This window comes from Phyllostomus discolor, chromosome 2, assembly GCF_004126475.2.
Source record: "Phyllostomus discolor isolate MPI-MPIP mPhyDis1 chromosome 2, mPhyDis1.pri.v3, whole genome shotgun sequence".
NCBI classification, from domain to species: Eukaryota; Metazoa; Chordata; class Mammalia; order Chiroptera; family Phyllostomidae; genus Phyllostomus; species Phyllostomus discolor.
Window position 1 is genome coordinate 9749017 of NC_040904.2, and position 69445 is coordinate 9818461.

Consider the following 69445-nt stretch of genomic DNA (forward strand, 5'->3'; position numbering starts at 1 on the left):
AAGAACGCATCCTTCTTGGTCCACGAGCGCCCTCAGGCGACAAAAGATTGAGTCAGAGAAAAAACAAACAATGACCTTTGAAGCCCCAGCCAGGCATTGGGAATGGGGGACCACCAAGGTCCTGAGGACCCTTGTGGAGGCAGACAGCTCAGGGGACAGAGGGACAACAGGGCTGAGGGCTGGGAAGGGTGGAGCAGCTGAGGGAGCCGGGAGGAGGGTGTGCTTTGGATAGGTCAAGGCCAGGATTTCCTTTCCAGGGATATCTGGCCTGGGGGGCCCTCTGGGTAGATAGGGGTGTTGTAAGCAGAGGGGGTGTCCATTCTGGCCCAGAGTGGTGTGAATAGGCAGGGAGACCCAGAGAAGGCCCGGCAGGAACTCAGTGGGGTGGGATTTGGGGGAGTGGGTGTGGCGGGGGGGAGTGAAGATGACACCTCCCTCCGTTTTGGTGCTTGGATAGTGGAGCCATTCCTCCCGGAGGAGAACATGTTGCTGGGGCAGACGGGAGCGAGAATCCCCCCCTGAGATTCCCAGGACACTTTCAGAGGCAGAAGCAGAAAGACCTGGGCTGCAGACCAAAGAGTCAGAGTGCTAGGGTGTGGCGTGGAGAGCCCAGACAGGTAGGGGGCCACGAGGGGGATGAGAGGGCAGACAGAGAGAGAGGGAATGCCAGGACTTTTGTAAGGTTGTGGCAGGTCCATTTTGGGGCATTTCACCTTTGTTTCCTCTTACTGAGACAGCGTGGATTGCATAAGGAGGCAAAAGGGACGCCTGAAGCCGAGGCTGTCCCACAGGCCCCTGGAGCTGCTCAGGTGCTGCCCTCACTGGCTGGGTCTGGCAGGGGACCCGCCAGGAGCCAAGTGGGGTCTCCCTGCCTCAGATAACTCAGGAAACCAGAATGGCTGGATGCAGAGGATTCAGTGTGTTAGAGACCAGGTCAGTGACGCTGGGCTTCTGGAATGTTCCCTAGTGTTCCTGTGTGGGCTGCCAGGAGGACACTCCTCGATGCTCACGGGGTTTTGTCTCTGTGCCTGTGTGCTGTGCCGATAGCTCACCCTGAATGGCTTACATCAGCAGAAATTACCTCTGCATTCTTGTTGTATCATGGCGCAGCTGGGGACCTGCGCTGTGCCCTTGGAGAACTGATCGGAACCAGGATTCTTACACTTCTGATGATACCCCCTTAAAGAGGCCATAGGTCCCATGCGATTGGTGGGGACCTGACCTGGGGTGAGCATGGCCTTCTCCAAACACCCTCACTTCCCAGATGTCCCAAAGAAGGGCAAGTTCTCCTTCCAACCACTCAGTCTGGGAGGCGCTGAGCAGATGCCAACACTGGGGTGCCCTGACAGGGGCTGGCTTCTGGAGTTCTTCTGGGGACATTCTCTCTGGCCTCAGCTTGGATCCATGCTGGTGTACGCAGGAGCCTTCATCATCTATAAGTGTCCTGTCCATGTTGGACACTCCGGAACTGGGCAGGCCAGTTCCTGTAGACCTTGAATAGGCCTGTAACAGCCAAAATAGAATGTTGACGTTCCCGCAGCAGGGAGACCACACACCAGGGCAAACACCTTTCCACCCTTCCTGAGAAGGGGTGCCCAGCTCTGTGCGGGGCCGTTCTGCTCCAAAGCCTGCCCGTTTTTTGTGGTTGGGTTTCCACTGGGCTCCTAGGTGGGGCTGGAGGAGGCTGCTATGTGTTCTGTCCTGGCCGAGCCTGGACTCCTGAGTGGCCCGGACAGAACAATAGGGCTCTTTGAAAGTCACATCCATTCAACCATTGAAGCTTGCTTTCTTGTTTTCATGAATGAGAATGCACACTCAGGTTCTGGTCCTGGAGCTTCCCAGCATGTCTCCCATTTAAACTGATGACACCATTGCTTTTTGGAGGAAGGGAGAGAGAGAAACATCAATGTGAGAGAGTAGCACCCATTGGTTGCCTCCCACACGGGCACCCAGACCAGGTATCTTTGTGTCCAGACCAAGGGTGGCATGCGCCTGCGCCTGGACAGGGAACACACCCACAACTTAGATATGTGCCCTGATTGGGAATCGAACCTGCAACCTTTTGGTTATAGGCCATGAAACCAACCAATTGAGCCACACCTGCCAGGGCTAAAAGAACTGTCTTTTGAGGAGTAAATGAAATGCTGTAATACAAGATGGATACAAAGTAAAGGTTCAGTCACAGTTAATAAAACAAATGGACTAGCTCAGGCAAGGGTTGTTGGGGCTTCTCTTAGATTCAGCCACATTCAGTCACAGATCTCTCGGGTCACCTCTTCTGATAATATGCAGGCCCCGGCCCCAGCCTTTTCATTTTATTTCTCCCCCTGAGACTGTATCAAAGGCACAAGGGTCGTGTGACAAACACACTAGTGTGTTTTCAACAAGCTTGTTCCATCTAGCGCCACATTATCATACCCTAATAGCGAGGACGGCTTGGATTCCAGAAATTAGACCGTCTCTGCCTGGGAGGCGGGGCGTTTCGGGGGCGGGGCGGATAAACGGCCACGCCCCTCCCTAGCGACAACACGGTCGCTGCGGGGAGGGGCTCGGAACCCGGGCGTCTGGGCTCGGGTTTCCTCGGGGCAGAGAGAGCGCAGGACCGGCTTCCAGCGGGCTCCACCTCGTGCACCCCGCTGCTTCCGGCCCGCTGTGGTTCTCCATCTGAGACATGGGGAAAGTGAGGGGCCTGCGAGCCCGTGTGCACCAGGCTGCCGTGAGGCTCACGGGGCAATCCGCACCCGGCCTCGCTCCTCCGGCCCAGGAGGCGGCCCCACCGCCGGCCCCGGCCGGCGGAGTGGGGAAGAAGGTAAAGTAGGGGCCGCGGGCGGCCGTGACGGCTGGGGTGTGTGTCGAACGGGGATGGCTGGGATGGGGGCAGGGTCGGCGGGGGTGGGTTGGGGCGCCGCAGTGTGTCGCCTGGGGGGTCGTACGCTGGCTATGGCCCTGTGGTTCCCCACCTGCGTGCCTTCTGGATCCGCGGCGTTTGGTGGCCTCCAGGTTCATTTCACGTTGAGATAGCGGATGAGAGGTTGACTTTTCCCCGAGCCTTGAGCTGGAAAAAAAAAAAGCAACTTGGGACATTTGGGACAAACAAGCGACAGTAAAAGCCACAGGCAAGTACAACAAAGTAAAGGAGTTATTTTAAGGAAATAAAAGGAGGAAGTTGGAGAGGTTGTTTTGAACAAAATGCCATTGAAGAAAAGGACGAATTTAGGGTGGTGATGGTTTCTCATTGGCCGAGACCCTGGGGAGTCCGTTTCTTGCAGGGGATGCCTTGTACAGACAGCTTTTCCTGTTGGGCTCGTGGTCGGTGATGCCTCCCCGTGGAAGATTCCTCTGCTGGGGTGTGTGAGTGACTGTGTTCTGTGATCGGGTGTGTGCTGGGTGGAGCTCCCCTGCTGGCCTGGTCACTCCGTCCCAGGCAGGTTTCCCTGCATCTTCATGTCATAAGGCTGTTCCGTGAACTTATTTCCACTGATATTTCTGTCATGCTCTCTTCTTTTTCTCCCTTTCCTTCAGATGGCATCATGGCCATCGATCTGTCTTCAAATTTGCTGATTGTTTCTGCTGGTGGCTCAGCTCTAGTGTGGGACCTCTCGAGTGAAATTTGATCACCGTGTGTTCTGATTCCAGATTTTATTTTATGTCTCAATAGTGCCTCTCTCTTCCTGATAGGCTCTGTTTGGTGAGATGGCATCGTACGCCCCCGCAGTTCTGTAGACAATGTCCCTTCTAGAGCTGCGGCCTCATTTGCAACGGCTGTTTTGAACTCTTAGTAAGTTCAACATGCGGGCCCCTTAATGCAGCTGCAGCCACCTCGGTCACACTTTCCTGTTTCTCTGCACGGGTCATACTTGGTTGCTGTGAGAAACCGGACATGTGGGGAGTGCACTGTGGCACCCCCAGGGGACCGACGGGTCCTGTTTGCCTGGTCTTTTTACTTATGTATTGGCCTGGCTCTGAACTGTGTGCAGCCTCCAGCGTGCAGCCTTCGGTCTCCTTGCTTGTATTTTTGTTGTTGTTTTCATCTTTGCACCCGGCTTCCTGGATCAGTATAAGCCACTATTGGTCAGAGTGGGGGTAAGCCCCTCCCTCGTCCAGTTAGGTTCCTGCCCTTCACCACTGGGTGCGTGTGAGGCCCGCACGGTGCTTTCGCCGCTGGGAGTTTGTTTTTGATCCACTTTTAGCCAGGGTCTGGAAGTTCTGACTTTCCCCTGATCGCTCCTGAGCCAGCGTGGCATAAGCCTCTCGGCCTGCAGAATGTCAGGGGCGCTCTCCTGCAGGTGCTACTGGGCTAGCGCCCGGGATCGTTCAGCCAGCGCTGGCTCAGAGCTTGTGCCTGGGCCCTGTGCCCGGGGTCCTTCGCTGCATGGTGTTTGCTCGGACGTGGTTTCCAGGGTGCCCATCCAGCAGTGGTTGCTCCTGAGAGGGTGCAGTCCGGACCGCAAGGTGGACTGTGGTCCCGGAAGGGCTTTCGGCTGTTTTTGTGGTGTTCTCTCTGTTACACTCTGTGTGCGCGGCCAGGTGGCTGGTGGCTGCCAGCACTGCGGTGCTGTGAGCTGCACAGTCTGCACGGATCCCCAGTGTCCCACGCCACCCTTAGCACGGGCTTTTCCTCATTCTGTCCTGATAGAGCCAGTCCCCTCCTCGGAGGGCAGGGGCGGCTTCGGCTTCTCTCTGGTGACACCCCTCTCTGCAGGTGGAGCTGGGAGGCGGCCCCTAATCTCCTCGGCTTGTGGGTAGCTTCACTCTACGAACTGGGCAAGGACAGTCAGAGCCCAGGACCCCAGACCTTCCCTGCCTAGGGTGGAGTGTCTGCCCGACAAGTGAGGGGGGAGGGGCAGGGGGAGGGGGAGGAAACCCTGACTCTCTGGCCTTACCTTTTTGGAATAGAGTCTGCGCAGCTTGGTGGGGTGAGGGACTTGCCGGCCACCGCCTCCACGCCCAGGAAGCCATAGCCACAGACTGGGAACCGGGGGAAGGGGTAAAGTTCCTATGGTAGCTTCTGATATGCCATTGATTCTTTCTGTTGTTAATAAGACTTATAATTTTCACGAGTTAAATGGTAGTTGGGGAGACAGTCTGCCACACCCCCAGCCCCAGCTTTCATTTCCCGTGCTGGCCAGGTCAGATGGGGTTCCCTCCGCAGGTAAAACCCCGCCGGACCCGAGACTGCAGTTCAAATGACAAGGAAGCAAGCTGCCGTGAGCAAGAGTCAGCGGGCAGAGTAGGCCCCGGCAGTGGACCGCCCTGACGTCAGAAACACAGTCACGAGACAGGGACTACAGAGTAGCTCGGCCTACACTGTGAAAGACATGAAGGCACCAAACAGGAGAGAGAGAAAGAGAAAACCTTACCAAGATGAGGCGGACTTGGAGACAGAAGGCAATAAGAAGACTTTGTATTAAAAAAAAGTGTGCCCATCGAATTTTGATGTGGAATAATTGGACAGAATTCTGATTTCTAGTCACATGATGACACTGTACACTGTGCAAAAGCACCGGCCCCTTTTATGTTAAGCTCCCGAAGGGGAAGCAATGAGGTAACAGGCACGCTGTGGGAAACGCCGAAGCGACAGAGAGGAGTTGAGTGTCAGTGTGTGCAGACTTCCGCGTGTGACCGGGGGCTCCGCCTTGTGGGGCGGTGCCAGCTGAGGTGGCCTCCCCCTCTGCCCGGTGTCCCCCAGGCTCCTCAGTGCTTCACATGTGGGTTCTCTGAGGTCTCTTGTTCACCACACCAGGGACATCCCCAAGAGTTAGGGCTTCTGTCAGGCACTCTGGGTGGGCGCATGTAGCCCAGCACCATCTTGGTCCTCAGGCCATTTTCCGTGCCACCCATATCCTGTCCATTGGTGTGTGACTCCCCCGGGGGTGGGTGCTGAAGTCCCTGCCAAGGCACCTGTCCGGGAGCTTGGCCCTGGAGTGAGCTGGATGTGTGTGGGAGGCGGATCCTGGGTGAGCGCGTGTGATGCGCAGTGACGTGGAGGGCTCTGAACCCTGAGGCAGGGAAGAAGGTGGGTAGGAAGCAGACCTGGGAGGGGCAGTGCCGAGGGGGAGGAAGGGATGTAAAGCCGGAGAGTGCCGGAGGAGTGAGAAGATGCAGGGTTTGGGGGGAGATCCCGAGTCTGGTCTGAGATGGTTCTTAAGCCAGGAGCCCAGCCCCCTGGTGATTGAGGCGGGCAGGAAGGGGTCACTGTGGGGCTCTGGGGTCTGAGCGCTGAGGATCCTGGGCTCCCCTGCTGGGCCTGGGGAGTGAGGACAGGTTCCCAGGTCCTCCTCCTCGGGTAGCCGGGCCAGTCCCTACGCAGCTTGAGGCCCTCGTCCTGGGGTCTCCCTACGTTTTGATGGGCCTTGCATTTTACCATGAAGCCATGTAGCGAGTCTTACGTGGTCTTCTTTCTTTCATTTGCAGGAGTGGGCTTTTGTGAACACCGACATCTTTGCCAGGACCCAGATAGACCCCGGCACCTTGGTGCAGAAGCTGGACCTGGACGCGAGGAGTGTCGCTTCCATCAGGAGAGGTGAGAGGGTTCGGCTGTTTACGGTGCCGGCTGGCTTTGAGTTGTTCATGCACATGGGTCAGGGCATTTCAATTGTCTATGCATTTTAAAAAGGTTTGTATTAGTGGACAAATTTAAGATCTATTAAATTAGAAAGAATGGTGTAAAGAAATCCCATGTGCCCATCAGCCACCGTCAGCACACCCCTACCGCGTTATTTCAAAGCTGTCAGTTTGCTTCGTGGTTCGTTAGTGTCTATTTCTGAGGGCTCTTGAGAAAAGCTGTCTACGATGCTGTTATTACATCTGAGCAAGTTAGCACTCATTTCTTCTTATCAAATAAACACGCAGTGCCCGCATCTTCACGATGCCTCGTAAAGCTTCTTTGTACAACTCAGGGCGCACACGAGGGCCCACACTGCACAGAGGCCCCTGCCGACCTTTTCCCGTGTGTTTCTCGATCCAGCTGAGCTCTCGGCCAGAGCTTTCACCTGAGCATCCCCGGATGCCCCGGAGTGGAGTGAGCTCTCTCGGACTGGGAGGGTGCACCACCCAGTGTGGAGGGAGACCCCAAGGCTGCCGCCGAGGTGTGAGCTGCACGTGTATGGTTGAGCATTTAAAACACTGGAGGTGTCTAACCTCGTGCAGAGCCCTCAGGCCTCGGGGGCAGGGCTGCTTCGCCTTGTCCCTCTGTAACCCCACTGCACCTGACCGGCACACCCGTTCCTCTGATTCCTGCCCACGGCACGCCTCATCTCTGAACTCGTACGTAGCTGTGCTGTGTGTCTCACTGCTTCATCAGTCTCTGTGTTCTCTTGGTTGGCTCTCTGGTGAAATACGTACAGACTGTTCTTGCTGGATGACTAAGCAGCACCCAGATTTTTGTATCATTTTCCAGGTTTCCATCTACACTTGCTAAACAACTTAGAGTTGTAAGATGCGAATATTTCATTGGCTTGAGTTATGAGGTCTGTCCAGAAAAAGTCCAGGCATTGTTAATATAATGAGAATGGTTTGCTCAGCGTTGATGTAACCTGGCGGCCAAGGAGAATGGACTGGAATGCACACGTGTGAACAATCACTTGACTGCACTAGTCAGTGGGGGTGTTAGACCCACTGAGTGAGCGTGTGCACTGTGTGGCCGTCATATTCAAACTGACTGAGTGAGTAGAGCAACGAATCTGCATCACAGTTTGCAGTAAGCTTGAACATTCCTCCATGGAAACTATTCAGGTGATTCAGAAGGCCGCAGCTATGGCAACTGGTGATTGGCACCTTCATGACAATGTGCCTGCTCAAGCATCACATCACATGCAGAGTTTTTGGTGAAACATCAAATCACCCAGGTGACTCAGCCCTACTACAGCCCAGATTTGGCGCCCTGTGACTTCTGGCTTCTCCCCAAACTTAAATCTCCTTTGAAAGGGAAGAGATTTCAGACCATCTATGAGATTCAGGAAAATACGATGGGGCAGCTGATGGTGAATGGGAGAACTGTGTGAGGTCCCAAGGAGCCTACATTGAAGGGGACTGAGGCATCATTGTTCTGTGTACAGTGTTTCTTGTATCTTCTACAATAAATATTTCTGTTTTTCATATTACATGGCTAGACGCCCTCTGGACTGCCCTCATGTATCAGGCATCTTTTGTGGGGTGATGTTTGTTTGCATCATTGCCTTGGATTTTCGTTGTCACTGGGGAGGTGTATCCGACTCTCCCAGCCGTTCTTTGTGCACTGAAACCGCAGAGAGCAGACATCTCCCCGCTACTCTCCTAGGGAGCCCGCAAATTAGGTTCATAAAGGACAGACCAACAAGAGAAAAGCAGTTTACTAATGTGTGCAGTGCATGTCACGCGGACGAGACAGCGGTGATGAGCAGTTCAAAGGGGCGATGAGAACCTGGCTTCTGTAACATTGTAGCAAAGAGCAGCGCACTTACAGTCTTGCAGGGCCCAGACCGGGGGAAGGTGAATAAATATGCAGGGAACGAATGGAGGAGGGTGCTTGGAGAGGGTACCGCTGGCAGTCCTCATTTTGCAGAAGTTTCTTTGGTGAGCGCCGTGGTCAAACCCTTGTCTGTGTTCACTGATTCTCTTACAGCTTGTCTGGGTGTTTGGGGAGGTTCCGATCGCCTATCTTAACCTTGAGTGAGCGCTTTACATATGATTGTGGTTAGATATTTGGCATTTCATACAAAAACTAGGATTTTTTAAAATTGCCGAGATAGTATTCCACCAGAGAGCTACAAATGCTATCTTCTGACAGTTTCCAGTGGTGGCTGTTCCCCTCTCCCGCCTGTCACCCTGGGCCCTCCCTCCTTCCTGCCGCCCCTGGTGGGTGTGGGGCCAAGGCTGCCTTCTGCCTGTGGGGTGGGCCCTGCCTTTTTGGGCCAGGTTGGCATTTGCCTTGCCTGTTGGTGGGGCATGCACCCAGAAGGAGAAGCCACCTGTGCACAGCCAGTGTCTCCGAGCAGTGTGCAGGGAGTGGGGGGGACAGAGCATTAGTTTACAGTCACAAGCCTGAGTTGGAGCCCTGGTGTTGTGTGTTGTTGGCCGTTGGATTTGGGGGCATCTGTGTAGCTTCCTGGGACTGTTACTTCGTCGTGTGTCAGATGAGTGTGGCATCTGCTGGCAGGTGTGCTGCATGGGCCTCCCCGTGGGTCCTTCTGGGCTTCTTCGGCCGTGCTGCCCAGCGGTACTCCTGTGTCAGTGAGGGACTGGCCTCGTTTGTCCCCTTTCACAGACAAGGATGCAGTGCAGGGAGAGGCCAAGCCCCATTGTGGGCGCTGGCCCCTCAGAGCTGTGAGGCCCCGGCTGGGAATGGGAAGGCCCTTGGGACCTCCCTGTGGCACTGCTGGGTGGGTCTCTGTGGGGCATCGGCATAGCTGCACCTGCACGGGGAGAGGGGCCGAAGCTCTGCACCCCCCTTGAGGTCGCCCCAGGTCAGCACTAGCACCGTGGGGGCCTCGTCCCAGAGCTCGTGAGCCTTGTTTTCACACACCCTTTGGGGGTCTCTGATGCTGCCAAGTGCGGAACCCTGGCCCGGCGCCCAGTGGGTCCTGCTCGGCAGCTACGGGAACACAGCAGCCCTCTCATCTCGTCTCCGTGCAGATCCTGGGGCCCGGACAGGCCCCGTGGTTCTGCGCTGCACTCCCTCAAGTACTTCCTGGTCTCCCAATCAGGTCCCACAGCTGCTGGGGCTCCCGATGGAGCCCCCCAGGTGTCCCCAAGGTGTCCAGATGCTCAGGTTCCTGGTGCAGGTGTCTGTGTCTCGGCCTCAGCCCTACCTGAGCCTCCCTCTTCAGCAGCTGTGCAGTCTGGCCTCCTTATTGGCCACTGCCTGGATCTGCAACAGTGGGCTCAATGGTCCCCAGGCCTGAGCTGGGCCTGGTGGCTTGGGACAGGGGCAGGCCGTGTGGAAAGCGGCATCTGATGACTCACGCGCTAGCTGCTCAGTGATCTCCTGGGCAAGGCGAGGGCGCCCGTCTGCCTGGATTAGCGCAGACGGGTCCCTCCTTCGGGCCTTCACCCTGGGCTGAGTCACAAATAGAACAGCTCCCCGTGTCTCTGCTGCTGTGTCTCTGCCTTGCAGCCCGTGCGCACCGGGAGAGGCTGAGCCCGCTCACGGGGGAGCCTTGCCTGGTTGTGAGGCCCTCCCAACTCATCCACCACCAACCTGACTCCCCCTTGCGGATGACTCCCAGCCACCACCAGCCAAGCTGGCTTTGCCCTGCGGGTCAGGGCCCCTGGGCTCACGGACCTGTCTGTGGAGCAGCTTCCAGGATCCTCTGTGTCCTTTCTTGGTGTGGGGGCTTGATGTATGTGGCAGTGCGTTCCTCCCCCACACAGGTCGCTTCCCTGCCGTTCTACTTCTAGTCCTATATTCCTTGAATGCTGGGCAGTGGCAGAGAACAAGCCTGCCCAGTTCTCAGACAGGTACCTGGGGTGCGGCACCAGTACTCCATCCCGGGGCCTGGGTGGGCGCTGCTAGCCCCAGACGCGTGCGGGAGGGGCGGGCAGGGTGGGACGGGCCTGCAGGAGACAGGCCTGCGTTAGGGGCACAGGAGCGGAAGGACCGGAGGGGGGGAGCCTCAGCATTGCCAGCACGCTGGACGGCTTGGAGGCACCAGGGGGCTGTGCTGGAAGCGTTTCTGCTGGGCTGTCTGGCGGGAGAGATTGGGGAGTGGCTGTGGTGAGTGGACAGGGAGGCCGCAGTGGAGGGACTTTGCTGCAGGGACACTGGGGACGTGTGTACCTGCCTTCTCTGTCTCTAGGCCTGTGCTGCTGAGACACCCGCATCCCGCAAGCAGAGAGACCGAAGTACCGAAGTACCGTGCCTGCGCTTTCCCTGTTCCCTTCCCCTGTGCCTCTGACCCACCGCAGGGGTTTCCTCGGAAGTGGGAGGCAGGAGCAGGAGCAGGCGCAGGCGCAGGGCTGCTCAGCAGAGGGCGGCAAAGCTGCATCTCCTCCAGCCCAGCTCAGGTTGCAGAGGCCCGTCCTGCCTCTGGAAAGGCGCTGGGAAGGCCGGGCTGCAGCACACCGGGAACCCGAGGGCTTTCCAGGGGGTGTTCAGAGGTTTTCCTAAAAGCCCCTTCGAAGGCCCTTCCCACCCTTCCTCCAGCCTTGCAGTCAGGGTGGCACAGACTCCACCAGACAGCCTCCCTTCCTCGCCTCCACCCCGCCTGCAGCTGTGAAAGGGGAACTGACTAGGGAGGGGAGGTGGAGAGGGAATCACTGCGTTGGAGGAGCCAGTTCTGGACAGACCACCTGGCGTTGCTTGTGGCTGCGTGGGCCCCTTGCGCTGTGCATGAATTCCCCTCCCCCCACTTTGGAACAAGCTGCAGCCGCTCGTGTCCCAGTGAGCTCCTCCCGGCTTTGGGCAGTGGTGTGCGGGAGGACCCACCCGCGGCCTGTGGGCACCTGTGAGGGCGTGTGTGCACGCACTGTGCTGAGAGGTGCAGTGTGGGCGGGTCCGAGGTGCCGAGTCCTTAGTGGCCTAAGCTCACCCTGGGTCCATCCCTCCCGTTAATAATCTGAAGAAGGTGATAGAGACAGGCGGGGTGGTGGAGGTGGCGGTTTGGGGGGGGCATTGGGAGACAGGCTGGGGTGGGGGCAGGCAGTGGCAGGACAGTCTGCCCAGGGGAGAGCTGGGTCCTGCACCCCCAGGAGGGCTCCTGCCCTCTTGTTCACCCAAGGGTGCTACTTATTCCTTCCCGTCAGTTGGTTGGGGGCTTGGGGTCCACCTCTGATGGAAGACAGCTTTTCGGCCACAGAACTGAAACCACAGGTCGCCCCACAGCCTTCCGAGTACTGCAGCGATCTCGGGACCGTGGTGTGGCTGTCTGAGAGGAGTCGGCCCCAGGGTTAGGAGTCTGTCCTTCTGACGTACTCAGCGGTTTGGGGCGCCTGCGGGTTCATTATGAGACAGGTGCTGCAACAAAGGGGGGGTGCATTAGCAGTAATACCGGGCGGGTGGGTGTTGAAAACCATGTCGATGGGGCTGTTGGGTTTGTAATCTCTCCTTCTAGGACATTGTCTGATGAGGGCAGTTCATCCTCAGTTTGTTTTATAGCTTTGGGTTTTTTTAATGGCCACCTAATTACAAAGGCGCAGTATAAATGATGAGGAAAACCTGGACACGAAGAAAAACGAATGGAGCACGGTCCCTGTGCCTGCACCTGCACCCTCAGTGGGCAACCCCTCGTTTCCAGCTGTGCCCAGAGCGGGCGGCCCGGCCTTCCTGTGTTCTGGCTGCTTGTCCAGCTGCCTGGTGCCGGGCCGTCCTCTTGCCCCGGGGTGTCCCTCCGCCCTGAGGTGTCCCTGTGATGCTCCCCCACCAACAGCTCCTGCGCTGATGCCCACACCACTGCTTCCTCAGTGGTAGGATAGGACGTGGGGCATGTCAGTGTGAAAACTGAGGGCCGGGCCCTGGTGCAGCCTTCCCCACCACAGGCATCTCTGTCCCCGCCCCTCTCTGCACACGGGCGTGCCCTGGCTCTCACTTCCCCACCCGGGCTCTGTGATGGTCGGCACACAGTGGTCTTGCTCCTCACATCTGTGAATGTGAGTGAATACGTTTGCAGATACAACTATAGTGGTGGAGGCCCTGGCTGGTGTGGCTCAGTGGACTGAGTGCTGGCCTGCAAACCAAAGGGTTGCTGGTTGGATTCCCAGTCAGGGCACATGCCTGGGTTGCAGGCCAGGTCCCTGGTAGGGGGCATGTGAGAGGCAACCACACACTATTGTTCCTCTCCCTCTCTTCCTCCTTCCCTTCCCCTCTCCCTAAAAGTAAATAAATAAAATCTTAAAAAAAAACTATAGTGGTGGAATTGCTAAGGCAAGTGTGTGCACACTCAGAATGCCAGGAGACGGTGCCAGTTTGCCTTGTGAAGGCGCTGCGCACGGAGCTCCCACCCGGCGCGCACGAGTCTGCCGCTGGTCCGTGCCAGCCGGGGCAGGTGCGGGTCTCTGCCGCGTGAGGAGAGAGTGGACAGTGGGGTCTGGCCTGCAGAGTGCGCTGTTCGGATGAGCATTCACTGGCCCTGTTTCTGTCTGAGTGGCCCATCTGCGTCCCTTTCCCAGTTTTCCCCTAGGCTTGTTCTTACTGGCTGGGCAGGGCTCTTTACATAGGAAGGACCCGTTTTGTCATCTGCAGATGTTCGCCTGCTCCCCCCAACCCCATAGTGCCTTTTGAGTTTGTTCACAAATTTTTTTTCCTGCCCAGGCTTTAAATTTGCATGCAGTCAAATCTGTGTTTTCCTTGTGTTTTGTAACTCTTCTGTGTTTTCTGTAGAGCTTCCAAGGCCTTTATGTTTTGTTTACATATTAATTTGTTGGGACCTTCCAGAGGGGTGTGAGTGGTTTCTACTTTATTGTCCCCCAAATCTGTGTCTTAGGTTCTGTTTCTCCTTGTGGTGAGGGGAGCGTTGGTACCACAGATGCCTTTGTGTTTCACGAGTCGGTCACGTCAGCCGAAGCCTGCAGTGCTCCCTCCCTGCCCGTGCGTGCCCCAGCACCTCCACACGGTGTCGTCACGCAGACGTCATTTCTGGAAAGGCCGATTACGTACCGATTTTCCTTCCAGTTCCATTGCGACGTGCTCATGTGATACCTGTGCCCTTCTGAGATGCAGCACCTGGGGGACCGGCTCCTGTCCTCTGACCGTCCCACGCTGGTGGCAGCCATGGTGGCTTGATGAGGCCTGGGAGAGCAGGATGGGCTGCCCGGGCACGGGTGGCGCTGGGGCGGGCAGACAGGCGTGATCTTGCTGGGACTTTGCCGTCCGTTCCACGAGGCTCCTGTATGAGAGCAGAGCAGAGGGCTGCCGACCTCCCCAGCACCTCCGTGGTTGTGCTCCCGTTTTCCGGGCGGGCGCACTGAAGCGCAGCTCGGCCGGACAGCTGCCCGAGGCGTGTCTCTACCATCAGACTCCGCAGCTCGCGGTTCTGCCGTGCACAGGAGTGTTTTACCTTCCGCTTTCTCGTGAGGGCAGCCTGCACCTGAGTCTGCACCAGGCCTCCTCTCTGGGCACTAGGTGCTGTTTTGGTCCGTACCTGCCTGAGGTTACCACCGGCGCCCGAGGGCCATGCCGGCACCTTGGCGTGGGCACTGGGCGGGGCTCAGGCACTGGGGAGAAGCCTGGTCTGCCGAGCAGGGGCCCGGGGTGGCCGGCCCTCCCTTCCCACCTGCAGTCACTCGGTCAGTTGATTTTGTTTTTCTCCAAGTAATGGTTTTTTATTGTATTTGTTTTCCATTACCATGTAGTCCCCTCATATCCCTTCCCCTCTGCAGTCACCACACTGTTGTCCATGTCCACGAGTCCTTTTTCCTCAATCCCTCCACCCCCATAGCTGTCACCCTGCTCTCCATGAGTCTGTCCCCATTTTCCTTGTTAGTTCAGTGTGTTCATTGGATTCCACATAGGAGTGAGATCATATGGTGTTTGTCTTTCTCTGGTGGGCTTATTTCACTCAGCATCGTGTTCTCCAGATCCATCCACACTGATGCAAAGGGTGAAACTTTCTTCTTTTTTACGGCTGAGTAGCATTCCATTGTGTAGATCTCCCAGAGTTGTTTTGCCCACTCATCTACTGATGGACGTGGGCTGCTTCCATAGCGTGGTGATTGTAAATAATGCTACAGTGAACATAGGGGTGCTTGTGTTCTTTAAAATCCGTGTTTTGGGTTCCTTCAGATATATTCCCAGAAGTGGGATTGCTGGGTCAAAAGGCAGATCCATTTCTAATTGTTTGAGGTATCGCCACACTGCTTTCCACGGTGGCTGCACCAGCCTGCATTCCCACCACCAGGGCACGAGGGTTTTCTTTGCTCCACATCCTCGCCAGCGCTTGTCGTTGGTGGTTGTTAACGTTGTTTTTATCTTGGGTTCTAGAGGATTTTGCTCTTTGCCTTCCCGGTACCTGCCCGGATTCAGGCGAGCACTCCGGCTGGCATGGCCTGCCCTGCTGTGCGCGTCACTCTCACTCTGTCACTCCCCAGGGATGCTGCCGGACGCCTCGTCCCCCCCCCCCCCCCCCCGTGGCCGCGGGCCTGCAGTGTTGGCTTTCGGCATGTCTGGAAGTACAACGTGGGCTGGCACGCAGGGCCTCCCTTGCGGCGAAGGGCTGTGATTTCCATGACGTGGTGTGCTCCAGGGCTTGTCCGAGTTTCCGGCACGAGCGGGATCGCCGCCTGGCTCTTGACGGGACTTGTTTCTGTGTTGTTTTTCCTTGGACACCGTGGACCTGTTGTAACAGCCCAGGAAGCCTGTGGAGGGGCAGGATGAGTCCGGGCGTGCATCTTGCATAGAGCGTCCTGGGTTCTCCCCAGCTCGTCTCTGGGGAGCCCGGCGAGGCCAAGGAAGCGTGGCCAGGCAGGAGCTTGCCAGCCTGGAGCTCGCTCCGTTTTGGAGCAAGTGGAAGCAGAGGCGCCGATCCAGGCCCTCACATGTCCGCGCCCACACACCACACCCTGACGTGGGCAGATGGCCGTCGGACCGTGTCATCTTTGTGCCCTGGAGCGGCGCGCCCGGCAGCCTGGTGGCGTCCGCTTCCCCAGCACGGTCCCCTTGCTGCCCTCGGCTTGGGCTCTGTCTGAGTGTCCAGCCTGTCCAAGCAGAGTCCAGTGTCACCTGACGCACCAGCTGGCACTGCCTGCGCGTCTTCTCGGAGCCACATGATGCCTTCAGACACATGGTGGCCATCTTTGTCCAGCGGGGACTCAGGCGTGGCTGGCATGGTGCAACGGCTCACGCCCAGTGCAGTGGGCACCACGCGGCGCCTCGGCAGCCCTCCTACCTGAGAGTGCCTGTCTGGGGCAAGGGGTCCTGTGTCTCGCTTCCCACCCTCTGCCTGCTGTGAAGGAGGCGGCAGCCCAGGGGTCAGCGAGGCAGGCCCGAGACGTTCCGTGTTTTGCAGTCGGGGCCGTGGGCGTCATCTGGGTGCTCTGAGGGGCGGTGCCTATGTCCACGGCAAAGCCTTGACTTCTCCTTAAGAAAATGGTCTCAAGAAGGTGCTGCACTCAGCCTCTTGTGTGTCAACACGATGTTTTGGTCCTGTGATGAATTTGTAATTACAAAAGTGCCACACGCTGGTCATGAGTCCTGGTTTGCCTGGGGGAATAAAGCCCCGAACCCCAAGTCCCCGGTGCCCCTCCAGTGGCCTGGTCCCAGGGCTGCTGGCGAAGCCTCAGTGGGGCCCAGCCCGGGGACACTGCGGCGGAGGCCTGATGGCTGCGGGCCCACACGTCATGCTCCATTCCAGGCCTGGTCCACAGCAGATCCCCGTGGGCCGGTGCCCCCGAGCCTTGGTTTTTCTTCCTTTAAAATGGGACGACTCATGAGGTCACTGACATAAATGTGCCCAGTGCTGCTGTCATTAGGTGTCTTCAGGTAGCTAGCAAGTGCCACAGGCCAGCGAGTGTGACGGGGCCTTGGCACCTGGTGGCGAGCATTGTTGGACTTCCTCCCGGGCAGTGGGCAGACGAGGGAGGAGCAGGGAGGGGAGGCGCAGGCCTGACCGAGTGTGGGGCGCACCATGCTGGTACTCAAGCGGAGACAAGTGTCTTGGTCACCTCGGGCGGCCGTACCAGAGCCACAGTCCGGGGGGCTTAAACAGCAGGCATTGATTTCTCCCAGTCCTGGAGGACAGAAGTCTGAGGTCAAGGTCTCGGAGGGCTGGTTCCTCCTGAGGCCTCTCTCCTGGGTGGGTAGACGACCGTCTCCTCCCTGCGTCCTTGCATCGCCATCCCTCTGTGCATGTCTGTGTCCTGATCTCCTCATGCTGTGGGGACACCAGTCTTACTGGACTGGAACCCACCCACGTGCCCTCGTTTCAGCTTAATTACCTCGTTAAAGACCTTCTGCCCCAGTGCTGCCAGTTCTAAGGTGCTGGGAATAGGGCTTCACCGTGTGAATTCCAGCACAGAGTTCAGCCCTGACAAGAGAGGCGTGAGACAGGCCATGGTGGCGAGGACAGGGTGGTGAAGAGGGGAGGCGCAGGCCTGGGGGTTGAAGTCCCCACAGAGAGCGAGCAGACAGTGCTTGGGGGATGGCGCAGCCGCTGAGGGGATGGGGCGGGCAGTGAGAAGGTCCGCGGGTGGCCCGTGACTGGATGACAGAGCTTTCCCGGGGAACAGAGCAGAAGGCGTGTGTTGTAGTCCACACCCCGACACCCGCAGCTGGGGGCACAGCCCCATGTGGGCAGGCGAGGGCGGACAGAGGGCTCTGGGAGAAGGCGCGTCTGAAGGGAGTGGGTTACCCTCGCTGGTTCAGGGACACGATGCAGGACCACCTGTCACTTGGACTGTACTCACCTGTGTCCTCTGGGCTTTCAGCAGCACCTGTGCAGAGACATCCAGGAAGTCGGGCACTGTGAGCCCTGGTCCCGGGCTCAGCAGAAGAGGACCCCGGGTGCTGCGAGATGCCCACCCAGTTCTTGCTTGCTCATGGGTCCTCTTCGAGCTGTGTGGCCCTCCCTGGGCTTATGCTGCTTATGCTGCAGCTCTCCTAAAGGTCGTCCCTGGGTCGGGGTGGGGAGGGGGTAGGTGGAGGCCTGCCTGGGCTTCCTGGGGCAGCCTGGGGTGAGTTCCAGGCCCTTGCTTCAGAGGGACACCTGTGCGTAGGGCACCCCCTGACTTTGCGCTGATGTGCAGTGTGGTGTCCACAGCACCGCAGCAGCCGCCTCTCCGCCTTTCCCCGAGGGCTGGGAGAGGCTGGGGTCAGCCTCACACCACCCCCCCCCCCCCCGCCCCGCCCCAGTGCAACCCGGCTGCTGTGGGGCAGCGGTGCTGCCTGGGGCCATCACAGCCCACCCAGTTCTGCTCCCAGGCTTTGCGGGTGGGGGGCTTCAGGCTCTGTCCCGCGGGAACGGGGTGCTCCGCTCACTGCATGTGTGCTCTGTCCTCAGGTGCCGAGGCGAAGGTGATTTTGCCCAAGAAGGAGAAGCTGAAGCTGAGGCGTGAGCGGTGGCTGCAGAGTAAGTGCATCTCTCGTGTCCCGGGCGGCGACGTGGCTCGCTCACGGCCGGGGCGCAGACTGCCCCGTCCTCTGTCCTACTCACGGCCCCTTGTCGAGGATCAGGGCGGGCCACCCTCCAGGGGTGGGCTGGGGGCTCGGCAGCATGCCTGAGATGGCCCGTGATGCGACAGGCAGATGACCTCCGAGGAGGTGGCCCTGTGTGAGCTTCTGCAGAGCCTTGACTTCTCCTTGAGAAAATGGTCTCAAGACGGTGCTGCACCCAGCTTCTTGTGTGTGAACACGATGTTTTGGTCCTGTGATGTATTTGTAATTACAAAAGTGCCACACGCTGGTCGTGAGTCCTTGAGGGGACAGAACCGTCTAAAGGGGCAGGTGGAATCATGTCCCTCCAGCACGAGCCCTTTCAGACCTACAAGCACATACCGCGGTTGGAGTGTCTGGGCAACCGTGGTTCTCCGGTTCTCTGTGTGGTTCCAGGACCTCTGGGTCCAGGTCTTTGGGGGTCGGCGGGGCCCTTCTCCCCAAGTGCCTGTCCGTGACGGTGGATTTCCTTCATGGGCTCCAGCTAAATGTCACATGACAGGGTGAATGCCACTCTTCCTACCAATTTTGTTTTGGAAAACATATTTATTTTCTTTTTTTTTAAACATATTTATTTTTCATGATGCTGAATATTTGGTAATGTTTTTCTAAAGATTTTCTTGTGAAGATTATGCTGTAATTTTTTCTTGCTGTTGTATTTTTAGTGTGGTTCCACTAACTTATAAAATTAAGTCAGAATACAGTTGGCTTTCTGCTCGCAGATTCAGCCAACCTCGACTGAAAATACAGTCATGAGCCACATTCTGAGAAAGGTGGGAGAACGTCACGGGGGCAGTCACACGCACCCACACCCCCGGGCTTTACGGTGCAGCCTCCTGCGCCTGCACCACAAGCCTGTGTAGTGACCGGCTGGGTGAGGTCGAGCACCGGAGGAACGGCGCGGTCGGGGTCGGGGTCGGGGGGATGAGGTGAACTCGGGGTGCGTGAGGCCGCTACCGAGGAAGGTGGCCACCGTCTCACAGCGGACCTCTCCAAGTAGGACGTGTGCACTCTCGGACAGTGTAGTGAATGCACAGACCCGTAACCCGTGGACCGTGCACAGTTGTGTGTGCTGTGATTTTTCACATTTCTTTGTCACGTATCTGTTCATCTGTCTGTCCCTGTCTGCCTGTCCATCTACCAGCCCGGGTTTTATCTGTCTACACTTTCCAAAGTAAGTACAGACGTCAGTACCCTTTCTCCCAAACAGTTTGCTAGGTTCGGTATTTGTTTATGGTCCTTTTTATTTTTATTTTTAAATAAAATGTAATGCAGTGACACGCAAATCTTAAGTGTGTCATTGAAGGATCACGACAGTTGCACGCGCGTGTACAGATGTAGCCCTGTCGCTGCAGAACCGCCTCACCCCCAGGAGGCCCAGACTGCTGAGGGGCGGCCCCCGCTCTGTCTGTGGGTCACACTGTAGGTTTGCTGCTCTGGCTGTCACGTGACGGGAGCCATGCAGCCTGTGCCCTTTCTGTGTTTTCGAAACTCATCCGCGTTGCGTGTGGCTGCGGTCCACGACGCTCTGTTGCTGAGAAGCGTTTCTTTATATGGACATAGTATTTGGTGCCCACTTTCCTACTGATGGACACCTGGTCTTTTTTTCTCTTTTAGCCGCTATGACTAAGGCTGCTGTGAACATTCTTGACAAGCCTTTTTGTGGACTTATGTTTTCATTTCTCTTGGGTAAATACTTGAGAATGGAACACCGGGTCACAGGGTAGTTGTATGTTTAGTTTTACAAGCAACTACCAGATGTTTCTCTAAAGTGGCTGTGCATTTACACTCCCACCAGCGAGGCTGGGAGCTCTGGCTGCTACACGGCTTTCCAGGGCGTGGCGGTGGCCACCTGCTGAGCACAGAGCGGCAGCTCATTGCGGGGTCAGCGTTCATGGCCATGAACCAGCATCTTCCCGTCTTAACTGCCTGTTTGTGCTTCCTCTTCACTCAAGTGTTCCCTGAGGCTCTTTGCCTTTTTACTCTTGAGCTCTAAGAATTCTTACATGCTGCACACCTGTCCTTGGTCAGGTGTGTGTTACACAAATGATTTTCTCTCAGGCTGTGACTTCCTGTTTTCTAAAAAACCTGTATTGTTTTGGCTTTTATATTTAGGTTCCAGATCCATCTTGAATTAATGTTTGTCTGTGGTGTGGGTTTTCTTCTCAGTTGCTCAGCACTGTTTGTGATGAAGGCTTCTGTGTCCTCAGCCAGTTGCTGTGGTGTCTCTGTGACAAATCAAATGGCCCCCTGCAGTTTCTTGTACCTGAGCAAATACCAACAAAAATCCTGTTGGGGTTGTGACTGAGATTACTTTAAGTCTATTGATCAGCTTTGGGAGAATTTCCATTTTAACAATATGGACTCTTCAGGTCCATGGACATGGTATATCTCCCCAGTTACTTAGATTATGAGGAGGCACCCAGAAAAACCTGGGATTATCTTCTGGAGGGTGGGCCCCTTGTGGGACAGGCCTCCCCCGCTAGGCAAGTGTTCTGGGAACCCATCTGCATCAGTGCACTGGCTGGCACTGCTGTGAGAGGCTGTGTTCAGCGTCAGTGAGTTTTTTTCCTGAAGACTTTTTCAGTGCGTTTGCCCATTGCATGATGGGTGATTTACGAACGCACCTGCCCACTCTGCACTGAGTGTTCAGCAGTGTTTGACCCAAAACGGCGTGACCCCCATGTCCCACCCTCCCTATTTGTCTGATTTCACCCCAAGTGACTTTTTTTTGCTTTTAAAGATTTTATTTATTTTGGGGGGTAGTCAAACATTTATTCTTTATTTTATTTTTTTAATTTAAATTATTTTATTGTTGTTCAGTTACAGTTGACATATTTTCTCCCCTCCCTATTGGTTTTGTCCATGTATCCTTTATAGTAAGTAGTTCCTGAAAACCCTTCTCCCCACTGTCCCCTCCCTCCTCCCCTCTGGCTATTGTTAGATTGTTCTTAATTTCAGTGACTCTGGTTATATTTTCTTTTTTTTTTAGAGATTTTATTTATTTATTTTTAGAGAGGGAAGGGAGGGAGATAGAAAGAGAGAGAGAAACATCAATGTGCGGTTGCTGGGGGTTATGGCCTGCAACCCAGGCATGTACCCTGGCTGGGAATTGAACCTGCGACACTTTGGTTTGCGGCCCGCACTCAATCCACTGAGCTACGCCAGCCAGGGCTGGTTATATTTTCTTTGCTTTTTTTTTTGTTGATTATATTCCAGTTAAAGGTGAGATCATATGGTATTTGTCCCTCACCACCTGGCTTATTTGACTTAGCATAATACTCTCCAGTCCCATCCATGCTGCCACAAAGAGTATAAGCTCCTTCTTTCTCTAAAGATTTTATTTATTTTTAGAGAGAGGGGAAGGGAAGGAGAAAGAGGGAGAGAAACATCCATGATGTGCATGAGATGCATCAACTTGTTGCCTCTCACACACCCCCAACTGGGGACCTGTCCCACAACCCAGGCATGTGCTCTGCCCAGGAATCAAACCAGCGATCTTCTGGTTCATGAACCGCCACGGAACCACTGAGCCACATGAGCCCAGGGCCTGAGTGACTTTGTTTTGTTTCCCCAGATGAAAGAAGTCCTCAAAGGGAAACATTTTGCCAGTGTGGAAGAGGTGAAACAAAAGATGGCAGAAGCACTAAAAGGCATCAGAATTGACCATTTCAAAAACTGTTTTGAGCAGTGGAAAAAAATGTCTTGTTAGGTGTATTGCATCAAATGGAGAGTACTTTGAAGGTGACTGAAGTTTAAACATGTGAGAATAAACACACAATTTCTAGTAAATAAATTCCAGGGTTTTGGGGCCCCCCTCATAGTTTGTGTCACCAATGTTGTATAGGTAGAGGTCTCACGTGGTTTCTTTTTGATAAGCTTACTGCTGTTTTCTAGTATTTGAAGCTGTTATAAGTGGAATCCTCAGAAGCTACGTTTTCCAGTTTTCTGCTAGTACATAAAAGTGTTTTTTTAAATACTAATCTCGTATCTTTTGCATTAGTTCCAGTAGTTATTTTGTAATTCCCTTGGAATTTTCTACATTAATACTCATGCCACTTAAAATAGAGTTTTATATCTTCTCCCAGACTTTGCTTTGGAGTCTCACTGACTCAGACTTGGGGTGCAGTGATGAAAGCTGTGAGAACTGTCCCCGGTCTTGGCAGCCGGGGCTCGGGGCCCTGCCGGCGTGCCGCCAGCGTGCCTTGTTCCCGAGGGGGACCCCAGGCCACATGGTGCGGAGAGCAGCTCAGCGTCACGCATTCTGTTCCGTGGCCTGTTGCCGTGGAACCTTCCTCAGGCTTTCGCAGGCGATGAGCAGACATGGGCTGGACAGTAAGGAGGCACGACAGGGACGATCCCTTGTTGCTCCTCTTCTGAATCCCGCCATGGGACACAGGTGGGCTTTCAGGGAGCTGGCACCAGCCTCCTGGGTGCCGTGCGGAAATGCAGGTCTCGGCCCATCGGAATTTCCCATGCTCAGCCTAGCCAGGGTGCTTGGTTTAGAGTCCTGATTTGTCTGCATTACATTTTCTTTCTTTTTTTAATAATTTTTTATTTTTCAACTACAGTTGACGTACAATATTATGTTGGTGTCAGGTGTACGACCCAGCGATTACACATTTACATAGTTTACAAAGTCTTTACCCTGACAAATCCGCCATTCACCTGACACCATTCACAGTTAGTACAGTCCTGTGGACTGCGGTCCCCGCGCTGTGCTTTCCCTCCCTGTGACCCCTCTAACGGCCACTTTGTGCTTTTTAATCCCTCCGCCTTTTCCACCCAACTCCCACCCATGTCTGGCAACCCTCCAATTGTTCTCTGTATCTGCGAGTCTGTTCCTGTTCTGCTTATTTATTCATTTGTTTTTTAGATTCCATACATAAGTGAAATCATGTGACATTTGCCTTTCTCTTAATTTCATTCAGCACAGCACCCTCTCGGTCTGCCCGTGTCGGTGCAGGGGGCAAGATTTCATTCTTTTCTGTGGCAGTGTCACATTCCATCGTGTCCATGTATCGCTTCTTTGTTCATTCATCCGCGGTGGCACTCGGGTTGCTTCCGTGTCTTGGCCGCTGTAAGTAATGCTGCGTGAGCATGTGGGTGTGGGTGTCTTCGACTCTGGTTTGAGTTTCTTCAGGTGAATGTTCAGACATGGGATTGCTGGGTCCTTCTTTGTCTCTTGTGTCTCTTTTTTGCTTTAAAGCCTATTTTGTCTGGCATAAGTATTGCCACCTGAACTTTTTTGTTTGTTTGCTTCCATTTTCATGAAATATTTTTCCCATCCTTTTGCTTTTAGTCATTGTGTGTCTTTCAGTTGGAAGCAAGTGTCTTGTGGACGGCATATGTAAGGGTCTTGTTTTGTTATCCACTCAGCCACCGTTTACCTTTTGATTAGAGCATTTAATGCGTTTGCATTGAAAATGTTGATAGATATGTATTTATTGCTATTTTATTGTTCATATTTTTGATCTGTTCTTCTTAAAGAAGACCCTTTAACATTTCTTATACTACTTGTTCGGGGTCCTGAACTCCTTTTGCTCCTTCTTGTCTGGGAAGCTCTCTATCCGTCCTCAATTCTAAATGGTAGCTTTCCTTGCAGAGGAATCTTGGTTGTAGGTCCTTGCTTTTCGTCACTTTGAACATTTCCTGTCAATCCCTCCTGGCTTGCAAAGTTTCTGTTGAGAAATCAGCTCCCTTATAGGTACCTAACTGCTTTCCTCTTACTGCTTTTAAGATTCCTTTTGTCTTTAACTTTTGCTGTTTTAATTATGATGTGTCGTGGCAGGAAGGGCCCCTTTGGGTTCCTCTGGGTTGGGACTCTGCATTGCCTGGACTTACGAGTCTGTTTCTGTTGCCAGGCTAGGAAAATTGTTTTTATCATTTTTTAAAATTGGTTTTTAATTCCTTGCTCTTTCTCTTTTCCTTGGCCACCCCCATGATACAAATGTTGGTGTGCTTGAAGTTTTCTCAGAGACTCCTTAAACTGTCTTCATTTTTTTATTCTCTCTCTCTCTTTTTTTCTGTTTTCGTTCGGTGTTTTCCGCTTCCTTCTCTTCCAGATTTGATTCTCTTCTTCATCTACCCTACCGATTCCCTTTAATGTAGACTTTGTTTCAGTTGTCATGTTCTCCATCACCAGCTGGTCCCTTTTTGTGTTTTCTGTCTCAGTTTCCTATTTCCGGTGTCTCCACTGAATTCCTCACGAAGTCCTTGTGCTCGTCCCCCGACTGCGCTGAGCGGCCTTGCAGCCAGTGGTGTGAACTCGGCACCTAGCAGCTTGCTTGTCTCCATCATTCAGTTCCTGGAGTTTTGTTCTGTTCTTTCATTGGGACAGGTGTATTTGTCCACTCATTTTGGCAGCCTCCCAGTGCTTGTTTCTGTGTATTATCATGTAGGGCTGCTGCGTCTCCTGGGCCTGGTAGAGTTGCCCCATGTAATAGGTTTCCTGTAGGACCCAGTGGCACAGGCTCCCCTGTCACCCCAGCTGGGTGTGTCGGGTGCACCCCGATGTGGGCTGTGTGCATGTTCCCATTGTCGTCGAGCCAACGGCACACCAGTGGGAGGGATTTACCTCCAGGCCGATTGGTCCCAAGGACTGGCTGTGACCACACTGGAGTCTGCCGTGCAGGGCCCACCCCACGGAGCTGGACGCACTTCAGTGGGGCGCTGGTGCCCAGTGAGTTTGCCCGCTGAGTGGGCCACTTGTGGAGGTGGTTGGTGGGTGCTTTGGTGTGGTCTGAAACTGCCGGCTGCGCTGGCTCTGGGGCCTCTTGGTCTGGAGCAGACCGAGATCAGCTGCTGCCTGTGCCCTGCCCAGGGCCACCCAGCGTGAGCTACAAAGCGATCTGCGGATGGCTGCTACTTGTGCTGGGCTTGAGGTTCCAGGAGAGGCCACACCACAGGCCAACAACGGCTGCGGCTAGTGCCGGCCTGGGGCCACTCAGGGAAGGTGCAGCGCACGTCGAGGCCAGGTGCTGCCTGTTTGGGGTTTGCGAGCCTTGGGGGAGATTTCGGCAAGGTCTGAAGCATGAGCCAAGGCAGACCTTTGGTATGTATTGTAAAAACCATTGGAAACTTTTGGGCTTGGGCGGCCCTGCAAGTTGGGTGGGGCGGGGTCTCAGGGGCTCACCAAGACGGGGTGAGCAGTGTTACCCAGGTTGATGAAAACCCAGATACAGCTCCCGCCTGCTGGCTCTGCGGGGGAAGGGCTCAGCACAGGAACAGTGGCCTCTGCCAGCACTTGTGTCCAGCCCTTGATGGACAGTTCAGCCTCCCCACTGTATGTCCCCGGCATCTTTTAAGTGCTGCCCCAGCGATGGAGCTCAGAGGGAGTGAATCCGAGGAAGTCAGTGTGTGGGCCCTTTAAGAGGGACGCCTGGGACTCCAGAAGCCCTCGGTCTCACTCAGCCACAGTCTCCGCTGGTTTTCAGACAGGAGTTGTGGGGACTTCTCTTTCCGGCACTGGAACCCTGGGCAGGGGGCCTGGCGTGGGGCTGGGACCCCTCGCTCCCGAGGGGGGCCTGCACATAGCCCTCCCGATCTGTAACTGTTGCACACGGGTGTCGGGCCAGCCCGTTCAGCACCGCCACCTCTCCTGCCAGCCTTGACGCGGCTGCTCCTTCTGTCCCCAGTTACAGGTTCTGCGAGGTTCCGGGTGGTTCTGAGGGGTGGTGGTTCCGTAGTTCAGTTGTAATTCCGACGTGGTCGTGGGAGGAGGCGGGTACCGTGCTTACCAATGTTGCCATCTTGACGGGAAGCTTTATTTTGCTTCCTTGGTTGCACCTCCAGCTGGTTTTAAATTAAACCCCTGAGGGTGAAGCCCGTCAGTCTGTGGGGCCCTTCCTGCAGCAGTGGGCCCTGGAGGGGAATGGGGGGGCCCGGCTCAGCCGCCCCTTCCCCCAGCCAGGCCCTGGGGGTGCTCTCCAACCGCCATTGCTTCAGAACCTGCTGCTTTAGACCACCGAGTTGATAGAAGGGGCTTTTTCTTGTCCCCCTTTGCTCTCCGGTAGGCTGCCCATGAAACCCTGCTTCCAGGGGCAGACGTCAGCCTGTGGGTCCGTGGAGCCCAGCACCCTCAGAAGGGTTTCCTGGAGAGAAGTTAATGAGGGGGCTGTGCACAGCTTAGGTACAGAGGTGGGGGGCAGTGAGGGTGATGAGGCCCCGGGGTCCTGGGACACCAGGACCAACCTGGCCTGCGGGGGCAAAGGGAGGAGCCCCGTCCCTAGAAGGAGGGCAGGGGGGAGGGGTGGCAGGGCAGTACTTCCTCAAGCTTGCCCGCCCTCCTCCCTCCACCACTGTCTCTGCCAGAAGGGGTGGTGGGTCCTGTGGGGCACAGGGCAGAGGAGGGAGAGGAGCCTGTTGGCACAGAGCCGACACCCCTTAAATTCAGGGTTGTCCCCGTCTTTGGCTCCCCCTCCCCTTGCAGGCTGGGATAGGAGGAAATCCACCTCTGAGGACAGAGTAGTGTTTTGTTGCAAATGAGTAGTAAGTTATGAAACTCTTCGAGGAAAAGCGATAAAGCCACCAAACTTGCATCTGCTTTTCTGCCCGGGAGCCAGCACTGGTTGGCTGTGTGAGATTAAGCTGCCAGGCCCTTCTCTTCACTTGTGCACTCACGCCGGGGCGTGGGGCTTAGAAGTGCACGGTGTGCGGCAGCGTGTGGGTTTTCGCCCGTGGGTCCAGCTCCCACGCCTTGCCACACGCAGCTCCTGCCCAGGGCCTGTGCCCCTGCCAGTCCTCCCACTGGAATGCCCACCCCCCTTCCTCCCATTCACACACTTCCCCAGCACCCAGAGCCTCGAGGCGGGGTCTGTCTGACAGCCCGGCTCTCAGGGTGCGTGGGGCGCCCTGTGGGTCTGGGAGGCTGGGTGACGGCACGTGCTGCTCCGCCTGACTGTCCTTGCCTGGTCGTTCGCCGGCATTCAGGCTCCCTGTCCCCGCTGTCCCAACACCCCTCACACTTGGTATTTTTAGCCTGTAAAATCTGCCACCCGGACAGGTGACAAATGGCATTCACCATTGTCATTTTCCTTGATTTCAGGCGGGGTGAACAGCTCTTCCTGGGTTTTTGGCCTTTAATTTCTCTTTGATTTGCCGTGATGAATTCTTGTGTAATTAATTTTAGGAGCAGCAGGAAGGAGGGGGGCGGGGGGCTGGCCAGTGGCCAGTGCGGAGCACTGCTTCAAGTCCCGGCCTGCCGGAGAAGCCCGCTCGCACGTGGGTCTGCCTGAAGTTCCGCACTTGCCTAATTTGCTTTAATACCCTGTAGGCCAGCTCTTCGGTTGCTTGGCGTTTTCCGGAACTGTTTCTGCTCTTCTTATGCATTTATGGCGTTTTAAAACATAGGATTTAGAATGAGCGTCTCAGGTTCATTGAAGACTCCTGTTGGGTGTGACTGAAGTGTGTCAGACGTGTGGGTTGGTGGCTCCTGCGTTTGTCACGGCAGCCGGTGTTTCCCCAGGCTGAGGTCAACTCGTCCACCGTCCCTCCCTTGGCCCTGTGCCGCTGGCAGGGACAGGCATGGGGTCACAGTTGTCCTTTTCTTCTGCTTCTTAACTGAGCGTGGCCTGGTTTCACCACAGGTGTGACGCTTGCTGCAGGCCTTGGTGGCAGGTCCTCCGTGTCAGGTCAGGGCAGTTCCTTCCGTGCGTGGTTTCATTGTCGTTTTTACCACGAGTGGGCAGTGAGTTCTGTTGGATTCTTTTGGTACTTCGGGTGACTAGGGGCCTTCCCCTCCGAGGCAGCCGCTGCAGTGGACTGTCTGGCAGACAGCCCCACGTGAGCTCCGGACACTCCGTAGTTGCACACCACGTGTTAATTTACAGTGCTTTCGCTTTGGTTGCTTTAGCGTTTGTGTCCATCTTCCTGGGAGCCGTGGGACCTGCTTTGCTGCTCTGGGTCCTGGTCCTGGTGCGGCATTGTTACCGAGCCTGCCAGCCCGGCTGGTAAAGGGGCGGTGGCTTCGGAGAGCTGCTCCGCCTGGCTCCCTCCCCAGCCTGAGGCCCCCACCCCGGCCACCCCAGCACCCCCCACCTGCCCCGGGCCCTCCCTGGGTGCTTAAGCTCTTTAGGAAGAGGCATCTGGTGTGCTGAGCAAAAACGGTTTACCCTCATCCTGGAAGGGTGGGAAGACGTGAATGGTCAGTTTATGAAGTCTAATAACCCCTGGGCTCTGAGGGGTAGTGTGGGGTTTGCTGCACAGGGACCCGGGAGGTTGGGCGGGCCGTCCCCTGAACTCAGCTATCTGGGGCCCGGAGAACCACCCACTCTGCACCGGGTGGGCCTTCCAGAGCTGGCTCTGGGCAGCCAGGGGTGTCAGGGCGGGCCGTGCTGGAAGAGCTGGCCTTCGGGAAGCCCGCCAGGCGCTTCTCCCTGGCGGAAGATGAATGGTGTTCGTTTCTGGACATTTGCCCCTTGAAATGCCTGTTAGGGTCCTCACTCACCACGTGTCTGTCACACACGTGCCGGGGCCCGGTGCCACGCACGCTTTCTCTGCATTAATCAGGGGGCTGTCCTGCATCTGTCCTCAGGCACGGGGCTCCCCGTCCAGGTCTCTGTTTTCTCCCGGCCTGCTCTGCGCCTGGAGGCCATCTCTGTTGTGCCCATCTCTGCCTCCTGTATCCGCCCTGCAGGGCTGATGCGGCCCTGGGCTCTGAAGGGCCTGGCTGGCCGCGGAGGCCCGAGAACGCACAGAGGGAGCGGCCTGCTACTGGTCCACCGGGCTGCTGGCTGCCTTTCCCCGGGGGGCATCCTGTGCTCCGCGAGGAGCTGGCTGTGGATTGTCCTGGTCCTTGGTCAGGAAGGGGTTTTTTGTTCCCTGGTTAGATGTGATTCAGAGCCCACACCTTGTTACTTACAGCCCAGCGCGCCGCCGGGGGAGGTGGCTTTGAAGCCAGGTCTCACCCCAAGCCCGTCGCTGCCTGTGTTTCCGAGCGGTCTTAGTGGCAGACCCTTCTTTCTGTACGAGAGGACTCTGGCCAGTTAGCCCCAGTTCAGTGAGCATAGCGGCCTCTGGCCATGCCCTAGATCTGGCTAGGCTGCCTGCGGGGCCCCTGGTGGTGTTCGAGCCCCTGGCCTGGCCGCAGGCCGCTGGCTGCTGGCCCTGGGGAAGGGGGACCTGTGTCCAAGATTCCCACACCCTCCAGCAAGCCAGCATTTTCCACAAGCCACACTACGGAAATCACATGTTTGATTATGTGTTTTATTAGCAGTTTCGAAATACATGTTTAAGTGCAAATTGAATTGCAAGGCCGTGCCCTGGGGAGGCCCTGCCCCGAACTCCTCTCCAGGGCCCGGGCTGCTGCCCTGCCACCCGCCTCAGCCTCACCCTCGGGCTCTTCTGCACCCTGCTCTGCTCCGCCACCCCTCCCTCTGGCCCAGGGCCCCTTCCTGGGGCTGTGCGGAGTCTTCTGAGGCCTCCCGGGGCACTGGTCCCCTCCCCGTTTCAGTGTCAGGAGCCCCGCTTCGAACCCTGAACTGCCGCCTGCCCCCACGGGGTTCTCCCTTCCTGTGCATCCCCAGGAGGCACTTGGGGAGCCGAGGAATATGTAATGCGCCCACCCACCTCTCTGGGACTGTGGCTCCCCTGACCCACTGAGGGCCCTGGCCTGAATTTTTCTCCGAGGGGAAAATCCTCGTGCCTGCACTGCTGTCGCTACCAACGCTGGGACTGAGAAGGGCACCGCTGTGACGGGGCGAGAATAGCTCGGAGCTGGCCTGCCCCTCCCTGTGCCCCCGGTGCCCAGGGCGGCTTGCAGGTGCCAGGAGCACGGACATGAGTGGCTTGCCTGTGGCAGGAAGGGGGAGGAAAGGGAGCAGGCCCAGGCTTGGGCTCAGATGGCTGGGCTCCTCAGCCCTCAGCTCCTCCTCTGACCCTGTTCCCCCTCTGACTCCTCCTCTGACCCCTCCTCTGACCCTGTTCCCCTTCTGACCCCTCTGACCCTCCTCTGACTTTGTTCCCCCTCTGACCCTGTTCCCCTTCTGACCCCTCTGACTCCTCCTCTGACCCCTGTTCCCCTTCTGACCCCTCTGACTCCTCCTGTGACCCTGTTCCCCTTCTGACTCCTCTGACTCTTCCTCTGACCCCTGTTCCCCTTCTGACCCCTCTGACTCCTCCTCTTACCCCTGTTCCCCCTCTTACCCCTCTGACTCCTCCTCTGACCCTGTTCCCCTTCTGACCCCTCTGACTCCTCCTCTGACCCCTCCTCTGACCCTGCTCCCCTTCTGACCCCTCTGACCCCTCCTCTGACCCTGCTCCCCTTCTGACTGACCCCTCTGACCCTCCTCTGACCCCTGTTCCCCTTCCGCAGAGATCGAAGCCATAAAGCTGGCGGAGCAGAAGCTCAAGGCGGAGCGGAAGAGGCGGGCCACAGTGGTGGTGGGGGACCTGCAGCCCCTTCGGGACGCCCTCCCTGAGCTGCTGGACCTGGAAGCCAGTGCTAGGCGACCACAGACCCGAGGGTGAGTGTCCACCTTCAGCTTCCTGGAGAGCTCGGGGCCACGATGGCCCAGCCAGGGGCTCCCCACTGGACACGCTTCCCAGTGGGCTGAAGCCCACACCTGTCAGGATAGCGGGGGCTGCACGGGGCTGGTGTGTGGAAGCCACGCCCGGTGCTGCGGGACTGAGAGGGTTACCCGGCCTGGCTTTGACCAGTGCCCGTAACTCATGGGGAGCCTGCTGGGGTGGACGTTGGGCCTGTGTGGGTAGGCCCCGACAGCCTCAGGGCCACTGCCCCACCAGGCCCTGGGTCCTGAGGCTGGGTGAGGGTCCTGCCCCATCTTGCCTCCCACCCTTCAAGGAGGGCTTAAATTACTCTAGACCCTGTGGGCACTGAAGAGCCTCCTGGGTTTGTCTGTGCCACCTCGGGACTGGCAGGGGCTGTGGGAGGCCTCCGCCCACTGCCATGCTACCTTCTAATAACTGGGGGAGGGGTCCAAGGCGTGAGGCCTCTGGCTGGCAGGGCTGTGCTAGACCGTTTTTCCCTGGGCCTCCTAGTATGTGGCCACCTCCTGGGGGCTCCGGCCGGAGGAGGGGAGCCCTGAGCCCTGGCTCCACAGGCGCAGGCTCCGGGAGAGCCACGCTGTGCCCGGGCGGACTTGGGGACGGGGACAGGGTCGGTGGCAGGATGACTAGAGCAGCGTCCTGGAGCAGAGTTGGTGCCGAGTCAGGCTGAGCTGGGGTGACAGGAATGGGGGTGCAGGAGCTGTCCTGGGTGGACCAGAGGGTTTCTCCTTCCTGTTTCAAAAAGAAATATCAGTTAAAGCTTCAGCCTCCTGGTCGGGCCACGGTCTTTTCATTTTAAAAAGAAAAGAATGGCATTTCCAGCCTGGCCTGGAGGGCGAGTTGAGGAGTCGGCCAAGCCTGGGCAGTTTCCCCCCTCCCGCCCCCTCGCTCTCCCAGAGTCTCGCCTTGGGAGGGGGTGCTGGTCCCGGTGCCCTCCTGAAGCCGCCCTGTGGCCTGCAGCTGCAGAGGGGTGGGTGCCCCTGCGGACCGGGCGAGCGTGCGTGGCGCTGACGTGCCCTCTCTGTCCACAGCCGAGCCAGCAGCAAGCCCCGGCCGGCCGAGCTGAGCCGGATGAGCGCGGCGCAGAGGCTCCAGCTCCTGTGAGTGCACCCCCACACCAGAACGAGGCCCCGGTGCTCCCATCCTCCCTCCCCGCCCCGCCCCAGGGCTGTCGGGTACCTGGCCAGGTTCCCCAACCTCAGTCCACTCGGGTGCTGTGGGCAGCTCGGCCAGGGCCAGCTCCGGGGCACAGCCAGGTTGGCACGGAGCAGCCTGTTTGCCGTGGAGCCAGGAAGCCCCTTCCGCTGGGGCAGTACGGGGAGCAGCTGCTGCCGCCTCCGGGGGCTGCCCTTGGGCCCAGGCCCTTGTGGGGTTGGGGGGAGGTGCCGTCCTAGGTGCTGACACCTGCCTAGGGCAGTCACTTGCCCAGTGGAGTTCAAGTTCTCCCGCCGGGAAAGCTGGGACCTGGCCTGGTGTGGCCTTGCCTGTGGTTATACATGCAGGGACAGAGCACAGGCTGGTCCACCACCTGTCGCCATGGTGCTCCTTTGTGAGCAGAGCCGGCCTTGGGCCTGTGAGGGGTGCAGAGCTCCGGACCCTTCGAGCCTGCAGGGCCGAGTCTGCTCTGGCAGCGCCGGAGGGCGGCGCCTCTTATGTAAGGCTGACTGCCGGGAGCGTGCAGACTGCCGCCTCCCTGCGTGTGGCAGCCTCTTGCCTTTAATAGTGGCTCCTTGTCACGGTCGGGGGTGGGGGCCCAGACCCCCTCTTCCCTGGGGATGGGGCAGGGGGCCAGTACCGCACAACCCCATGGGTGGGCGGGCACAGTGGCCCCAGGGTCACTGTAATGATGAGGAGGCCCAGGGCGGCCTCTTCCCTCCAGCCCGAAGCCCTGCTCAGCCCCGGGCCCCCCCCAGCCTGGCCCAGAAGGCTGCCTCTGCCCCTGCTTGAGGAGCTCGGTCTTCCTTCCCCACTCCCTGCCCCTTGCCCCAGCCCCTCGCCCCAGCCCCTCCTGTCCGTTCAGCCTGCACTGTGATGCCTGGGTGTGGGGTGGCCCAGTCGAGGCAGGTCCTGGGTGCAAAATGCTCTCCCCACTGCTTCAGGGGCATGAATCTGCTGACCTCTGACCTCAATTCTTTCAGGGAGGAAGAAAGGACCCGTTTCCGGGACCTGCTGGCCAATCCCGCCTACAGAGCCAGCCCCCTGCTGGCCATCGGGCAGCAGCTGGCCCGGCAGATGCAGCTGGATGGCGGCGTCCTGCTCTGACCTGGCCCGGGGCATGCCGTGAGCTCTGGGGCCGAACAGGTGCCAGAGAGGGCCTACTCCCCACCGTTGCCACCCTGAACCTGGAGGGCGGCCTCCTGGACTGTCACTTGTTAGCGCTGGTGGGGCAGACCGCGCCCTCACCCGCCCCTCCCAGCGGGTCAATAAATGCTGTGTGCGCCCAGACAGTGGGGCGGGGCTTCCTCCTGTGCCCTGGCTGTGCTGTGAGAGAGACAGGTCTTGTTCTTGCGGGCCCCGGGTTTGAAGGTCGGGCTGCAGAAGCACTGACTGACACCCTGGGTCTGAGGATGGGAACGGGAGCGCGTGCCTCTCGCGGGTGTTCGGGAGCGGGCATGGGGTTTGTGTCGGTTGGGGACCCGCTGCCCACGGCCTGTGGGGGCGCTGGAGGATGTGTGGATCGAGTGGAGGGAGGGCCCAGGGGTCCACTGAGTGAGGGGCCCGGTCCCTGGTTGCCGGAATCCCCTCAGAGCCCTGGCTTGGGTGTGGGTCCCACCCTCAGGCAGCAGGATGATGGACTGATGGCTGTGTCGGGTCGCACTTGGCCCCTGCCCGGCACCCACCGGGCCCTAGCGCCGCCATGAGCCAGCAGCCTGGGCTGAGGTGCGGGGGCTCGGCCCCTCCGTGCTCCCACGGGCTCCCACCCGATGACCGGGGTGTTCCAGGGCTCCTGCTTCCAGGATGTCAGGAAAGCCGGCCGCCGGGTGGAGATAGCGGGGCGCCAGCCTTCCGGGCCTCTCTCTGCTGTCGCATTCCTGGGGCAGCTGGTCCCCTGCTCCTGGACCTGAGACAGTGGGTCTGCGTGGAGGGGGAACCTTCTTGATTTCAAGTCAAACAGACTCAACTAAACTGTTTTCCTTCTGAGGATGTTCAAATCATGTTGGTTAAAATGAGAATTACATGCATATTCCTGATGTTCCTGGTTCGTGTTTCTTACATTTTCCTTAAGATTGGAGAAATCTTAGTTGTAAGATTCTTGGTGCAAAAACAGTGATTACTTGTATTTCTGAGCCCAAACGTTTTTTTCTGGGGCCACAAAGGCACTTGGGCCATAGAGTCTCTGGGGACCTCCTGACAAGCCTGGATGGAGCCTTATCCCTCCTTGTCACTCTGGTCCCCACACCCAAGGGGAGGCTCTGGGGGCCAGGAAAGCCGGGGCCCTGGCTGGGACCTTACTCCAGACGGGCAGCTGAGGCCTGGAGAGGGAGAGCCACCCTCCCATGACAGGCTGGGTGGGGGCCTGGCCCTGGGAGCCGCTGGTACTTGTCCTGATGACAGCCCCACGCTTCCTGATGCCCCAGGACCCCCACATACACACTGGGTCTCTGCCCTCGGTGCAGGTCGGCCCAGGGCTCAGGGTGCCCTGGGAGGAGTGCCCCCCGCCTCCCCGGACCAGCCCCCTCCCAACAAGCCGCCTCCCTGCCTTTGGAGCCGGGGCTTCTGGCACAGCGGTGGGAACTCCCACCTCAGCGCCGCTCTAGGGCTGGGGAGCAGATTCTAATTACATAACAGTGTTTAATTAGAGAATCCAGTACCCATCAGCCCTCTGGCTGCGGGGCTCCCGTGGGAACAAGCCTTCCCTCTGCCTCCTGCGGGTGCCCTGGGCCCCACGGACCCAAGCCCTGCCCCCACCTTGAGCTAATGTGCCCCTGTCCCCTATCCTGTCACGACCTGTCTTCAGTCCACCTCATGCATGCAGAGAGACCTGGGTTCTCGCCAGGTGTATCTGGGGCCCCACCTGGGGGTTGGGGGCACCTGGGAGCCGGGCCTTCTGACTGGGCCTCGGACACACCGGGGTCACGGGCTGCCTCTGTCGGTGTTGCTCTCCTGATGAGAAGACACTCAGGGTGCACAGGTGTGACCTGCTCCCATCCCTCTTCCTTCCCCCGACCCCTCCCCAGCCTGCGGGAGGGTTAGTGCGGGGTCAGCTCTGTGTCACTGCAGCAGCCTTTAGACCAAGTGCAGGCCTGCCGGCCGGGGTGCCTGACCCACGGGCTCCCCAGAAAGCAGACCCTTTGGCCATACGGACACATCTTCCAAAAATAGTCCTTTACTCCTCAGGTTCAAAACGCAGCCTGAGTGGTATATATTTTTTTTTTTTTAGCTCTTTGTTGTACAAATGTCAGGCGCACAGAAACCGCAGGGGCGTTGAAGGCGGCCGTGTGCTGGTGGCTCACAGCCGCAGGCCCGCCCCAGCGCCCCCCCCCCCCCCCCCCCCCCCCCCCCGGGCACGCACCGCCACCCACCGGGCTTCCACAGGCGGCTCCGGAGACAGGGCCCCTGAGAAGGGTGACCGTTGACCCAGCACCAGGCCAGACACGACGAACAGCCGTGTCCTGGTGTCATCAGGTGTCCCCTCGGTCTGCCTGCTTCCACGTCTTGGGGACGTCCCGTTTTCTCGCTGGTGGTCGGTGTCTCCTCGCCATGTTCAAGTCCCTCGGAGCACCTGCCTCGGGCCGCCATGGGGCCGCACGGTCAGCTGGCTCCTCTCGTCTCATCTGCTCTTTAGAGGTTGCTTCTCAAACATTTAATTTTCTGCAATTATGTAAAACATTACATGGTGCCAAAATGTCAAGCCTACTAAAAAAAAAACAAACCTCTCTTCTCAATAGCTGTGCTGGATAGTTAGGAATCACGGTTTTGTTTTATTCTGGGGTAATTCCTACTTAAAAACAGCACCTTGTTATACCTATAGGGGGTGTCCAGGTTTGCCCCTGAAGCCTGGGTTGCCCCTCACACTGGATGAGGATACCTGGGCCATGGTTGGGGGCCAGAGAAACAGAGGTCCTCCCCAGGCCCCAGCTGGGGGTCCTGGCCAGTCACTTGGGTCCTGGGTCCTGGGCTTATGTAGATGAGAAAAAATAACCCCACTGCCAGACACAAGACTTGAGTGGATAATGCTGAACACCCTGCTGTGTCCAGCACCGTGTCCTCATTGTCCAGGTTCCCAGGACAACCTCACGTCCCTACCCCAGCCCAGTGGGGGTCCTGGGCAGCCCCGACTCCCGAGCAGGGAGGATTGGAGAGAGTGATGTGGAGGGGGGGGACAGAGGACGGCACCCTGGGGAGGGTGGCTCCTGGGCGGCTGAGGTGACGGCTGCTCTGCAGGGACCGGGTTCCCCGAGGCGGCCGCACGGCTGACTCACTGCCCCCCGCTGAGAGACCCCACCTCAGACGAGGGGCTGTTTTTGGTGACACCGACCAGAGCTCCTGGGAGCACATGAACCGTGGTGTGTGTGTGCACCTGCATATGTGTATGCACGTGCAAACACAGGTGTTCTTGCATGTGGTTGTGTGCACTCCCAAGCATGCAAGCGTGTGGATGTGCACGAGAGTGGTGTGATTGACTTTCCACCTGCTGAGTGGCTTGACACTTCCCGGGCTCAGAGTGGACCTGCACCCTCCGCTCCCCCTGCAGGCAGGCACAGCCGTGCCCTTGATCTGCCCACAGAAGTACATGTATGTGACATGTGGCACTTTGGGGAGGCTTCTAGAAGCAGCATATGATGTCCCGTGCTCACGTGGTGACCAGCAGTGCTTCAGGTGGGGGCCTGCGCTGGGTTCTGGTGCAAGGACTGTCCAGAGCAGGGCCCCCGCCACCTCACAGCGGACTCGTGTGAGCAAGAAATCAACATCGGCTCTGGCGGGAGTGTTTGTTACAGCAGCACGACCCAGCACGTAGTGACGGACACACACCCTGTCTGGTCCGAACAGAGGTGATGCAGGAAGGGTCACTGCCCATTCCGAGGTCGGGAGAGGTGCCATCCCCAAGTCAGGCCAGAAGTGTTGAGAAATGAGAACTCTATGGAAGAAACAGTAAGGCTTCCAAGGAGCAACAGAAGGGGAGCCCCCCACTGTGGTGTCCACCCTGTCCTCTGCTGTCCCCTGTGAAGGCAGCCCTCGGGACACGTGCCCGCACGCAGCAGCCGTGTGCACGGGCAGACCCCGAGGGCTGCCACATGGGTGAGGACTCTGCACCGTGCCCGGGGCAGCGGAAGACCCTCCACCACACCAAGGTCAGCGGACAGCCTGACGGGTGTCCAAGTGACCGCGGTCCCAGGGGAGGCGACGGCAGGAAGCAGCACGTTCGGAGAACGCCAGGACAGAGCACGCCATGCAGTGAATCCAGGAGGCCGCCGACAACGCAGTTGGAGGGAACGTGCGTCTCAGATGTTTTCATCGTGCGCAGGAGAGAATAAATAGCACATGAGCTAAGGGTTCACTCCCAGACTGGAGAGAAGGAAAACAAGATAAAGCCTGAAGCCCGAGGAAGCAGGAGGAACTGTGGGAAAATGTGGAAGAAGTGGCGCGTCTGGCGGATGGGAAAGGGACAGAATTTAGGACCTATGAGCTGAGACCTCCTGGCCCCTGGGAGCCGCTTGTGGGGGAACCTCGTGACCTGAGCGTTCTGCCCGCAAGGAGCCCTGGGTCTGGGCGACCGTGGGCCCCCGCCTGTCGTCTTCCTGCCCGGCAGCCCCTCCGCCTCAGCTCCTCCCTGCCACACAGGGTCAGTGACGGGTCCACGAATGTACCTCCTCGTTGTACAGCACCGTGTCACTGAGTGTCGGTGTGACGCATGTCCTGATCTTTTCCCCCTGAGACTGGTTGGCCGGCCAGGGACTCCCTGCTCCTCTCCGTGGTGCTGGGCGAGGGCAGGCAGCGGGCCCTGTTTGTACCAAGAAGGATCTGGACTGAGCGGTAGGGAGCTGGGCTTCCAGGATGGTGCCAGGGGGTCAAGGGCCTTGGCTGCTCCAAGGGTCATTTCTCATGGCCAAGTGGTCTCTCCGAGGTTTGGGAAGCAGGCCAGAGGCTCCGATGTCTGAGGTGCATCTGAGGGCCTGAGGAGCCACAGCGGGGCGGCGGGCTGGGGAGGTGGCCAGCTGGGGTGGGAGTCTGGGGCCAGGGCTGGTGCCCAAGAGTAAGTACCTGCCACAGCCATGCCAGGGTGGGTCCTGGGGCCCCACCTTCTCTGTTCTGTCCAGGAGAGCTGCCCACAGACATCTCAAGAATCCATAGGCTACCCAGCAGCTCCAGAAGCACAGGGAGGGGCCCCCAACCCTGAAGGCAATGGCATACCTTCTCTCCTCTCTCCCAACCCCCAGAACAGACCTTGCTCAGCCAAGCACCACACCCCCCCCCAGGAGAAAGCAGGGGTCCTTCTGGAGCATTGTTGGGGGCAGCACTGCCCTGGGGGACCCCATGTCTGTGTCTGTGGCTCCTCTCCTAGCTGAACACATGGCCCCTGAGTGCCACCGTCCTTTGCCTGGGAGCAGAAAGACCAGCAGCTGCCCAGAGCGCAGGGAGAGTGTTTAGATAAAATGAAAACAAGACTGTCATATATTAACGGCGGCTGTAAAACAGAACTTAGCCTTGTGATAATATTTTGGTTCTGTTTCCACTATGCGCACCTAGAAAAATGCGAGTGCGGCCTCAGCACCGCGGAGCGTTGCATTCCACGAGCCTCGCGGCATCGCTGCTGTCATTCAGGACACGAGCCCGTGCGCCCCGAGCTCCAGAGGCCTCCGCAGGGTCACCACTCGCTGTGGGGCTGAGGAGGGGTGAAACACGGCCCCGGACACTCTCCACGGCCGCCGGGGTGTTAGTGGGAGTGATGGGGAGAGGGTGCCAGGCCCTCGGCTCAGGGCCCGTGCAACCCCCTCAGCCCCACAGAGCAGGCATCTCTGCCGGCCGCGTGCTCTGGGGAGGCGGGTCCCCTCACCCACCGAGTGGAGCCTGGGGCCCAGGCTGCAGCTCACAGGGGCATTTCCCCTGCCTTTCCGTGTGGCCCCTCCCAATACGGCGATGACACAGGTCCTGTGTAAGTGCGGCAGATCGTGACTGGGCCACGGGAGGCCTGGGTCCCTCCCACGGTCCCTCCCGCCTGCCCGAGCATGGTGGCCAAGGTGACCAAGGTGTTGGCCCGTGTTCCCAGGGCTATGGGCTGTGGGTTGGGAGGGCTGGGCACCTGGGGAGAAGAAGGAATGGTTGGGGACAGCTGTCGCACCTTGTGGGTCAGTGACGGGGGAGACGTTTGCCCGCGAATCCTGCATTCCCACACGTTCTAGACAAAATTTCCATTCGATTTCCATGTGTGAGACTTCATTAACAGCTTACACTTCTGTCCACTGATCTGTGAGGTGTTGAGCTGGTTTTCCTGCAAGTGCACCACAGTGCTCACACGGGGCCACAGGTGTGCGCCTGTGTGCGCATTCATATGTCCAGTGCTCATTGTGTGCATGTGTCCATTGTGCATCGACGCATGTGCACATGGGCCTCTCTTGGTTTTGAACTTGAACTCCTGGGCTCAAGGTAGCCGTTTGCTTGAGAAGTGATGACCTGCAGAGTACGTATCTGCAGGAGGTTGGTGGCAGGTAAGTCAGTCCTGGTGGTATTTTCTCAGAGATGCCGCCATTTCCTCCATCTCCCTGTCGACAGCCCAGTCTCAGCCCGGAGGGCGGAGCATAGTGGCCTCTCCCTCCTGCCTCACCCCTGGGGCGCCCGCAGCCTCTGACTGGCAGGCCCGGGCAGAGCCCATTGAATCAGATGGTGTTTTCAGGATCCAAATTACAAACACTTTCCGGAAGCAGCGGGAGCGGCCTGTCAGTAGGAGGGAAAACAAGAAGCGCTGGCTGCCACACCTGGGACAGCTGGCTGCCACCTGGGTGTGCGTGGAGGTGGCAGGGCTTGTCAGCTCTGCATGCGCAAAGGCCCTGCACATGTCAGCTGGCGGACACAGGGCTGCGGGCTGGGCCCCGGAGCAGGTGGGGCCTGGCTCTGCTCTCGGCTCCTCTGCCGGCCTGTCCCCTGGGGCCAGAGGAGGGCAGAGTGGGAACCCAAGGTGACATCTGGAAATAGGTGGCCTGGAGCCTGGCCTGGCCAGAGCTGGGCCCACGTGGAGCACCAGAGGATGTGCACGCTCTGGTGGGGACGGTGGTCCCTCGGCCTGAGGCCCAGGGGTCTGCCTCAGGACCTGCTCCCAAAACCAGCTCCTTAGAGGGGACTCTGCCTCCACGGCCCCTCCAAGCACAGGCCCTGATGCAGGGCCAGAGGGCCTTGCCCTTCAGACATGGGGCTGTGGCCCCTCCCTGGACCTTGCCTTGCAGGGAGGAAGTGCTGGTGGCCTCCCAGAACAGGACAGTGCCCTGCAGGGTCCTGGCCGGAGACCTGTTGGGGCTCATGTAAGACATTCTTGAGAAAAATGGGTGTTTCTTCTAACCTTCAACCCCGCTGGAGAGACCGAGGTTCCACGACACCCTGCAGCTTCCGGGCATTTGACCGCTTCCCACAGGTCGGACCAGCAGGCCTGCTCTGCCTCACCCTGGGTCTGTCCACGGAGGCTGCAGCCCATGGCTGCTGGGAGCCAGCTGTGGAAGTGGAGCCCGGCCCAGCTCCCCCTGCACCTTCTCCTGTGTGGGGCGCCCACAGTGACGGGGAGGGATGAGCGAAGGGTCAGGTCAGTCCTGCAGAGCACCGTGCTCCCCACTGAGCCCTGGGCTGAGCAGACATCTGTGGCCGGGGAGCGTGAGCGAGGGGCGGCCCTGCCTGCTGCCCTTGAGTCCCACGCCCACCCGGCACCCAGGCTCCAGCTCCCCCTTCACACAGGCGCCCTGGCCCTCAGGTCCTGATCCCCTGGGGCTTGGCTGGGGACAGACATCCAGACTTGAGTCCCGCGTCCCCAGGAGTCCCACGTGCAGCTGTTCTGGAACTCTTCTAGGCCCAGTTGGGGGATGGAGAAGGGATACCAGAGCTGCTGGGCCCAGGTCTGCGGCCTGTCCCTTGTGTGTCACGCTGGATTCCCACGCCATGGGTCCTGTGGTCCCCAGAAGCCCCCTTTGGCGCAGCGCCCCGTGCAGCCCAGCAGGAGCTGGCTGCGGTGGGGGCGGCACCACAAGTTTGGCGCCTCCAGGAGAAACACCTTTTATTTTTAGTCTGTGTTTCCAGCTTCACCAGAGTGTGGGTGACTGAGGCGGTGCTGCTGGGGGAGGGGGCGGAGGGAGCTGTCCCTACACTTTACCACCTGTGCCAGAGTGTCCCCTTCCTGTCCTCCTCCTCCTCAGGCCAGGAATGCCCCTGGGGGCTCTGGGACCATCTGCTCCCTGAGGACAGGCAATTCCCTCAGCCTGGAGGAGGGGGGCCGCAGGGTGGTCCGTGAGCCATCCCTACCCCTGGGCAAGCCCATGGGGTGCGGGGGCCATGTGGCAGCAGTGAGACGAGACCCCCTCCTGTGGAGGAGACCCAACCTGCTTCAGGCTCTGCTGCCTGGCGTCTCAGGCTGTGCTGCCCAGCAGCTTTGCCCAGGAGGCCAAGGGGAGACCCTCGCAGGACTTGCCAGCACCCTCATTCCCTGCACAGGGCTGGGGACATCTGGGGACTGCTGACCTCCGCCCGCCACATTCCCCTTACTCCTGCTATGCACCGCCGTGCTGGTGTCCTGGGACCTATTCAGTGTGTAGGGAGGTGCTGAGGCAGCAAAAGTCCTGCTCAAGGCCCTGCACTGGGCTCTCTGGGTGCTGGGGGTGTCCATGCGGACCTACCCCGGCTCCTGCCATGTGGGGGAGGGCTTGGGGACTGAGGTGGGCTGGGCAGCAGCTTGAATGCTGTTTCGAACCAAGTTGGGTGCTTCTCGGAGAAGCCTTTGGTTTGGTGTTTGGGCACACATGCTCTCCCCTGGGAAAGGAGAAGCGACTCCAATGGGATGCAGGAGCTCTGGGTGTGCGAGGCTGGAGCTCCAGGCTTGGCCTGGAGCCGGGGTGGGAGCAGGGGTCGGGCCAGGCCAGGGCCTGCGGTGCCGCCTGGGTAGTCCCGAAACCTCCAAGTGGCTAAACGGTGCAATAAACAGCAGCTCGGGGTTATTCCTGTTTACTAAGAAGAGAATCAGCGCCTTGTCTGTCTTTTGCTGGTTAGAGTTCAAGGCCGCTTCGATTGGCTCGGGCCACCGTCAGACGGCACAGACCAGGCTCACAGGCTGGGGCTTCGACGGCAGGCGTTCATCAGCTCCCAGTCCTGGAGGCCGGAGTCGGAGACGAAGGTGTCACAGGGCTGGTTTCTTCCGAGCCTCCCTCCTTGGGGCAGAGACGCCGTCTCCTCCTGGGTCCTCACACGGCCGTCCCTCCCTGCGTGCCTGGGTCCTGATCTCTCCTCAGAAGGACACCAGCCAGGCTGGGTCAGGCCCCACCCCAGTGACCTCAGTTTACCTTCATCGCCTCTGTAGAGGCTGCATCTCCAAACTCAGTCACATTCCAGGTGCTTGAGGCCAGGGCTTCCACACAGGATTTTGGGGGCACAGCGCAGCCAATAAGAGGGGCTAAGCAGCTTTACCTGGCTGCTGGCACCTCTGGTCTCCAAGGGTGTGTGGGGGTGATGGCCATGCAGAGGCCCAGGCCCTGACCTGACTAAGGAGGGGCCAGGCCACGGGGCGTCTCGTCCGTCCTGGGGCCTCCCCTGGGGCCGGGTCCACGTGGAGCCCCCAGGCCTCACGCACAGGTGGCTGAGCCCCTCGGAGGCTGCGTAGGGACCACTTGTCCCTGCCGTCCTCACAGCCGTGGTGCCATCAGGACTGGCTCCCACTGGGTGGGGCCACAGCGTCCCATTTCTGATGGGCTCTCCCATCCTCGCTTTTCAGGGCTCAGTACTGACAGCTGCTGAAGCCCTCCCCCACTCACACACTGGGCACGCAGCTGCTAAGACTCCCCCCCACACCCTGCCCCCCTGGGAGTGCAGCTGAGGGAGAGGAAGGCTTTCAAGGGCCTTCTGCTTGCAAGGAAGCCCACGTCTGCAGGCTGGCTCGCGGCTGACCCACCACCTCTGCCGCCACAGGGACTCCGCCCGAGGGCAGCTGCACCAGCCCTGGGCCGGTGTCGGCTGTTATGTGAAGATGGGGATCTTCGGCCAGAGCGGTTTGGGGGAGAGGAAGGTCAGGCAAGGTCGAGTACTGGCTCGGCAGCAGGACCTACCAGAACCTTTAGCAGGCTGACACGGACTCCGACTCTCCGGGAGTGGGGGGGATCCCCAGGGCGGCTGGCTGCCTCCCCCCAGGGCCCTGCAGGGGGGACCCCAGGAGCCTGTGCCGGTGCAGACTGCCCTGGGACCTCGTTCCTTGCAGAGGGGGCCCTGGTCTCTTGGACTCTTACTTGTGTGTTATGTTCTCGATGCCAGCCCTGGGGTCCCCCGCGTCTGCAGCTGTGGTCACTGCGGGGGGCCTCTGCAGGCCAGTGAGCCAGAGCATCTGTGGGACACTGACCAGTGCTGGGCCCCAGGCGTGGCCATGCTGACTGGACCCCACGGGGTCAGGCTCTTCCGTCCTAACCTCACCCCGAGGACACAGCGCCCAGAAGCACCGCTGTCCCTGTTGGAGGCGGGCGGGATTGTCTCAGTTTGCTGGTGAGGCTGGAGACAGTGGGGGGTAAAAAGACAGAGTGAGACGTCCTGTCGCTCCAGGTCCACACTGGCCTCACTTCCAACACTCCCCACTGGGTGTGGGGTGGCAAAGCCCAGGACAGCACCCCTGGCTGGGGGCCCTAGACACATGTTTCTACCCTCTCCCCTGGCCAGTAGTCCTGGCACCAGCTCCCTGGCAGCTTCGGCCCTCACAGCACACCCCCCCACCGTGAGCGTCTGGAGGTGGCATGCCCGGGCCTGGGCCTGGGCCGGCCCTGGGCAGAGAGGGCTGCTATCAGGGGTTTGTTGAGTGACTAAACAGAGGTAACGAGGTGGTAACCCGCTGTCTAGTTAGTCCTGATTTGTGTTTCAGCAAAGCTGCATCTTAATTGCATTTTGGTAAGTTCATTTCCCATTGATCTGATGGAATTTCAGGAATACTGTCTCTCTCTTTTTCATTCATGGTTACATTTTCCAATCGTCGGTGCACCTGCATGCAGGGGCGGTACACGGGTAGCTGCCACATTGGGAGCACGCATGCCCCGCGTGTGAGACCCTGTTATGAGAGGACTTTCCTAAGGAGAGAGCGCTGGGCTGGGGGCCAGAGGAACTGGTTCAAGTTCTGGGCTGCTGCTCTGCGGGCTCCTCCTGGGCCAACCAGGCCCTTTCTGAGTCAGGGCACAGTGGTCGGAAGCAACCTTCACGTGGGAAGTGACCACAGGTGTCGGGAGAGAAGGAGGCACACACTCCTTGAGATCCTACTTCCGCTCTCCAGGTGCCAACCACCTGTCTCCTGGGCTCACCGTGGCTCCCTGACCCTCTGGACAGCTCGCCCAGGAGCATCTGGCCCTCTTGACCGCAGCTGTTCAGATCCGAGGAGCCCCTGCCCCTGACACTCTGGCAGCCAGAGTCCACCCCCCCCACCCCCTGCTGGCCTCTCCCCAAGGCAGCAGGGGGTCCCAGAGGTCTCAATGAGGAGAGATTAGGGGTATTCAAGGACACCCAGCACTCTGTTCTACCAGGCACGTAGTAGGGCTGCATTTTCTGCCTGCTCCGGCCTGGCCATGGACCTACTTTGCAGATGAAGTCAGAGGAAGGAAGTGTCCCTTCTGGGCGGGGGCACCAAGGGCTCTGGTTCCTTCTGCTGCCTGCCTGCGTGTCAAGGGGGCCTGCTCTGGCCACCTGGGCCCGAAGCGACTTCCCGGCTGGCCGTGCAGGCAGGAGGCGTGTGTGAGCCTGACCCAGCCCGCCTGGACCGACTCGAGGACTGAAGCAGGGGTCCGGAGACAGGGACCTCGGCTCTGGCCGGGCCCAGGGCCCAGCGGCACTGGTGTTCTCCAGCCGAAGGACATGAGACGGGCTCCCCATCTGGGGTGCGGGGAGCGTTGGGTGAACATGGCCTGGACTTTCACTCTGCCTTCTCTCTCCAAGAGTTTCTGGCTAGTGGGTTGGCTGTGTGAAGTTTATTTCCAGGCCAGGATAATCTCCAGTTACTCTACGATATTTGCAAACTCTGCAATAGCAAGCAGGTCTTTGCTGTGATGTTTTCCAAGAAGTGTGTTCTCTCCAAGCAGCCCTGACCCCTTTCTCGCAAGGCTGTGGAGGGCAGGGGACCCTGCCCCGCACATCCGGCATCAATGCTGAGGGCAGTGCGATGGCCAGGCTGGGTGGCATGGTCACAGCCCTGCTCCCAGGGCTGTGTGTCCACCCCCTCGAGTTCTTCGTGGGGAAGGTGGAACTGTAAGCTCCGACACAGCCTCTTCATCGCCCTCCCGCACGGTCAAGTCAAGGTGGCTGGTCCCTGCCTTCCTGCCCCTGCAGGTGTCCCCACGCAGGCCACTTAAGCAGGCTGTGAGCTCCTCAGTTGCCCTGCCCTGGGGCCCACTGACTCCGCAGACATGACCCCGCCTACTTTCAAGTTCACCGATAGAAAACAAACTCAGTATCAATTTCCTGTTTGTGCAAATGAAGGGCTTGTTCTAGGGATCATTGTCCCCCAGAAAAAAGAGACTCCCTGTCCTGATCCTTTAATTCTGCATAAAAACATCCTAGAGAATTAGGCCTGGGAGACGCCCTCTAAGACAGGCTGAGAATCCCCCGTGAGCCATTGGCCCAGGTCACATCCAACGGTAAAACCACCAGGGCTCCAGACACAGGCCGGGAGTGGCGGCGATGTCACAGCTGAGGACAAAGGACGGTGACTCACTGCCGCAGGCTGGATCACCGCTGACGCTCAGTGCCCTGGAGAATCGGCTGAGAAATAGAAGAACTAATACAAAAGATCAGTAAGATGTTATTGCAAAAGTTGAAGCAGCCTCTTTCCTCCATGTGGGAGTGATGCCTTTAGAAAATCAACCGCGTATCAGGCTGAAAAGGCCCCAAAGATGCCTGCAGTTCCTCATTTCTGGCTTCTGAGAATAGCACCTGTAGGGCAAAAGATGTGATTAAATGAAGGATTTCAAAGTAAGGAGATGATCCTGGATTGGCTAGTGGGTTGGCTATATGGAATTTTTTCCAGGCCAGGATAAAATTTCCAGGCCCCTTGTGGGACCTAAATGCCATCACAAGCGTCTCTATAAGAGACGCCGAGGCGTGACTGACTCAGAGCAGAGGCCACTTGAAGTCGGAGAAGAGACGGGGGGCGGGGGGAAAAGGCCGGCCTGGAAGGTTGGCGGGATGCAGCCCCTGCTGGCCTATGGCCCCTCCTTGGGCAGTGAGGGGCCACCCCACTCCTACCGCTGAACCCCAACTCAGAAGATCACTCTGGGCCCCAACACCCCACATCGGACCCAGAAGCCACAGTCACACCGCTGAAGACCCAAGGGAAGCTGGCCTTGACCTCAGACCCCCTCTGCCCCTGCCTGCTGCGGGGCCCAGGCATCGGAAAAGGGCGTTCGAGTGTCCTGTATTTATGGTGCCTCAGGTTGGGTGCATTGGAGGGTGACAGAGTCAGCACCCCCAAGTTTGGAGAGCAGGGCAGTCGGCCAGCTCAGGGCGGGGAAGGGTCCGAGCCTGACCCTGCTCCTGTCGAGTGTCCCAGCCCCACCTGGCCCACCAAGGCTGTTGTGTCTCCTGCCATTCCTGTCTCACTGCTCTGGGGTCAGACAGAGTCACAGGTGGGGACTCTCCATTGTATCACAGCCCCCACCGTTGACAAAACAAGTCTGTGAAGGAAGGAACGAGAGACTGTGGTGGGGCCAAGTTCATATAGGGCCGGGAGCAGGCAGGCGGAGCAGGAGGCGCCGGGCTGGGAGCTCTGCCTGGCAGGGGCCTGGCTGAGGCCAAAGAGATGCCCCTTGGGGCAGGTGGGAGCCTCCAGGGACACCTCTCCAGCAAGGCTCGAGGCGGAAGAGGAGGGGTCACAAGCTGGGCCGGCCAGCACAGGAGAGTTACGGAGGCCGCCCCCGGCCGTGTTCACGCCGGACAACAGAATAGAATTTGTAGAGATCGGGGAAGTCCAGCGAGACCCAGAAAGAAGACGTGACCACCGAGGAGCTGTGTGCTGCAGTAGGTAAGAGTCAGATGGATGATTTCCTAAAATGCAGGAACTCGCCATCCTCTTGTGTTCACTTTCCCGTGAGCAGGAGCTGGGGGCTGGGATTCAAGGCTGACTGCCCGGTGCTGCGAACCTGGCTGAGCCGTCTTCGGTTCCTCCTTGGAAGACGAGGGGCTGAACTGTGGGCCTGGGATCCTACCTCCCATCCCCCCCAGTCTGTGCCCCAGAGCCTCTTGCACCAGATGTCCAGGACAGAAGTCAGGCTCTCCAGGCTTGGGGCTCAGTTACCAAGGGGTGGGGACACCCAGCCCTCTTCCTTCCTCACCCCGAAGGGTAGTTTCTAGAATTTCCTGCAGGAACACACTCGCCTCACCACAGTGTAAACACAGAATCCTTAGTGCCAGAAATCAATAGCAGATGCGAGTAAAACGGCCTCGGGGGGCAGAGGGAGGCTGGGAGCCTGCCAGATACTGTCGCTGCCATGGCAGGGAGCCAGGGCTCCCGGCGTGAAGGTGTCTGGGGTCGGGACCTGGCCAGACTGTTCCTGGAGAGCTGCGGGGGAAGACCGGCCCTACGGGCCCCTCCGTACCCCTGGGTGAGCCCCACACACAGCCCGTAGGCCTGGGTGCCCAGCTGGACCGCTCCCCCGACATCAGACACAACGGCCACCCTTGGGGACCTCCGAGCACGGTGGGCGTGACCTGCCATCGGAGCATCCCTTCAACATCCTTACCTGCTTCAAAACAATCACCTCTTATGGCATTTTAGAACACTGAAGTATAATTTACCTGTCTTGAGAATTGCCTTAAGGGGTGTGTGTGGTTCGGCGTCACAGAGCACACGCACACGCATTGTGTGGCCTCCAGCACTGTCTTGCTCCGGAGCTTTTTCTCTTTTTAATAGCAACTTTTTTAAAAAAGATTTTATTTATTTTTAGAGAGGGAAGGGAGGGAGAAAGAGAGAGAGAAACATCAATGTGCGGTTGCTGGGGCCCGTGGCCTGCAACCCAGGCATGTGCCCTGACTGGGAATCAAACCTGCGATACTTTGGTTCGCAGCCCACGCTCAATCCACTGACCTACGCCAGCCAGGAAACTCACTCCGGAGCTTTTCGTCACCCCAAACAGACCCCGGTGCCTCTTGGCACTCCCTCCCCTCCTCCTCCCCTCTGAGCCCTTTAGCCACGAGTCCCCTCTGTCTCTATGGGTTTTCCTATTCCGGGCATTCCCCATGAACGGGCTCATGTAGTATGTGGTCTTTTACGTGTAGCTTCTTTTCACTTAGCACGAAGTTTCCGAGGCTCATCCATGTCGTAACATGTTAGCCCATTCCTTTTCATGGCTGAATAATATTCCACTGTGTGGAGAGACCACCTCTTGTTTATCCGTTCATCAGTGGATGGACACTTGGCTTGTTTTCACCTTTTCACTGTGATGAAGAACGCTGTGACAAAAATCCATACACAAGGTTTTGTGTGGACATTCTCTTGGGTGTATGCCTCCAGGTGGAATTGCTGGGTCAGATGGTAACTAACTGAGTTCACAAATGAAAACATACATTTATACTGCTTTTTGTATTTGTCTCCGGAGTTGCCTGTACTGATGCCTGACATTTCTTCCTGTTGATCCCAGCGACCATGGAGCGTCCTTTCCTTTCAGCCCGAAGACCTACCCCTCCTGAGTGCTTCCTGCAGGGCGGATTCGCTGGCAGGGAGTTCTCTCAGATTTTGCTTATTTCTGTTCATTTTGTTGAAATTCATGTATATTTTCATTTTGCTTGCTTGCAGTAAAAATACAAATAAAATAGTCATGTTATTGTTTGACCTTGTAATTTGTTTCCTCTCAATCTCTTTTTCATTTCTGGGGGACGGTTTTCCTGTATATAGGATTCCTGGTTGATGGTCTGTCTCTCTCAGTGCTTCCAAGACGGCATCCCGCTGTCTGCTGGCCTGCAAGGGTTCTGATGAGAAATCAGCTTTCGATCTTATTTGTGACCCCTTGTGTGTGATGAGTCATTTCTCTTTTGCTGCTTTAACATCTCTGTCTTTAACTTGTCATAGATTGATGGTGGTGTGTCCAGGTGTGACTTCATTTGAATTTATCTTGCTTGGCGTTTGCTGAGCTTCTACAATGTGTAGATTGCTTCTCATGAAATCTGGGAAGTTTTTGGCCATTATTTTTTCAAATGTGCTCTCTGATCTTCTTTTCCTCTCTATTTCTGTGTATGTGTATTTCCCATTATGTGGATTTCGGCATGCTTAACGGCGTCCCGCAGGTCTGAGACTCGGCTCCTTGTTCTTTGCTCTGTTGCTTTGCTTTGCTTTGCTGTTGTTTGCTCTGTTCTTCAGACTGGGGAGGCGGACCTACCGTCAGGTCCACTGGCCGTGTCTTCTGCCGGCTCAGACATGCTCGTGAGCCCCCACAGGATTGTTCGTATCAGTCATTGTACTTCTCAGTGCCAGAATTTCTATCTCATTCTTTTCATAATTTCTATCACTTTATTGGCATGTTCTGTTTAGCGATATATTGTTCTCATACTTTCTTTTTTTTTTAAAGATTTTTTATTTGTTTATTTTTAGAGGGGAAGGGAGGGAGATAGACAGAGAGAGAGAGAAACATCAATGTGTGGTTGCTGGGGGTTATGGCCTGCAACCCAGGCATGTACCCTGGCTGGGAATCGAACCTGGCACACTTTGGTTCCCAGTTCGCGCTCAATCCACTGAGCTACGCCAGCCAGGGCTTGTTCTCATACTTTCTTTTAGTTCTTTGTATGTGGTTTCCTTCCGTTCATTGAACGTATTTAAAATAGCTGATTAAAGTCTTTGTCTAGGAAGTTTAATATCTGGGCTGCCCCAGGGAAAGTTTCTATTGGTTGCTTTTTATCTCGGATAAGACATACCTTCTTGTTTCTTGCACACCTCTCATTTAAAAAACAAAACAAAACTGGACACTTTAAATGCTGTAACGTGGAGCCACTTGGAAATCAGATTCTCTCCCCTTCACAAGGTCTGTGGTTGCTATTTGTTGTTTTATTGATGTTTGTTTAGTGATTTTCTGAACTAATTCTATAATTGTCATGTATTCTTTGTCATGCGTGGCTACTGAAGTCTTTCTTCAATTAGTTTAGTGGTTGGCCAATGATTGAACAGAGATTTCCTTAAATTCCCGGAACCAATACGTTTCTCAAACTTTGCTGAGGAACTCTGCATGTGTGTTGGGGTGCACCTTCGCCGCTCAGCCGGCAGCTGACAACCTTCGAGGCCGCTGTGGAGATGGGGTTGGCAGATGGGAACAGGGTGCATTAAAAGCCACAAAGCATATGGTTCTTACCAAGAGTCAACTGTTCCTTGAATAAGCATTTCTCATTTCAAGGCTCTGGTTAATTTCTAGGGCTCTGAAAAGTTGAATCTGACTGATTTTGCCAGTGTTCTCATTGCTTTTATGACCAAGAGGCTCTTGGGATGTTCCTATTCTACCATGTTACTGATAGAATTATTCAGAATGTTAAAAGCAGCTTTATAGATGTGAAACTGACATAAGATAAACTACACACATTTAAGGCGCAGTTTGACAAGATTTGACATATGTATACACCTATAAAACCATCACCACAATCAAAACAAGGACATGTCCCCCCACGGCCCCAAATCTCCTTGTGTCCCTCTGTGATCCCTCCCTCTAACCTCTGTACCACCCTCTGTCTCCTGGCAACCACTGGCCTGCTTTCTGTCACTGTGCATTAGTGTGCATTCCCTGCAGTCTTGTAGAAGTGGAATCATTCCGTCTCTCAGCATCATTACTTTGAGGTCCGTCTATGTTGCTGTGTGATTGTGTTTCATTCCTATTTATTTGCTGATTAGAATTCCATTGTATGGATACACTCCAGTTGGTTTATCCATTGCTCTGTTGGTGGACATGTGGGTTGCTTCTGGAATTTGGCTTTTACAGATAAAATTTCTATGGACATGTATGTACATGGAATTATGTACGTAGAAGTCCTTGTTTGGATATGTGCTTTCATTTCTCTTAGGGGGTAAAATGGCTGGATCGTATGGGAGATACGTGTTTAACTTTTTAAGAAATTGTCAAACTGTTTTCTAAAGGTGGTGTACATTCTCATCGGCTGTGTATGAATTGCTCCACATTCTCCCCAACACTTGAGACTGTCATTTTAAGCTACTCTAATAGGTAGACAGTGGTATTTCACTGTGGTTTTAATTTCTCTGATGACTAATGATATTGAGCATTTTTGTGTGCTTTTTAAAAATATATATTTTATTGGTTTTGCTATTACAGTTGTCCCATTTCCCCCTCTTCATTCCCCTCTGCCCTGCACACCCCCTCCCACCCACATCCTCCCCCCTTTAGTTCATGTCCATGTGTCATAAGTTCTTTGGCTTCTACATTTCCTATCCTGTTCTTAACCTCCACCTGTCTATTTTCTACTTACCATCTATGCTACTTATTCTCTGTACCTTTTTCCCCTCTCACTCCCCTGCTGATAACCCTGCACGTGATCTCCATTTCTGTGATTCTGTTCCTGTTCTAGTTGTTGGCTTAGTTTGCTTTTCTTTTTGCTTTAGGCGTGGTTGTTAATAATTGTGATTTTGCTGTCATTTCACTGTTCATATTTTTATCTTCTTTTTCTTAGATAAATCCCTTTAACATGTCATATAATAAGGACTTAGTGATGATGAACTCCTTTAACTTGCCCTTATCTGAGAAGCACTTTATCTGCCCTTCCATTCTAAATGGAAGCTTTGCTGGATAGAGCAATCTTGGGTTTAGGTCCTTGCCTTTCATGAATTGGAATACTTCTTTCCAGCCCCTTCTTGTCTGTAATGTCTCTTTTGAGAAATCAGCTGACAGTCTGATGGACATTCCTTTGTAGGTAACTGTCTTCTTTTCTCTTGCTGTTTCTAGGATTCTCTCCTTAATTTTATTTTTTAATTTAATTTAATTTAATTTTAATTGTTGTTCAAGAACAGTTTTCTGTCTTTTACTCCCATCTGGATTCTCTCCTTAATTTTAATCTTGGGTAATGTAATTATGATGTGTCTTGGTGTGTTCCTCCTTGGGTCCAACTTCTTTGGGACTCTCTGAGCTTCCTGGACTTCCTGAAAGTCTATTTCCTTTGCCAGATTGGGGAAGTTCTCCTTTATTATTTGTTCAAATAACTTTTCCACTTAGTGCTCTCCCTCATCTCCTTCTGGCACTCCTATGATTCGGATGCTGGAACATTTAAAGATGTCCTGAATGTTCCTAAGCCTCTTCTCATTTTTTTGAATTCTTGTTTCTTCATTCTTTTCTGATTGAATGTTTCTTCCTTCTGGTCCACCCCATTGATCTGAGTCCCAGTTTCCTTCCCATCACTATTGGTTCCCTGTACATTTTCCTTTATTTCACTTAGCATAGCCTTCATTTGTTCATCTAATTTGCAACCAAATTCAACCAATTCTGTGAGCATCCTGATCACCAGTGTTTTGAACTGTGCATCTGATAGGTTGGCTACCTCTTTGTCGTTTAATTGTATTTTTTCTGGAACTTTGATCTGTTCTTTTGTTTGGGCCACTTTTTTTTGTCTTGACGCACCTGTTACGTAGTGACGGGCGGAGCCTTAGGTGTTCATCTGGGCGGCGTAACCCACATCGCTGCATTATGATGCTGTATGCGGGGAAGGGGTTCAAGAGGGAACAATGGCACTTGCTCCGCTCTCTGCCGGATTTCAGTCACTTCCCCCACTTCCCATGAGCAAACTGGGCCCTTCTGGTGCTGATTCCCAGGTGGGTGAGCTTGTGCACGTTCTAGGACCCTGTGGGTCTCGCCAACGAACTCTCCTGTGAGGCTGGCAGTCTCTCCCGACACCTCAACTCCCACAGGTGTTTCCAATCAGTGGCTTGAGGCTGTATTTGCCCATGCACTGGGGCCCTGGGTTGCACAGATCATCCTGTCCCCCAGTTGTTTCTCCCAGTTTATCTGTGCGTGAATGTGGGACCACCTGCTCCACCAGTTGCTGCCTTGCTGGGTCCGCCAGCCACCACCTCTCCTGCCCCTGTCCTCCAGCCACCGCCTTGCCACAGGTCCTCTCCACCTCTCTTACTGGTCTGGATGAGTGTTTCTTCTTTAACTCCTTGGTTGTCTGACTTCCATACAGTTCGATTTTCTGTCAGTTCTGGTTGTTTTTGTTTTTAAATGGTTGTTGTCCTTCTTTTGGTTCTGCGAGGAGGCACAGTGTGTCTACCTATGCCTCATCTTCTGTGTGCTTTAATTCATTATCTGCATGTGCTCTTTGGTGAATTGTCTGTTCGAATTTTTGCTTCTGTTTGAAAGGAGTCATTAATTTTCATCTTATTGAGTTTTGAGTATTCTTTATATATTTGAATACACATCTTATCAGACACATAGTTTCCAAATATTTTCTTCGAGTTCATGGTGTGTCTTTCTTTATCTAAATAGAGCCTTTTTGAAGAACAGAAGTTTTAAATTTGGATGAAGTCTAGTTTATCAATTTGTTCTTTTAGGAATCATACTTTTGCTATTGAATCTACAAAATCTTTGCCAGACCCACAGAAGTCACAAAGATTTCCTCCTATGTTTCCTTCTAGAAGTTTTATAGTGTCAGGTTTTTCATTTAGATCCGTAGTTCATTTTGAGTTGATTTTTGTTTTGGTGCTGGGTATAGATAAATATTTATTTCCCCCCATATGGCTAGCCAGTTGTTCCTACAGCATTTATTTAAAAGACTCCCCTTTTTCCACAGGATTGATTGTGCTTTTCTGTCAAGGCTCAGTTGTCCATGTGTGCGTGGGGGGTCTATTTATGGACTTTATTAATATAAACGTCCTCTCTTGGTTACTGTTTTTATAAAGTCTTGAAGTCAGGTAGTGTAAACCCTCCAACTTTGTCTTTCTCTTTCAAAGTTGTTCTATTACATGTCCTTTGCATTTCCTTATGGATTTTAGAATGAGTTTGTCAAATTCCACCAAAAAAAAGCAGGAGCAGCTTCTGGGACTTCCGTTGGTGTTCTGTCGAACCTGTAGATCCATCTGACGAGAACTGATATCTAAAGAATGTTGAGTGTTCCCACCATGAAGACAGAAAAATTTCCTAAATTTTTAGGTTCTTTTTAATATTTTCAGCATCGTTTTGTGGTTTTATGTGTCTAAGTCTTGTTGCCTCTTTTTTTCTGATTTACCCATCAGTGTTTCACTTTTTTATTTAATTATAAATGGCATCGTTCTCAGTGGCATCGTTCTCCTCAGCGTTCAGCTGTTCATTGCTAGTGCAGAGAAATACGGTCGCGTTTTGGATGCTGACACTGTTCCTATTAACTGTTAAACTCACCCATGAGCTCTAGTGGCTTTTTTTGTAGATTCCACTAAATTTTTTTTGCATAGATGAATGTGTCATCTACGAATATAGTTTTACTTCTCCTTTTCTAATCACAGTGCTTTTCATTTTCTTTTTTTGGTTCCTAACCACCGTGGCGAAATGGAGGCGGAAAGAGCAGGCACCCTCCTCCGTCCCCGATCTTAGACGGAGAGTGTTCGGTCCCCGCAGGAAGCGCGACGTCGACCGTAGATATTTTGTGAACGCCCTTCGTCAAGCAGAGGAAGTTCCCTTCTATTTCTAGTTTGCTGAGAATTTTTATCAGAACGAAGGTTGGGTTTTGTCATGTGCTTTTTCTGTCTCCTGAGATTATCATATTGTTTTTCTTTTGGTTTGTTGACATGGTGAATTGTGTTGATTGGATTGTGAATGTTCAAATCAGCCCTGCATTCTTGGGCCGAACTCCACTTCGTTCTGATGTCTTATCTCTTTTCAAGCTGTTGGATTCCACTTAATAAATGTTGGTTTAGAATCTTATCTATGTCATCAGAGATATTTGTCTGCATTTTTCTCTTGCAATAGTATGTCTGATTTTGTGTCAGGAAAAGGCCGGTCGCGTAGAATGACTTGGGAATTATTTCTTCCTTGTCGGTTGTGTGAAAGTGTTTCATGGGGAATCGAGACTAGTTCTTCCCTGACTGTCTCATGGAATTCCCCAGGGCAGCCATCTGGGCCTGGGGTTTAATTTGGGGGAAGGTTTTTTTTTTAAGATTTTTTTTTTTATTTAGAGAGAGGGAGAGAGAGAAACATCAATGTGCGGTTGATAGGGGTCATGGCCTGCAATCCATGCATGTACCTTGACTGGGAATCGAACCTGCGACACTTTGGTTCACAGCCCGTGCTCAATCCACTGAGCTACGCCAGCCAGGGCGGGGAGAGGTTTTTAACTAGAAATGGAGTTTGGTGATCGGCTCTCCGCCGTCTACTCGGGGAAACCCTCAGTGCAGTGTGCTTCTGTCTGGTTCTCTGTCCTACAAACTGTAGCTGCCTCGGTTTCCCCAGTTCTCAGCATCCCCAACTCAGGATGCCCACCAGGTTCCACCGGGGTCCCCTCCATGCGCTGTGGCCTGGAAACCCTCCCCAGGCGGCCAGCCGGGGCGCTCACCTCATCTGCTCCCATCTCCCGGGCTGTGTGGCTCTCTGCAGCCTGATGCCCAGCGCCTTGAAAACCCTGGTTTCACATGCGTTGTCGGATGGTTCTGTGGTTTCCGGCAGGAAAGCAAATCCAGCCCTGTCACTCCACCCGGCTGGAGGTGGAGGTCTCCCCAGAGCACGGCGGTGACGCGTTCATCAGAGGGCTCGGACACAGACGCACCTTCGCTTTGTCTTCGTGGGCAGGCTGCGTGAACCCTGCCTGTCTCCCGGGAGCCAGTGCGTCCCTGGAGCCATCGTCCTGCGAGGCCAAGGGGCCAGATGTTGAGGGACCAGCCTCAGACTTGGCCTCACTGACCGTCAGCTGGGGCTCTGGCCAGTGGCCCCCCTGAGTCGTTCTGACCAGGAGCAGTGCGAGCCGGCCGCCAAGGCCAGCACGTGGTCTCTCCGTCAAATTAAGTATCTGCATCCATTTGCTTGATGTAAATCTTAAATGTAAGCAGTGGGTCTGCTTTCCAGTGAATTATTCATCAGGAAATGGACAAAGCCTCCCAGGAGATCAATACTTGGGCTCTGAGTTTTTATTTTCCTGAAAGGATTGCTAAGTGCTGGCGAGCAGAGGCTGTGAGGGACGCCGTGGTGATCCTGGGAGAGCCGTTGAGTGGCACCCCGAGAAGCCCGCTAGGGCTCAGGGCGTCTGAGCCGTGGAAGGGACTGTGGGGCCCGGGGATGGGGCGGGGGCAGTGTGTGCAGCTGGGAGAGTTTCTGGTGAGACAGCCGGACCTTCCGCCGTTGGGGGCCATTGGGACGGCTGGGCCCTGCCGACTCATCTCAGCCACTGACTGGTGGCTGTGCGAGAGATAGTCATGGGAACCTGCCCTCAGGTTCAGGTGGTGCAGCTGGTGCAGCCAGGTAAATCAGAGAGCAGGGTACCCCGCAGCCAGGGGCTGGGCCTGGGCCCACCACTGCTGGAGATGGGCCTTTGTGAAGCCCCCCAGGCTGCCCTGGAGGCCCCACCTCACCCAGCTGGGAGGACGACCAGTTAGCGGGTGAGCAGCCCCGCCGTCCCCTGCAGCGCACACACACGTCACGGGCAGACAGCAGAGCTGCTGCGTCCCTGGGCAGGTGCCCTGTCCTGGCCACTCCTAGGAAAGCTCGGGGGTGGGGCCAGGACACCCCCAAAGTGTTATCAGTAGCCTTGCTTCCCCCTTTTTATTACAAAATGTGTGTGCATTCCCTTTAGAAACTTGAGAAAGTACAGATTGGCCAAAGGAAGGTAATAAAACTCTTTGGTATTCCAACCACTCAGACAGAATCCCTCGATATTTACTTTATCATGTGGCATTTTGGATATGTGTGGGACCACACTGTGTATGTCCTCTGGCACTACGCTGGAACTTCACGACATGACCACCTGTCCATTTGCACTCGCCTGCCACTTTCCCTGGACACGCCACACTCCGCCAGGTGCGTGTCTCAGTCCCCCCATGGCCACACACTCGGTCCCTCCCGGGTTCCACCCCGGGAAGCACACAGCCACGAGGACTGTGGTGGCCTGAGGTCTTTTATCGGCCTGATGTGTAACTGGGGACCCCCATTCTCTCTCAGATGTGGGTGTGTGGGGTGGGCTGGCTGCTGCTCCCAGGCAGAGATTGGGTCAAGGAGGGTCATGTGGCCTGAGCACAGCCATCAGGGTCTTCGTGGAACACCCTGGGTGTGGGAGGAGCAGGGCCTGCAGACTCAGCAGGGCCCAATCAGAGTCCCCTTCGTGTCTCTGGTGCACCAGCCGAGGACGCTTGTTTGCTTGTCTGAGCTGGTGGGGGAGACACGCCCAGAGTGGACCTGGGTCTGTAGTCAGAAGTGTGTGGACACATGGAAGGGGGCGCCAGGAGTGGGGTGTCGCACATGGCAGTGCCGGAGGGGGCCTGGCAGGCGCGGGTGAGGCGGGGGGCAGGGGGCTCCGTGGCCCCAGGCAGTGGCAGAGTGCGCCTCCCGCCACGTGGCAGGACCTTGGACGCGGCCCAGGGGCTTACCGAGGAATGCTGTCTAGGCCACTTCCTGGAGCCTTGCACTCCTGTCGGCCCGGCCCCGCTCAGGCGCTCGCAGGGGGGAGAGCACCCAGCCACTTGGGCGAAGCCCCTTCAGAGGATGGTGGGGGTCCCAGCTGATGAGGGTGGGTGTGTGTGCGCACACCCCTCCAGGAGGGAAAGCAGGTGCTCTTCCCCAAGTGAGGCCAGGCACACACATCTCTCTCCTGAGACCGGAGCAAGGCTGGACCTGTTCTTCGGACACCTTCCCTCCCCGCCCCCCCCCCCCCCCCCCCCGTCCTTGTAGCGTTGGCCGTCACGGACCATCCTTTGGAGGCAGCCCGGGCGGTGACAGTGGGGCCTCTCCTCCACAGAGGGCCGGGATGCCGCAGCCCCGGGTGGCTGTGGGCCCCCACCCCCCACTGTGAGAAGTGAACAGCTAATGGGCCGCTGCCCCCTTTGCCAGTGGCCGCTGAGAGACCGAGGCAGAAATGTGGGGGGCCCTGCTTTATCCAGCCCAGCTGGGGTGCATAGGTGGGTAGGATAGCTGGGCTGGACCGCTGGGCTGCCAGCAGCTCTCGGCCGGGCTGTGGTCCCGGCCCCCGTCTCGGCAGTGGCTGCTTCTCCACTGGTTCCATGGCATGGTCTCTCACGCCGGGCCTGAGTTGCTCCATCCTGACCACCTTTGGGCTTGCAGGTCACCAAGGCCGGGGGGCATCTGAGCCTGTGGGGGCCTGTGAGCTGGGATGGGGTGGGGAGAGGGTTGGGAGTGGTTAGTGGGGGGCTCAGCCTTCCTTTGTGTGGCGCTGTGGAACTGTCCCCTTTGGTCACTGCCTCTGTGACCTGGGTGACCCCTACAGCCGGGGGGAAGACAGTGTGGGCTGGGGAGCAGGGGCCGGGGTGGGAGGATGGCAGGGGGAGGCAGCGGGTGGGCAGCTGCAGGTGTCAGGGGCTGGGCAGGGACTGTGGGTTTTCTCCTTAGTGCTGTTCAGGCTTCTGTGCTACGTGTGGGAGTGAGAAACTAAAAATGGGTCCCACTGGGCCCAGAGGAGCCTCCCGGGCCCCTGTCCTCCATTGGCTGCTCAGGCTGCAGCTTGTGAGCAAACCCTTTACTGCCAGATAAGGGTCAGGGAGTCCCATGGGATGTGGTGGGGACACACAGACGGAGCCCCTGTCCTCCCTGAGAGCTGGACCTGGACGTGGAAGGTTCAAGCCCCCTCCAGCCCCCTCGAGTTGCCACTCGCCCCTGGCACCGGGTCCCCGTGCGGGGCGCTGGCAGTGCCAGAGTCAGCAGCGGGGCCGGAAGGCGAGTGCGCCGGCCTTATCTGGGACTGTTTTCCTGGAGGCGAGCTGCTGCGCCTCGGGCTCTCTGGAAACTCTCACCCCCAGCTGATACTGGACATTCCCAGACGTTTTTGGGCCCCCGGGCTGCTGGCATCCTGGTGGGCGGCGCTGGGAAGAAGGCCCAGCTCCGGCTCCCACAGACCCAGCTCTGTCACCGCTGATGCCATCGGTCACCGCTCTGTTTGTGTGGGCGGCACACCCAGGGGCTCCATTCCCACCCTGCACCCCGGCCATGACACTGACCCGAGGGGCCCTGTGCACGGGCCCCTGCTGCCGGGGACGGGAGGGGGACAGGCTCTGAGGAGGGAGCAGCCGGCTGGGCCTCGGGGAGCGCGGTGTGCCGGCACCAGCGCTCGGGCCAAGACAGTGGCTGACGCCGTCCAGTACTCGGTTCCGTCCGATCCCTCGATCCCAGAGACAGAGAGTCCGGGGCTGCTGGTCGGAGGAAGGCAGCGGACGGTGGCCTCGGTGCCCTGCGGTGCCTGTGTGAAAAGCAGTCTGACATCCCAGTGAGACCTAAGATGACGTCAGAAAAGATACAGCGTGGGGTGCACTCTGGACAGGAAGACAGTACGATAAAGCAGTTCGGCTGCTCTCCTGGGCTAGTCTGTGCCTCGCCCCCCAGGGGCAGCCCAAGGGCAGCCTGTGCCAGGCGCCCCGTCCCAGCACGGCCTGCCCGTGACGCCCCGGCTTCAGCCGCATGTCTCTGTGGCCGGCAGCGGCCACCTACAGCAGCCCAGTCCATGGACACTTGTCCTGCGATGTCAGCGCTGGGCTGTGGGCTTGACCAAGGGACAGAGTAAACCTGTGGCCACCATCTGGGGCCTGGATATCCCCCCTGTTTGTGTGTTGGGGGGGCGTTGCATGGTCATCGAAGTGTTTTTAGCGGGTAGCCCTTTCCTGAAGGCTGTGGATTGCTGCAGGTAGGGTCCCCCAGGGCTTGAAATGCCACCATTTCTACCAGTCCCTGTCCTCATAGCTGGTCATGTTCATGGTCACCAACTGAGAACCCAGGGGGTCCAGGCCAGGGGTTGGGGGCTGCCCTGCATCCTGGCTGCAGCAGGAGTGTTTGGGCTGGGCTGGGCTGGGCTGGGCTTGTGGGGGAACATTCAGAGGCAGGGGTCCCAGGCGAGAAGGGATTCCCCCAGCAGAGGTCAGCTCCGGGGCCTCCAACTGGTCAGTCCCGACTGCAGGACGGGAGAGCATAGGTCGGTGACCCTGAGTTTCCTGCTGCAGCCAGGAGAGGCCGGGGGCCAGCAGTCCGGGCGGCCCCACTGGGCTGCCACGAGGTGTGGGCAGTGCAGGCTCCTTCCGGAGGCTCCAGGGCAGGGTCCATCCCTGCCTCTCCCGGCCCCCGAGGCTGCGGAGTTCCTTGGCTCGTGCTCCCTCCTCCATCCCAAGGCCAGCCATGTGGGGCTGAGTCCTCCTCCCCTCACGTCACGTCCCTCTCTCCTGCCCGCCTCTCCCAGACTCAGTGCCATCCCCATGACCCGGGACAGTGTCCCACACCAGGTCTGTGAGGGCGGCCTTTGCTCCCCTTTGCCACGCAAGCGGACAAGCTCACAGGTTCTAGGGGTTAGGGGGTCGGGGGCCACTTTCCGGCTGATGACCTTTATCAGGGCTCTGCAGGTGTCCTGGCACTGCCTCAGGGCCTGGGAGTGCCAGCCTTGGGACCTGACAGAGGACAGTGGCCATTGGGAGAGGCTGAGACCTCACCTACAGGCCCCAGGGTGCTGGGAAAGGTGAGGGGCCTTACCAAGAGCCCAGAGGGCCGCACCTGCTCCTCTGCGGGGGCGGGTCCTGTCCAACCTGTATCAGCTCACCTGAGTGCTTGTCAACAATGCGGGCGGCTCTCAGTGTCAGGTGTGGAGCACAGCGTCTCGAAGGTAACGTGTGGGTCTCCTGGCTCCGTGCAGATGGGATGCAGCAGGTCAGGGAGGCCGAGAGGCAGAGTTCCAACCAGCTCCCGGGGATGCTGGTGATGCTGTGAGTGGGAAGAGGTGGTGTAGGCAGGTAGCAAGGCGCATCCAGAAAGGTCAGCGGTCAAAACCAAGGACAGTCTCCACACGGTGTCCAGAGTGTGTCTGAGACTTGGCATCAAGCCCGGTCGGCAAGGACAGGCTAGAGCCAGTGGGCAAGGCTGCGGGGCCCAGGACGCTCGGAGCCCGCAAGGCAGACGTCAGCAGCTCTGCTCCAGGCACCTCTCCCGACGCTGGGACGGGCAGGCGCTCACCGCCGTGCCAGGGCAGTAGCTGGTGGGAACAGCCTGGCAACAGAGAAATCAAACACTGGCTCCGGTTTCAAAAGCAAACCCAGAACCCTCCCTGCTGCCACCACCCTTGTCCCAGGAACCTCCCCATGGCCACCACCCTCTCCAAGGCCAAGCCACCTCTCCCTTGCCGTGCTCTGCCCTGGAACCCAGCCCCATCTGGTACAACAGCCGGAGGGGCCCCTTCCCAGGGCTGCCCCTTCCCAAGAGCACCCGCGCCTCACCTACCTACCCCCACCTCTGACCTTGCACCCCTGTCCTGACCGTACTCCTCCTGTCTGCTCATGTGTGGCCTCTCAGACGCTCTTCCCGGGCCCCCACGTACAGCCTCACCCCGGGCCCAGCCTACCCAGCACCACTGGTTGTCTCAGCTGGCTCCGTCTTTCTCTGAATACTTTCCTCCTGCAACCTGTCCACTCACTTGCTCACTCGCTCACTGTCTCTGGCCGCTGAGGACCTCTGTGGGCGGGACCTTGGACGACTTGATTCCTTGTGGCCGACATTCCACGGAGTGGTACCCAGAAGCCAGAAGTACTGCCTGGAATCTGCACATTTGATGGAAGAGATGACCAAACGTGATGCTGATGGGATGCGACATCTGCCCTGACCACTATGTGGATGCCGACCACAGGACAGAAGGCCACACCCCCTCGGCTCTTGGAGACTCGTGTGTACAATGGAAACAGGGGCTGGCGAGATACGTGGGGGCCACAAGCACGTGCCCCAGCAAGAGGAGACAGGAGGACAGGACAATGAGACAGTGAGGCAGGGAACTGCGGCTGGCCACGGTATGAGCGACTGGGCTTCCGTAGTTAAAGGTGAGAAAGCAACATATGAGATGGAATGGGCAGCGCTGGTCCACTGGGAACAGCGAGCTCCTGGACCAGGAGAGATGCATGCAGGGACCACTGCGATGCAGGAGAGATGGATGCAGGGACCACTGTGATGGCCGTGAGTCCCCAATAAGTCGGGTCCATGTGCCAGCTCTGCACGCCTGATCATCTCCGGGGTGCACAGAGAGCCCAGACCCGCTCCCTCAACTACATCTTTACCAGAGGGAGGGACCCCGTTTCCCTTCTCCTGCCCCGTTTGTGGGGCGGCTGGGCCAGCAAAGACGGAGCTGGGGCAGGGGCTGGGGGGTGTGTGAGCGTTCTCACAGGGGACACGACAGTGTTCTAGGCACACTCAGAAGGGGGCTTGTGGTGGAGGGATGCCACGTCCTGATTTCAGAACTCGCTACAGAGCTGCAGGGATGAAACGGTGGTGAGGGCAAACATGTAAACCAACGGGGTAGCACAGAGAGCCCAGAAATAAGCCCTTGCGTCTATGGTCCAGTGATTGTTGACAAGGACATCGAGGCCATTTGCAGGGTGGGAAGGACAGATGGGAGGGATGTCTTATTTCAAGGGGACAGAGGCAGGTGGCTTATAAAACACCCTCGCTTGTTGCTTTCTCTTTCCAGCTCATTGTCTCTCACCCTGGGAGGGTCCTGGGACCACCTCCCACATGAACTACTGAGGGGCAAATCCTTGACTGAGGATCTAGTCTCGGGGCAGTCACACAAGGACATACCCCCAATTTTAAGAGGCAAAAATGTCCCCCCAAAGAGAAACACAATTAGTCAGCAACTGTTTAAAAATGCTTCGAAATCTAAGAACTGCAAATTCTGATGGGAAACCACATGAGCAATTCACCCTCGAGATGGGTGGAGTCTTAATGTCGGGACAAAGTATACCGGGCCCTGGTGCCTGTGAGCCTGGGAGTCTGGGCGCCTGCCGTCCCACACCTTCCCGGCACACCGTCCGGGTGACTTACAAGGCACAGCGACCAGTAGACACATGCAATTTCACGTCTATCATGAACTCTGAGGAATTAATTGCATAACTCTGCGAACTGATGTAGGTTCAGACAAGACGTTCAGAGTGAAGACAAAGCCAAGCAACAAAACTCAAGCGCCCGAGAACAATGGATTTTCTGTGAATCAGCATCGATTTTCACAATGAAATCCATGTAGCCCTTAAAAACGATGGCCGCCTTGTATCGCTGCTGCCACAGAAAATGCTCACAGTACGTCAAAGGGAAAACGGTGGGGTTATTATGCAGTATGCAGAGCGGAGACCCGTTTCTATAAATGTGTGGGTGCTGACAGGTGTAGTTTTTCGCAGGAAAATGTCTAGAAAGGGCAGAGCAAACTCCCCACCGTCGCCGCTTTGGAGCAGTGGATGGCCTTAATTATTTTGTTTTGCCTGCCTACGTTTTCTCACTCTCCCATAATAAATATGCATGCGTTGTGTGATTTGAGAGAATCTGGCATTTGCTTCTGCTGGAGAGAACCACTGCTGGTTGCGGAGTGCTCTGACAGTTTATAGACCACACTGACCTGCACCCGTGAACATCTGTGTGTGCCCCAAACCCAGGGGGCAGGGCTGCACACCCCCACTCTGACCTGTCATGGCAGGATCACGAGGCCCTGGACCCTCCCACCAGAAGCAAGGGTGCTACAATTAGCTAAGCCCACATGGAATAACGGTGCCTTCATCCCAGGAGTCAGCTCTCTGCTTCTCCCCTTGGTTCTGGTAACTTCCTGTCAACCTCATTCTCAGGGACTTCTGCCAGCCCCAGGGTTCTCTCCCCCGGGGTGGAGGGGCAGCGGGGGAGCACAGTTCTAGCAGAAAGCGCCTCTTTCCTCCTGGTTCCAGCTGAAGTCCAAGGGAAGAAGCTCATTGGCCAGGATTGAGTCACATGTTCATCCTGAGCCAATCACAGTGGTGGGGCCAGGGGTGGAGTGCACTGATTGGCCAGGCCAGGGCAGTGCCCACCACTTGAGCAGAGGAGGCAGAGTCAGCCCAAGAGAACTTCATTAGGTGAGAGTGGGGAGAAGCTCCCATGGGAATCAGGGTTTCGGGACTGACTCATGGGAGGGTCAAGGCCGTGCCCACCACTCCTGTCTGGATGCTCTCACGGAGGGAAGGTCCTGCTCTATGCTGGGCCCACTGAACATGCAGAACTCCTAGTCACACAGCCTGTGAGGAGGGGCTGCTGCTCCCAGCCCCCGGAGGACAGGTGACCTCTAGGAGGCACAAAGCGGAGCCCCGGCCAAGCACTGGATCCTGGGCCGGGCTCACAGGTGGCTGCCTCGACCCTGCCTCCTCCACTTCAGGAGGCCCAGGCCAAAGGCAGGAGAAGGGGGCTCTGGGAAGCAGTGTTCAGGACCCCTTCGCTGTGGTCAGGCTGGCGGGGAAGAGCGTAGGAGAAAGAGGGAGGATTCTCTGCTTGTGACCTGTGTCCTGGCTGACGCTCCCAGGTCACCAAAGGCAAGTGGCAGCTCTAGGAGAGGGCCAGGAGGGGTTTCCCACCAACCTGGGAAAGAGCCATGCCCAGGGGACCCGAGGGGCCAATGCCAGGGGAGACCAAGAGTCCCCCCTCCCCAGGCCAGCCAGCCTGGGGATCTCCCACTTCCTCAAACCTAGACACACTCCACTGGGGGCAACAGAAGTGTCCAAAAAATTATAAAGCCATAGCCAATAGACTGTACCAGCCTAGACTGGCAATCCTGGACACACGGGACTCAGGACAAGGACCGGACAGACACGTGGCCAGCTGGACTAAGCAGGCAGCCCTCAGCCAAGGTAGCCCAGACACATACGTGGCCTCTTTGGGGCCAAAGCCAGCCAACGAGTGTCCTCCCTGGGACTTCAGTGGAGCCGGGAGGAAAGTGGCCGTTGAGGTTGCCCACCCAGGGGACACGACCCTGAGGCTGGCTGGGGCTGGCGCGACAGCGGGACTGATGGGGAGTCTGCAAGGCAGGCGGGCGGGCTGGCAAATCCTTATAGAGCAGTGAGGAGGAACGCGGACAAAAGTGTGCGTGAAGTGCCCGTAAACAACCAGTGCTGCGTGTGCAGAAACGGTTTTATTTTTATCATTGAGCATCCCGCCGCCCTGGCCACCCTCCTCTGCATTTTGGGGCCGTGCTTTTCAAACCTCTCGGGTAGGGAGGCCTCTTTCTGGACCGCTGGGGCTCCCTCCACTCGCCCAGTCACCTCTCAGCAAACAGCGGCTCCGCCCGCTTCGGCCCCACACAGGGGCTTTTTGTCCGGTGGTCAGTGCTGATGAAGCAAGGTCATGTCGTGACTCACGGGGCTGTGTCTGGGAACAGAGAGGCCGAGGCTGGGTGGGCATCTGCTCCTTACAGAGGGGGTCCCAGCAGCAGGCTTGCAGCCTGTGGGGGACCCGAGGCCCGGCCACCCAAATGCTGCGAGGTGGGAACAATGACAAAAACACCCACACCGCAAACAACATGGACATTTTATGAAGCAAAGCTGGCCTGGCACTGTGCACGCGCCACACGAGAAAGGCCTTTCCACCTTCCCAGGTGGCGACCACAAAGAGCGCTTCTCCTTGGAACAACCTTGATGCTGCCAGCCCCGCCCGGGTGCCGGTGCGCAGGTCACCGGCGGGCAGCAGAGGCGTGCCCCCGCCTCCCTCACCCACCCCAGGCCCAGGCAGGGGAGCCCTTCTAGCACCGGGGATCTTAAACACACACAGAGAGGACTGCTATTTCTGGCAGAGCTGGGGCTTGGTTCCCTGCCCATCACTCCCACTGGAAGCCAAAGTGCTGAATAAAACATGAGCGGTGTTTTCTCAGACGCTGGCGTGAGCTGGCAGGTGAGGAATGCACACTTACAGGCCGAACCTGTCGTGGGCACAGGAGCCAGGGGGCTCCGGGGACGCCCTGTGCCTGGGGGGCGTTTGCTGGATGGCACATTTGAATTGAGCTCAGCCCAGAGGCCCAGCTGGGAGGTGACCCCACTCAAGGCCGGCTGGAGGGGGGCAGTCCGTGGGAGACCCCTGCCAGCTGAGGGACCACACCCTCCAGGCAGAGATGAATTAGAGCAGCCCCCCGACCCCCACCACCCAGGGAATGTCCGTCCCTACTTTTGGCCTTGAGTGGAGAGAGAAATGTCTCTCGTGAGATCTGTGACCACCAGCTGGCCCTCATGAGAGGGGCATCCCAAATTACGGCACCTGAGGTACCTTCAACTGAACAGAAGTTCCATGGAAGTGGTTTCAGGTGAGCAGCGATTGTGGGAGACCCCAACTTCAGTCCAACCTCAGGAGGCTCCCACAGGTCAAAGTTCAAGACATGTGAAATCATAGTAAAAAACTGTACAGCACACAGGTGACAGAATGTGACTCACAAATACTCCGATTATGGGGGTTTCAGGACAGAACACCCAGTAAGCTAGGTGTGCTTAGCTAAATTAAAAGGGATGTAACATGTGAATAAAGAGTGTATGTGACCATGGAAATAGCGATCAAGCCAAACTGAGAAAGACCACATAGAGTTTCTAGAACTGAAAAAAAATGTAATACCTGGAGATAAAGCTTCAAGGATTAAAAGTCAAATTAAAACAATATTCAGTAATCAGTGGGTTGATCTAGTTGCAGTTGGAGGTAGTTAAAGAAAGAACTAGTGAAGTGGAGGGTAGGGCCGAAGACATGACCTCTAATTCAGCCGAAACAAAAACACGGAGAACGTGAGGAGTACATGATATTCAGGAAAGAAAGTAGCAATATGTACAGTTAAACCTAAAAAGTAGGCGATCTAGGACAATGCATGTGATGTCTGTCCACCAAGATGAAACTGGTAACTCATAGTCTCAGGTGGCTGCCCAAGCGCTGGCCATCGTATCTGTATTCCAGCCAACCGGAGAAAGCTCCATGAAAAGGAAGTACGTCTGCTCTGGTTGAACACTATTCGAGAAGTGTATTGACCACTTCCACCCCACTGGCCAGAGTATATTGTCAGACTTACCTGTCACCTGGATTCTGGAGTCCAGAGCACATGGAGACCAGGGGCCCAAGGACAGTCACTCTGAACTGAGGGGAGAGCCCAGGCAAGGACCAGAGGTCACCCCCCCCCCAGGAGCTATGCCATGTCACTGCCATCCAAAGCCTGCCCAGCTGCCAGCCCCTGTGCTGGACCAGGGAAGGAGGCCATGGGGTGACAGAAGTGGTTGGTCACGACTCTGACCCAGGATGCAAGACGCAGCACGACCTCTCCCATTTCAATGTCACCGAAAGAGCAGACGCTGGGCCAGCTGTTCTGCCGCCGGACAGTGTATTGTCAGGAGGCTTTCGGCACATTTGCAGAGCACGGCTGTGATTTGTCGTGTCTTCAGCAGTTATATTTTTAGCTCAAGCGCTCAGGAGCAACCTGGCCGTGCAGACCAGAGCCTAGCAGGTGCCGTCAGAGCCGGGGCACCAGCTGGAGGTCCCACTGAGGCCATACAGCACCCTGTCAGAGGGGTCCAAACCAGAGGCCTTAGGGGTCTGCCTCACACTCTGGAACATGATCAGCACCTGCCAGACAAGTGAACCCCACATCGTGCTGGAGCACAGGCATTGCATTTCAGCAGGGAGCACATGGAGGCTTTACCTGCTGCAGCAGAGCAGAGGGGACCGAGAGGCAGCGTGGGGATACAGGGACGCTCAGAGATGGAAGGGGCCAGCGGAAGGGGCAAGACGAGGGAGCTATAATGCATGGACCTCGGTCACCTTTTTGTAGAAGAACCGTCTGCCCCACTGCAGGCCCAGCAGGAAGGGTGTCTGCCCTGGGAGCCCATGGGCTTCCGCCAAGCGGCAGCTTTCCTGGGTGTCGGTTAAGGATGGGGCCGGCAGGGCAATGGGCAGCATGGTCCGGAGCAAGGGGCTCTGTCGGCAGCCCCTGAGGAGCACAGGGCTGGGCTGTCCGGTACAGGTTGGATCTGAGAGGGGCCTGAGTGCCCCACGTCCTGCTTGGTCCAGGCTCATGAGTGAGATGCTGAGCTTTGGGTGGCCCACTGGCTGGCTGGCTGGCTACCCTTATGAGTCCAACTCCCCAGTCCCGGCCCCATGGGAGGTGCCAAGGCACCGCCAGCCCCACAGGGAAGCAGGGTGCACACGTGTGAAGTCTCAAAGCCCAGGACGTTAGCGTAAGAGTGGACGTGTAGAGATGGAGCGAACAGGGGTCCCACGGAGGAGGGAGGACTGAGCCGGCTGCCCGGTGCAGGGCCCTGTCTCTGGCTGCTGCCCACCCGCCCAGGGTCCGGTGGGAAGAGGCCCGGCACTCGCCAAGGGGCAGTGTGGACCCTCCACAGCTCTGGGGCACTCGGTGTTTGGGGGTGTGCTGACTTCCTTGTTTCAGGACTTAGTATTGAAAACAGGGTCCAGGGTTGCCTGCCTGCCCCCCACACTGTTAAGGCCAGGCTGTATCTGGTCCCCTGTCCAAGGACACAGCTCATGTCCCCAAGAACCAGTGTGATAGACAGCCCCTCATCTTAAGTACAACCAGGCCATGGGGCCCCTACCTCCCCCCCCCCCCGAACGGACACATCTGAGTGTGTGCCCAGGAGGGGAGTTCACCGGCCTCCCTCCCTCCCCAGGAGTATAATGAGGCCCCAGATGGGCAGAAACTGCTGCATGTGACAGCTCAAAAAATGGAACTAATGAGATGGCGTTGCCTGACAAAGGTGGCATTCAGCACGCCCTGGGGCAGCAAATTCTTCCTGGCTGAGTGGCCAGCATCCCAAATCCCCCACCATGCAAGACCCCGCCCTCCCCCCCAAGCCTGCATTTAATAAGCGGCTCCTCTGCTCAGGGCCCTGCATGGCCTGCGGCTGGTCACCTCACCTGACTTGCTTTGGGGGCGGGGTGCTGAGCCCATTGTTTGAAGCTGCCTGTTCCCACGAGGCTCTGGCCCCAACCTGGCCTCACCGCACGTCACCTCCCAGGGCACAAATGCTCTGCTTCTGCGTCTCATCTTCCTCGTGAACCGGCCCAGGGAGTGAGTGCTGGGCTTCCGCAGGCCTGGCAGCTGATGCCCCATTTGAAACAGTTGAAATGAGCAAAGGGCAAACTCAAGGGTGAAGGTGTAGCCAGGGACAGATCATGCCCCTCCCGGTGCAGTCATGAGACGCAGTGGCCTTACGCGTCAGCCATGGTGGGGACCGTGCAACTTCATGTCCAGAAACTAGCAAAGCTGCTTTGGAATTAAAAAGGGCGGCCCCCAAAGCTATGGTGGGTGCTTCTGCCTCTCCCTAAATGTTCCTTTCCCACCGCCGGAGAGAGGTGAGCATTGCTAGAGCATTTCTAGAACTCCTGAACCCTTCATGATTTCAGCGAGCGTGCGAGTGGTTGGGGCCCTGTTAAAATGCAGCTCCCGGCTCTGGGCCTGGGGCTGGAGGCTGTGCTTCTGAGCAGCTCCCGGGCCCTCAGACACACGGCAGCAGAACCCGTGTCCAGAGACCCCGGGGGCACACGCACCCGCTCGACAGGCATGGGGTGTCGTCTGGAGGGTGGAGGAGGAAATCTGGTTGGAGGTGTGGGGGCCGCCCGTGGGCAGGTGTCCCGTATCCAGGGGGAGAGGCAGCAAGGGGGACCCGGCAGAGGAGGCGGGCAGGGCGTGGGAAACCTGAGTGCTGGTCCGGCTGCTTGTGAGTGATGGCGTCCGCTGTGGAGGATATGGGACATTGTGAGCACATAAGAGATCATGCTAGCATTTTCTTTTATTTTACTTTATTTTGTGTTATGTTATTTTATTTTTACTTTATTTTCTGATGCTTTCCCCACC

At 57.0% G+C, this 69445-nt stretch overlaps 1 protein-coding gene across 1 annotated transcript; it reads left to right on the plus strand.

Annotated features, from left to right (window-relative positions):
• Nucleotides 1-2541: 2541 nt before the first annotated feature.
• Nucleotides 2542-33755, plus strand: FAM207A (family with sequence similarity 207 member A). The gene is made up of 6 exons (XM_028504852.2): nucleotides 2542-2809; nucleotides 6415-6523; nucleotides 17907-17975; nucleotides 30372-30522; nucleotides 31597-31665; nucleotides 32704-33755. Exons 1-6 carry the CDS (start codon nucleotides 2672-2674, stop codon nucleotides 32825-32827), a joined length of 660 nt encoding a protein of 219 aa, XP_028360653.1. The 5' UTR covers nucleotides 2542-2671; the 3' UTR covers nucleotides 32828-33755.
• The last annotated feature ends 35690 nt before the right edge of the window (nucleotides 33756-69445 follow it).

Bases quoted from the DNA above. Each gene is read 5' to 3' on its own strand.
- FAM207A (XM_028504852.2), top strand. From the start codon at position 2,672: ATGGGGAAAGTGAGGGGCCTGCGAGCCCGTGTGCACCAGGCTGCCGTG. The intron at 17,976-30,371 runs GTAAGTGCATCT...CCCCTTCCGCAG, and splicing joins GCGTGAGCGGTGGCTGCAGA to AGATCGAAGCCATAAAGCTG. The intron at 31,666-32,703 runs GTGAGTGCACCC...CAATTCTTTCAG, and splicing joins GCGCAGAGGCTCCAGCTCCT to GGAGGAAGAAAGGACCCGTT.